The sequence below is a fragment of the Cryptomeria japonica genome, chromosome 10, assembly GCF_030272615.1.
Source record: "Cryptomeria japonica chromosome 10, Sugi_1.0, whole genome shotgun sequence".
Taxonomy (NCBI): Eukaryota; Viridiplantae; Streptophyta; class Pinopsida; order Cupressales; family Cupressaceae; genus Cryptomeria; species Cryptomeria japonica.
Genome location: NC_081414.1, coordinates 261,007,643 through 261,079,731, shown reverse-complemented (window position 1 = coordinate 261,079,731; position 72,089 = coordinate 261,007,643). Strand labels below are relative to the sequence as shown.

The following is a 72,089-nucleotide window of genomic DNA, read 5'->3' as shown; positions in this document are numbered from 1 at the left end:
CACCATACCCTTTTCAGATATAAGTGCAGGTTTCGGGATTCGGACGACATCGCAAGTTGCAGATCCGGGAAAAGCAGGCCGAGACAGCACTCCACACCAAATTTCAGAGTAAAAGACCAGGACAGGGGCGTGGGGTGTCCTGGTCCTACCAGGACAGGGGCGCTGGGCGCCCTGGTCCCTCTGTCAGATAGCAATTTTTAGCATTTTTGACAGCTTTTCAGGTTGCAAAACAACAGTTTCCGGAGCAGTTTCAGGGGCAGAATCAGGACAGTGGCGCCCGCGCCCCCATCCTGAACATTTTCACTCAGATTTTGACTCCGGGTATGCATTTGCATTCTTGCCTTGTCCTTGTGTTTACAGCTTTCCATTGTTTAAGTTCAATTCTACAATCTTGTTATTAGTTCATACTTGCACTTTGGGGTTAGGAATTGAACTTGCATCATTTCATCTTTCTATTACAACAAAGGAATAGAAATCCTAATAGGTAGCCCATGGCTCTCTCTTCCACAGAAAGAATTAGCCAATTGTGTGATGCCTCTAGGCTCTTTCGTATTCCACAAGTGTGTGGTTGAAAGTGAGATTAGGGCATGTTTGCTTAGTGTCACTTTTTCTCCTACACAGTTTGTTTGACTTGTTTTGAATTGGCGAGTCTTATCATTTATTGATTTATCTTCGATCATGTTCCTATGTTGCTCGATGATGTCACTGAGTGATTTAGAGTGACCGGGATGGTTCATGGTCCCTTTCTTTTTTGTTGTGATTGTTGTTTGTGGAATGTTTGTTACAAACTGGAGCAACTATATCATTGGGTGTCTGTGATAAGTACGTTCGCTTTGTGAACACTGCACATACCTCGACCCTTAATGTATGCACCCTAGGATGCCTCACTCATTCCTTGTGTGCAATGTGTCTATCTTTTGCAAAAAGGGTTGCATTTCAGCTCTGGCCTTCAATGCCACGATGCTACACATCCATTTTGCTACATTAAATAAAGGTTCTCACCTACAAAGTGCATTAGTGAAAGCAAGTTTTTCTTCGCCTCTAACTATCCTTTGTCTCATTTCTTCTTACTAACCTTTCTTCCATCAGTTTGGGTAGTCAGTTCAGTCTAGTCCTCCGATCTCCACACAAAAACACATATGTTGCATCCTACATCCATTTGGTTAGTACATTTGCATTACATCAAGCATCACATCAAGCATTTTATCCATTTCATATTATAAATGCATCCAAAACACATCAAAATGTATCCATACATGTTCCATAATAAATAGTGCATACGATATCCATGCATGGAAAGTAAACATATGTCATTACACATTGCATCCCATCATATCGATGCATATCATATCATATGTCAAAATAATATCGGAGTACAAAATTGGACTGTTTGTCCTAAGTATGGCCCGCAAGGTGACTATATAATATCACACTACATAATGTCCACTGTCTGTCATAAGGAGCACGTGCCTCTGTCACTGGGTGCTCCCTCTATCCTCCTCATCCCTGCCATGTCTCAAAGATGATGTACATCCTATCCCAAGTTCTGCTAATGTATCTCTGTCCGTGCTCTTGAGTCTATGTCGTAACATGAAGCAGTCAGGTCAGTTCTCCTGCATGATCAATAGATACTGTCGACTCTACATCACAATTGGGGCACATTTTGTCAGTTTTAGGGTTTCCTTCTACGGGCTGCATTTCCTTGTTTCATGTCCAAATTAGGGTGTTTCTCATCTATTTTGACCTATCCTATTCTTATCCCCCCTTTTCGAATCATTCGCATGCTGTTTTTGGCCAAATTAGGGTTCCCAATGCACAACTGCACCTGTGTAGCAACAACTTGCGCCTGTGTACCCTACACAAGTGCAGGATACCCTACACAAGCGTAGGATGCGCTCACACAAGCGCAGAAGTCAATTTCTGCATTCCCTGTGGGCCCCGCAATGTCCCGCAAGCGATCAAAATTCATAAAATTGACAATATGGGTTTTTGAGACACATACCGCTGCTCCCACATCGTCCAGTCATCTGTACATGGGTACACGTTCTCTGAGATGATCTTCCATTGGAATGTTCGCCATCTCTTTGCAAGTGTCCTTTTCCAGAGCAACAAATTCTCCTCTTTGGCTAGTGCAAATGAGTTCTTTTCACTCTCTTTGTCTCATTTATAGATCTTTGTCAGTGCATAGATGGACGTTCACTCTCTCCATCTTATGCTGGTCACGGTCTTTTGCACCTTCAATTGCTTGTCATTCATGTATCCGATCTCCGATTGTCAGTCCGTTTGCTCCTATCATTTTTTATCATTCTTATCGATCAATTGGCCTCTTTTTTGGATGTTTCCAGCCAATTCCTCGAGGGGGCATGCATATGTCATTGTTATTGTCTAGGGCATTTTCATTATTGTTCTTTGAAACAACGCTTAAACTCGCATTGTCTCAAAGAGGGGCAAAATGTAGACGTCTAAAAATGGTCAACGCTTGCGGAGTCATACTTTAACATCTGCGCATTGCCTTATTTTAGGGTTTTTGTGTCACATTAACATTTCTCCTATGTTACGCACTTGGTCTTTATCATTTGCAAGCATCGAGTCCTTCTTTTGCATTCTTCATTTGTCTCACTTTCAAATTTGGTCTTGTCGATAACAATCTTCAGTCATGATTTTGATCGATCTTATCTTGTCGCATCAATGTGCATGCTCATTTGTCATCATTTTGGACATCGTCAAATCCTAATTAGGGTTTTGTCCTCTTTTCAATCTTGTCATTTTGCGATCGATTTGTCATCGATCGTTGTCCTCTTTTCAATCTTGTCGACTTGTGATCGATTTGTCATCGATTGTTGTTATTTTCAATCTTGTCATCTTGCAATCGATTTGTCATCGATCGTGGTCATTTTCAATCTTGTCATTTTGCAATCTATTTTGTCATCGATCGTTGTCATTTTTGTCATTTTGCGATCGATTTGACATCGATCATCATTGTTCCTTGTTAATTGGTGCATTTATCAATCAAATCATTTATTAATTCAAAATCATGATCGAATCGACATCAAATCAATCTTACATCAAGACCTAATTGTCGTCCTTGCATTTCTAATTTATCTTCTAGGGTTTCATGATTTATTCATTTAACCTTGTTTGTCATTAGGATAAATGATTTATTTATTTATCCTAAGTCTTCTTGTCACAATTAAATGTTTATTTAATTGGCTAATTAATTCCTCCTATTTTGTTAAATTAATTAATGAATGAGAAATTATTAATTAATTTACCTAATTTGTATCAATTTCCTAATTTCCAAGTCATTATTTCTAACTTAATTTTCTAATTTCTCCTAAATTCCTAAATGTCTATTTCTATTTCAAATTCTTGTCATAATCCTTGCATAGCAATTTGTCATACACTTGTCATAATTTTGCTATTCCTGATTTGAATTTCCATTTGAATCATCTTCATGCTAATCTTGTCTTTTCTCCAATTTGTCTATAAATTGGATGAATTTCTTCAATCAAAGCCCTCCCTAGTTGAATCAATCACGCTTCTAGTATTCTTGCGCTACCATCTTGTCTACTTGCTTTCACATCATGCTTATGCACTAGTAGGTGAGATCCACAAACAAAGCTATTTGAAGGAGAAAGAAGGACAATGGAGCCACATGAAGGAGACATTCAAGTTTGCAATGGTTTGCATTTGAATTGATGTCTTGTTTTCATGTCTTTATTGAGTGTTTTTAGGATTGTTATCACTGCATTTTAGTTTTCATGATTGAACTAGGCTAATGTTTACATTGCTTTGATGATTTCCACATTTCCTAGCTACACACACACACACACACACACACATATATACATATACATATACATATACATATATACACACACATATACATATATACATATACATATGTGTGTGTATATATATATGTATATATCTATATATATATATATATACATATATATATGTATATATATACATATATATATGTATATATATACATATATATATGTATATATATACATACATATATATATATACATACATATATGTGTATATATATATATATATATATATATATATATATATTATTTTATGAAAATATAACAAATTAAAATCTATACAATCTAATAAATTTGAAAGTTGTAATATAAGAATATAGCATCTAAACCATTAAATTCCAAGCCACAAAACATACTTGAAATTGTGTGGTGGGAAGAATACCACCATACAATACTTTGATTACTTAGTTTTCTTTGACGTCATTATTCAGACTTGCACATTTTTTATATGACAAGGTAAGTGACTTTGTTTTGTAAAATACTTTGAAGATGAAGGTATTAGATTTTGGTTCTAACAACACTTTTACATGATCATTAATGCACTTTTATTATAAAAAATAGTTTGTTTGAGAGTTTCATAGAAATCTAGATTCGTTTAGTAACTTGTTACAAGTGTATGAGTCATATGATGAACCTCTTTTGCTAAGAGTGAAAGATTGAAAAATCATCACACATCAAAATTATCTAGAATACAATTCCAACCTCATCTCTTGAAATCTCGTCATTTCAAGTGTAAATAGCCTTGCACTAAAAAAATTTGATCCTTAATAATCTTATTAAACCATTCGACGTCCATCCCAACCATTCAACTTCCATTCCGTGAATGAATGATAGGATTGGATATCATCAGCCGACTCATATGGAAAGTGAAAATGGACGGTTTGAAAACTCGTCTTGTGTCGTTGTCGAATTGAATAATATCGTCAAGGTTTTGAATCCGCAAGCTCTCCAATTGCGACCGTGACAAAGCACGAAACATCCATGAAATTGTCTGGAGTTCTTTCAACCAGACATTACTTGGATTACTTGGTCTTCTGTTAACCTCATTATTCAGACGTCCAAAGTTTTTATATATGGCAGAGTAAGTGATTTTGTTTCGTGAAATACTTTGGTTCTAAGTACTTTAAGGAAGGAGATTGTGTTGTTGGTCCATATTCTGACTGCTTGGGGAATTTAATCCTCTATTTGACCTGTTGGGTATTGGGGTGCCTTCCGACTATAATCATCGGAGAAGATGTATGGAGTTCATTCAGGTAAAAGAAAAATTGGATTCCAGTACATCTCTGGTTATGGGTGCTCTTGCTGTTCAACTTCTCGCGCTCCTCAACAATTAATTCGACTTTTCCCGCAATGTTGACGAATATAGCGGCTGCATTGAGTGGGAAGTTTTAACATCACGGAGGATGTGTAATGATTTAAGCATTTTTTTAGATAATTGGCTCTCCGTTCTGAGTGGAAGAGTGAGCGTTTGCGTGCTGATGGGGTGTTTGTTACCAGGAGTTGCCCACCCTCTTATGTCTCTAATAACATTGGTGTAATAGAAAGCAATCCTCTTCTCTACAAACAAAAACCTAGGAGCACAAACACCAAATCCCAAGCAAAGATTCTCTGCAACAATAATATTATAACTAATCACAACGAAGGAACACAATTAATATCTCATAAGATCTACATAAACATTTTTTTCACATCATAGGCCTGTCAATGACCTCTCTTCACCGATATTATACTTCTTAACCACTTTGTAACAATAGCCTCTCACAAATTCACATTTTCTTGTCTTCATGTCTTGACATATACTCTATTCTGTTCCAAGCATTCAATCCTATTGTCTCTTTCTTTCCCTATGTACTAGAGTTTATTCCCTCTCTATAAACTCTCTATCTTGTCCTCTTCATTGATGCCACCACACTTTTTTTCCTTGGATTCTATCTATCTAATACATCCCACACACCTCTGTACTTCCCTCTTTTTATTGCAGCTTCATTTTTTTGTAATGTTGCACCGCCTCTCCCTCTATCCATCGCATCTACTATTGCCTCCTCTCTAAATGTGTGAACTTTAAAAAAAATTAATACTATGTGCCTTGTTCTTGTTGCTATGTTCCTTACACTCTCTCTTGTCTATGTCACTCTATTCCCCTCTATCAAGGTGCATCCCACACACCTCTTTTTTGGGTCAAAACCTTTGTCTTGGGTCAGTAGTTTTCCTTATATTCTACGCAGCCATCAACCCCACTCTACACGTGCATTACTCCATTATGTCTTTATTTGTTGTAATTGCCTCTCATTAATTTCACAAATGTTACTTCTTATGCATTAGTTTGTTTCTTTGACTATTAGAGAATTGCCATTTGCTAGATGTCCATACCCTGTTTTGATGCTCCCATTCTGGCATGAGCACGCAAGATGCTCCTACATCAATTCATGCCACTTTGTCAACACATTTTATGTGCTATATATTTTACTTCATTTCATCCAATTGGCTACCCCTTTGTGGTTCATGTCCCCTTTGTGGTTCATGTCCCTGTTCTTTCTAATAATTTTGATGTTATCACTAATTTTTTAATTCTCATTAATTTTGTATCATTATGCTCACTTCAACATGCTAATATCAATCAACATGAAAAAATTATATCACATTTATAACAAGTGCAAATCTAATGATACATTATTATATAACCAAATAAAATAATGATAGTTCTATTGACTAGAATTTGATCTAAGGTAAATCAAAATATATATCATCAAAATTGAAATACTAAAGAAATATAATGATGACTCCTATGGTTTTCAACTAGGGTAATCCTTAACCCAAAATAGATATCCATAAACAAGAAAATAAATAACCAAAGTCTATGCAATATAAATCCAAAGGATTATAATTCAAAATGATGCATCTATTATTAATATAAAAGTAATAGACTATTGAGCAACTCATGAAAGTGAGAAAAACTTTTAATTTTCTATATTGAATGAATTCAATCCTAGACCCCATCCTACCCCTTAAATGATTAACACACTTTTATAGCATAATAAAGTGATAGAAAATAAGAATAATTCCTACCCCTTACATGTAACCATTTAGTACAAGACTTTGATTGCTACTTGATTTCTTCATGAAGCTCGATATTTTCTAATTCATTTAAGAGTTGGAGTGCAAAGTTAAGACATTCTTAACTAAGCCATATTTGTAAATTAAAAATTATCTTTCAATTTAACAAAATATTTATTTTTCTTTATAAAAAATTCCTAGAGAAGAAATAATTCAATTATTTAAGGTTTTCCTTAAAAAAAATATAATTTAAACAATAAATTATATAGTTGTATCATTATTAGGTTTACCTTCCTCTCATTAATGTTAAATCTTTAATTTTACGGGTTAAGAGATGCTTCTCAATATAGAGCTATGGCTAATAATTTAAATTTACATTGTTAAGAGTGGAAGAACTAAGGTAAAGGCCAACAATCAATATTATAAACCTATTAAAACTCTTTGACAAAATTCATCCCCATTTCTTTGATTTTTCCATGTAAAAGAATATTGTTGAGAGGGATTTCCATCAGTTGAAGCTGATTAATATTCTAAATAATGAAAAGACTAGCTTGAGGGAGAATATGGATTCCAATGTATTTTCATTAACCTATAACATGACATTAATATCACCTTCAATAATGTACATATACTCTTAAGGCAAATCTCCTCTGCAAAATGTAAGTATCCTAGAGTTCAAACTTTACCTTGAACATCTTGAAGAGAATAACAAATATTGATCTTGATATTGATATTGCCAAAAGTGTTCATGTTAGTGCATATATATTACTAGCGCTTGCACCTGGGAAAGGTGCAATGTGTAACGCTGATAGGAATTCATATTATTTGCAGTGGAAGATTACGGTGTCTTTACGATTGTATCCTGTTCAATTTATAAAAATTGTCCATTGCAACAACATAAACTTAGATCAAACAAATTTAAAAGAAACTTCAGATCAGCCAACAGATATTCTCATTAAAGTTCTTGACCGACAAAGATTTGAGCAGTTCAACATAATACTTGGTTTCATAATAAACCCTTAAGATTAGATAATAAACACTCAAGATTAAAGAGGGGCTGTAAATCAACACATTTGTACATTAGGGATCACTGTCCTTTGGTATAGACGTCCTTCTACACACGGGTCAAGACAATTTTTACCTGATTTTTCATCGCCTACTCAGTCCCTTTGTTTTGGACTTTGATTATAAATATATATGAGTAGTGGTAACTACTAAGTAGTGTTATTTTAGTACTTGGCAAAAAAGGAAAACGACACTCTATTTTTGTCAATAGAGTTAAAAGAGTTCTCATGATCTTAAGCTCAATATAAATAGTTCATTTATGTGCAAATTTCAAAACTATAAGGAAAAAATGATTCTCAATAAATTTCAAATAAGGTATTTATGTAATGGAAACATTGAATAGAAAATTTACCAGTTTTTCTATGAAGTTTGTAAGCATAATTTTAAATAAGGAAACACACATAGTAGTGAACAAGTTTCAAATAGAGACCAATAATCTATTGCAAACAAGATTGAAGGACATAGATAGATAAACTGCATTCACAACAAAACTCAGAAACACGGATCTTGTCAATATAAAGATTCGTTCAGTAGTGTCCAAAGTTGTTATTTATAGGATACAATGAATATTATCTTGGGCATTTGTAAATAATATTTAATTTACTCATTTGACTAAACATCCGGTGGATGATCTTTGACATTTGCATCCCACTCATAAGTGATCTATGTATCCTGTGTTTACTGCATGTTGTACAATATTTTGGCACTAAGCTTCCATTGTGCCTACAAATTCCTACGTGAGGCTGATATTCAATGCCCTTTAGTTGCATCTCTTTCTGGAACATCCTATCAATTCCTCTCCACATCTTCAATATGTATTTATATCTAATAAGATCCTTTAATTCAATTCTCATTAGATCCATAATCATGAAATTACTAAAGAAAAACCAAGAAACTAAAAGTATAATACATAATTTTTGGGAAGAAGAAAACTAACTTTATCAATAGTGTCGTCGTCCAGAAGAGCATAATATGCTGCTTGAACATCTTGAACTTTTCATACTTTCCTTTTATAAGGAGAGCTACTGTAGTCGAGGTTTAATACGCTTCTTGAACATCTTGAACTTTTCATACTTTCTTTTTATAAGGAGAGCTATTATAGCATGTATGGTCATAGCCCACGTCATTCTTATTGGTAATTGCCGAAGGTTGCCTAGTGATACTGGTGTTATAGGTACTACTTTCGGGTCATTTGGGTGTCATAGACAACCACTATAGTTATCAAATCTGACCATGATATATGTTGGAACGTCAAGTGGCTTAGAGTTAGGGCCATAAATTATTTCAATTATCTCACCAAGAGCTCCATTGACAAGTCCTGTTTGTGTCCATATGTTAGTTGTGAGCATGATTCCCTGCCCCGATGATAGTAGGACTTTCTTTTCAAGTTGTTCACCATCAGCCTCAATAGTTGTTTTGCTTGTAGTTGTTGTAGCTATACTTATTGCGATTTGACAATTTAATTGTTTTAGCATTCGTTTATTGTGAAGGGTTACCATGTTGCTAGTAGAAAAGAGGTGGACTGCAGTGTCAAATTGCTCATTTTTAATTGGCGCTAATTGTTCTTTTATTCGTGTCATCAACATTTGCCAATCTTCATGCATTGGGTGTGCATTGCGTATGTTTAGTAATGTTCGACAAAATTCTAATTGCCTTAGAGATTCTCCTTGTTGGCAAAACATCATTTGTAGGGTGATAATTGTTGTAAATACTTTGGTATTTGAGTATTTGAGTGTGATGTGTATATTGGTTTATCCATTACAGGTGGCAGCTAGGCAAGGTCTCCAATTAGAATCATAGATACACCTCCAAAGTATAAATGTTTATGATGAGGGAAAGCTTCACGAATCCGTCTGTCTATTTTCAATAATAGTTTAGGGGGCCTATAAAGCTCATCTCATCAATGAGTATATATCTTAAGTCCTTTAGCTTTTCCTGGAAAATTGTTAGTGTTTGGCTATGTAGTGGTTGCATTTCTTTGATGGCGATTCCCAGTTTTGAATGAATAGTTGTTGCATGAATGTTAAATGCAACAATTCTGATAGGATCTAGTACAATTATTGTGTGACAATAACATTACTAACTACTTATATATATCTGACACCAACTCTTCTCCTTTGTGCGTTACACACAATTTTATTTATTTATTTTGATATTCAACCGATTCAAAGATTCTTTTGGTGTAATTAAGTATACAATGATTCCACATAAATATGAAATGATTTTAAGCATTAATATCTAAATGTTATTACAGATCATGGTGGAAATACCTATTGAACCTGCTTTTGGGTGGCGATCTTGCCTATGTTCTTTGTATAGCTAAGAAATGTTATATAAACGAGCATCATAAGAAACAATTGTAAGGATGGTTGTTCCTTTAAGAGACCTTCTCATACTTCTTATGAGCTTCCTGAATCCTACATTGTATGCTTGAATCAATTGGTTTGCACTATCAACACATTGCCATGCCACTGTTGGAACCCACCTAGGCTAAAGCTTGGAGTACAACCCAAAGGGGACATGTCTAACAAAAGAAAGTTTCTTGCTGCATGATAATATAAAGTCTTTACATGATATGCAAACAATCAAACATTATCATAAAATAATTGAGTCATTTGCATCAAAACAATAATTGTATATTACTCATTAGCTATATACTTTTTAAATGCAGATTCTTATATGAGTATAGTTAGAACACCTATAAATGTGTGTAAAACATGCTTTATTTTCACAAGGAGATGAACCTTTCTATCATATTGTTTATGTTTGAGGAAGGAAGGCTAAGTACTGTGGGATAGATTGAATATTTTTTGTAGCAGCAACTTTATAAAATCTTATGGAGTAGTGGTGTTTTGGAAAGTGGCATTTGCTAAATAGTTCCGGGCCAAGTCATTGGTGCCAATGCTAATCTCAAAAAGGGACCTACCTAGGAAGGATCTAGTAGCATGGGCTCCATTTTTGTCAGCTAAACGTGAAGAACTTTGGCAAATTGGCATATTTGAAGATCAAAAGATATAACATTTTGCATCCAAATCAATCGTCACTTTAGTTAGCCAGCTAACATGACAAAAAAAGCAAAATTATAGCTAATTAATGCTATCAAATTTTCATAATTTGTGCTGTTACCTTAGGTGTTTCTAGATATTATTGTATGTCACTTTTTATCATCAACGTTTTGGATCACACTGTGATCCATCATCAAGATGAAAGAGAGTTCAGGAGTTGATTCACATCTCCTTTAACTCTCTTTCATCCCAATGATGGATCAAAGAGTGTGGTCCTAAACATTGATGATAAAATAGTGACATGCAATCAAATCCAGAAATAGCTAAGATACTATGATCCATCATCAAGATGAAAGAGTTAGAGGAGTTGATTCACATCTCCTTTAACTCTATTTAACTCTCTTTCATCCTGATGATAGGTCGAAGAGTGTGGTCCTAAACATTGATGATAAAAAGGTGACATACAATCAAATCCAGAATCAGCTAAGATAATAAAATTACAGCTTTGAGTATGCCCACCACTTGTTTGGCTGTAGAGAGAAGTAATCCAGAACCTCCATATGCAAAATATATACGATGTGTAAAGTCTGGTCCTGGTTGAAGATATGGAGGTGGGAAAGACAATCCCAATAACTGGCAGTAATATATAAATTAACAATGTCAATGAACAACAAACCAGTAAATTACCAATGAATGAATGTAATTAATGATGAAATGGAAACAGATGAGATTACCTAAGAAATATTGTTTGGCCATTAGTGAATCGACCAGTGGGATGTTGAAAATATGTTTCGCCATAGGGTGGGAAGTTTGTCAAAGAAGTAGTGTTGGGGATAAAATTGTTATTCTCACTGTTTGCTACTGAATCTCCAAAAATATAAAATGCAGGAGAGATTTGGCTCCCCAGACACTCGACATTGAGTAGACAGCCACAAACTATACAGAATACTATAGAAAGTTTGAAGCGGGGCTTTCTAAACTCCATATTAATGTGTACGTCTGTTGCTTTCTTTGTTCTCCAAGCTTAATTAGTGTTGGTCTGTTATTGTGCTTTTATACACTATGATACTTAATCTGAGGATGAGGGTCAATGATTGACTTTGTCAAAACACAATCTTTTTTTAGCAGGCTCCCTAAAATGTGGTGGAAGAATTATAAGATATGTCTTAATCAAATTGGTGCGACAATCCCAGATTTTGTTAAATTTGAATCTTTTACACTGTAGTATATGAAAGGCTATCCTGAAGTATGTTGAAGACAGTGGGTTTTAATATATTCTAGTGTTCGTTGATGTGTGTATGTATATGTACATAATTTATTTGCTGATAAAAGCTGCATTACTCCAAATATTATTGTGTGCAGTACCCTAATTAATGATCTCTGGAAAGCGGGGAGGGATGATGAATGTCTCAAGTTAGGAGCTAGAAAGAGACATAGTTACTGCTCTCCAGATGTTATTACATATACCACCCTGATTGATGGTCTTTGCAAAGTAGAAAGAGTAGATGAAGCTCTAGGATTCGTAGCTAAAATGGTACAAGACAACCATTCTCATGACAACTTCACATATACCAGCCTGATAGATGGCTTTTGCAATTCTGACAAAGAAAGTCTACAATCTCTTTGTTCAAATGAAGTTTGGTCCTTTGCCCATTAAAGTGACATTAATGTAGTTATTGATGGACCGTACAAAGATGGCATGATGGGAAAAACTTTGGATTCTTTTAATAACTTGTCCAAAAAGGGTATTTAGGCGAATGCGATTACTTACAATTCTTTGATATGTAGCCTATGTGAATTGCATGAGGTGGAAAGGGCTCAAAAGTTGTTTAAAATTATGCTTAAGGAAAGGGTGCGCCACAAATATTGTTACCTACAACATTCTAATTGGTGGTTTATGTCAGATTAACAGGGAAAAGGAAGCATTTACACTTATAAGATGGAAAACAGGAGACATCTCCCCTGAGGTCATTACATATAATACTTTGGTATGTTCATCCTGTATAAACATGGTAGGCAAGATGTCAGAGGAAATGGCAACGAATTTGAAACTTGATGAAGTGGCATACACCAGAGTCATTGATGGTCTGTGTAAGACAGGAAATCTTTCTAGAGCACATTCACTCATGAATAAGATGCTAGATAAAGGCTTGACTCCTAATGCAGTCACTTATAGCTGTCTGATTGATGCCTATTCCAAATTGGCGAAATAGACAAGGTCTTGAAGTATTTTTTAAACATGGAAGTGGTTGGGATTACTCCAACATTTATAATCTATTATATTTTGATTCATTGTATCTGCAAGGAAAACAAAGTTGACATGGTTTTCTCAATGCTAAATGAGATTGGAGCAAAGGGTTTCATTTTAGACATCGTTACATATAATATATAACTTTACACCTTCCGCTAAAGGCATGACCTTGAAAAATATTTTTGGTGATATGTCAAATGACCCCAGAACAAGATATGGACATCCATAAAACACACATATTAACTTCCAAATTTAAGCGTCTGGTTTTCAATACATATTTTTTATGGGGAGACATTCAATTTCGGATATTAAATTTGCAGCAGTTTTAAAAATGAATATACGAATAGCTTTCTGAGGAAAACGAATTCAGTAATTTAGAAAAATGAATATGACTGTCCAATCAAAAATTGCATGTCTCCATCGCCGAAAGTTCACTTAGAATATTAGATGAATGGTTTAGTACCTAATTTAATGGAATAACTATAAATATTAATTGATTGAAAAAATTATATCTTCCCATGCTGTTCTATTGTTTGTTGAACATATAGTTTAGCAAGGATGGTCATATATGTTGCTGCTGTTTATCTTCCCATGCTGTTCTATTGTTTGTTGAACATATAGTTTAGCAAGGATGGTCATATATGTTGCTGCTGTTCTTCACAATATTCATTTTCTTTTCAATGGCTATTTTGAACTTTGTTGCTATATAAGATTTAATTTGATCATCTTCTTTTATATCCAGATAATTCAATCTACAAACTAATCTCTCTTTAGCCTAGAGTGACTGTTATTTGTATTTCCTTGTTCAAATCAGTGTATTCTATGCATATATTCTAAGTTCACCTAATCATATTGTTTTGAAACTATGAAATGAAGGCAATTTTCATAAATGGATAAAAGGGACCTTTGAACAAAGGTTCCTTAAGCACTTGCCAGTCCATTTGGCAAACATTCTTCTTTAAGCATAAAGATTCTGGGTGTTTAATGCTCCTAAAAGGCTTAGTGGCCAATACATGGCTTCAAAGTTAGTGTTATAGATGCTGCTTGCAGGATTTGGTAGAGTTGAAATGATAGGTCATGCTTTGGATCACCAATCTGTCAAACTCTTTGGGCATGGATTGAAGCAAAATTTGATTACTTGTTCACTATTGGAGACCTTAAACCTTAAATGAGTATGGATGGTTGCAAACTTCTCAGACATCCAATTCAGTTAGCTTCGTTAGCTGCTGTAGAAATACTGGTGTTGGATTTCTAGGAAATTCATGTTGCTCTCCATTTTAAATGAGGACCCCTCCTTTGACATTCTAAGCGAGTTGAGTACATTTTAAGCAACAATTGAATATTGTGAGTCTCTGCCGATTAAGGTACAGGGGAAAATATTAACCTAAGGTACAGGATATTGTATGATGTTGGGCATTATATTGCCTCTAATATGATTGTTGATACCATACAGATATGATTTTTGTTTCTGGAAATTTGTATAAGATTATCCCTAAAATGATCAATTACGATGCTAATTGTAATCAACTGCATCTAGGGATTTGTTCAAAAGCAAATTGATTGTGGGTTTGATAGCCCTAACTCCTCTGAGGGTTGCTGAGAAGGCACGGGACAGTCAATCGTTGAAATAATCTAAAAAAAAACAAATTAGGCAAAAAAAAAGTGTGCCAGGGCAAATATTTATGGTATACAGAATGCATAAAATCGAGCATAACCCAAACTATAGTTAAAAAAGTGGTGATTAGGTTTGATTTTTTTTCAGGACTAATCACGATTTAACTCATACGACTAAGATATAACTTGGAGTCCTCAAAATTAATACAGAAATGTGCGGTATACCTCTTTTAAGCTTACACATAGCAAAATAAACAATAAAAATCAGACCTGTGTAGAGGGATCTCGTACCTGGAATCGGTGATTTTGTTGTTTTCTTCGGTGATATGTCCCGTGATTGTGTGCTTTTGTCTATAATCAACAACGCTACATTAGGAACTTGTAAAACAGTCGCCCAATAATTACAAACACAAAAAGCAGTTGCAGAAGCATCAACAAAAATAAATTAAAGGCAAACATGGAAGAGCCTGATATCGTTTTTATTGTTTCCTTGTCTGAATTTTGTCTTGTTTTCGTCACTGTTCTACAACAATATAAAATACATTGATGGCGGTGTTAGACACATTGCAGAGCAGTGGTTGAATGGGATTTTGTCTTGTTTTCGTCACTGTTCTACGACAATATAAAATACATTGATGACGGTGTTAGACACATTGCAGACCAGTGGTTGAATGGGAGCGAACGCGTGGTATGTGGCAAGCACTTGGATGTAGTGGCTGAATTTTTAGCTGATTGACGTTTGTTCTCCCCTGACGTCGACAAAAAACAATCCGAAGCGAACAGAGACCAGAAAAATTATCGGTAACGGGAAAAACCGAACTCACGGTATGAGACAGTTTCCCGACCTGGGGTACCTCCAGAGGGAATAGCCAATCGACTAATTACACTGTTAGTATGCAGTTAGATAGCAATGGTTATTCAGTTGTCAACTGCATTATTGCTTTCAGTTATGATGAACTTGATTCTTGCTTATACTGTATAAATATTGTTGCTATTCATCAATAAGAATTATGAAGTCGAGTTTTTCTTTTTCTGCCTTTGTCTTCATTTGGCATTAGAGCAGACAACTATTCTTGTGCCTGTGCGACATGAAATTTGGAAGCGCTGCGATGAGATAGAGAATGGTCGATGGATGTACTAGTGAAGGGTAGTGTGTAAAGAGAACGCATAAAACTATTGTGTGGGTTGTGTGTATTTGATAGAAGTTATCTATGTGGGGTTTGTAGCAACAGAATTTTTCTCTTTATCACCAGTTCAAGCAAAATACCAACCTATCAAGTGCTTGCTTTCTTTTGCGTCGTAGGGATGATGTTACCTCAAAAAGTTTGTGACACGTGAATGAAGTGCGTGCGACTAAGGCATGAGAGGCCTGATGTTGTGACGTGAGAATAGATGACGTGCAAGGAAAGAATGGTGATTTAGTTTGGTGTTAGAAGAGTAGGGTGGAAATATGCATTGGAGACTACGTAGACTTTAACTATGAACCAATCATTTAATCCAACATAAAGTCCTCGAAGGGAAGAAGTAGCTTTATTCACTGTGCATAAATCTATTTGAGATTCTCGGGTTTTTATTCATTTTAAATTTTTGAACATTTAAAGGAAAGATATACATCTACGCTATGTAAGGTGAAGATCAAGCATTGATATTGTTGATTAGAAGAAAGTTGGAGGACGATATTTTTTGTTTCACATTGAAGATATTTTAATGTCAGTCTAGCATGAATGCCCATACGAATATTTAGTGGTGGCATGTTCCAAAGTCATTGAGGATGGAGTGAAGCAGAATGCGCAAGGTGCATTGGAACCATAGATGATCTCGGACTAGGTTATTGTCTTTATTTTTTAGGTGCTGCTAGTAGTTTTTCAGTTATTTAATAAGACAATGTCAAGTTTGAAAGTGGGCCTATTATGGGCCTATTATGAATAAGAAAAAGGAGAGATGCAAATGTCAAGTACTTTTTTTTTTTTGTTCTCAATGGTGTTGGAGTAGATATTATTTATTCATGTTTAAGTTCAATTTAGGCATTTATTCTTTTAGGTATGTTTATAAGTTGTAGCTGAATTGTTGAGCAACAAGTGATGTTTACATACTATCTATCGACCCTTGCATCTTATTGAGAGAGATGACCTCATTGTGTGTTCCCTCATCTCTTTCTTTTTGCTTATTCAAGTAGGCTATTATACATTTGTAAATTATCTCATCAATATATCATTTCATTTCCTAGTGAAAAATTTATCTTTCTTAGTTTTTGCTCCCGACTTGACAAGTTGCAAACTCCAACATCATATTAGGGCCTTTCAATTTGGTCTTATTTCTAGTTTGAGACATTCACCAACCCTTGTTGAGGTCTTGACCACTCTCAACTGTGTAATTGTTTCTGGAGATTCGAGGAGCATTGATTGTGAAAGGAAAGCAGAGGAGTGGAAACAACCTTTCTAATGCAAACCCCGAAGGAAAGTGAATATAAATTTCTTTGCAAACCCCTGAATAGCGTTACAAGTTAAAGAAAAAAACACTCAAATAAATTTCAGATTTTGCATAAATAAATGATACAGAAGATTTAACGTCGGAAAACCCTTTTGGGAAAAAACGCACCACACCAAAGCACAAATCAATTGTATTATAGTAAAAAAAAATTACAAACAATATGCAGAGTCTATGCTCTTGCATGTGTCTTCAACTATAATATCTAAACCCAGAATAATTCAGCAGCATAATGACATCATTCAAAAATGCTTCACTCTACTTCTCTTCTACACCACATTGTATTTATAGAGTTTACAATGCAAAAGGAAGTAGCTTCTCAAAAGCATCCACATTCAATGTATCTACAACATATTTCTAGAAACTTCTCTTGTGCACAACTCTTTCATAAATAATATTTAATACAAATATTATTTATTCCACAAATGCAAGGTATCCAAGAAAATCAAATCTTTCTGCCAAAAAACAAGAACTTTCTATTTTGCTCCAAGTCTATCCATGTGGAAGATTTTGTCCCGCTCAAAATCTTTCCAAAAACGTGCACAAGTAAAGAAAACTATGCGGCCACTTGTCGCAAAAGCAGAGGTTTGAAGAGCTCCAAAGAAAATTTCTTCTCAAAGTTCTCTCCTTGTGACAAGTGTCACAATTCCACTTCCTCCTCAATGCTTGTTGATTGCACTATGGAAAAATTTACTATAACATTAAATTAATTAAAATCAGTATATAAGTTCAATTAAATAATTAATTAAAAAACCATTTGAGACTTATAAAGTAGAGGCACCTTAATCCCAACAGATTGTTGGTATTCAAATTTTTCTTTTCTAAATTTCTATTTCACCTTATTTTATTGGTTGCATTGTTCATTTGGGAGGTACGATATGACGTATTGTTTGTATATGGCTTCATCCTCCTAATTAGAATTATACCTGTACAGTCATCAAGTTTTAGTTTGGCTCAGGATTTTATATTTTCATTGGCACTTTTTTCATACCGTTGGCATATTTTATTGTACTTGGATCGACGTCTCTAGATCGGTTCTCAGATATGCATTCTCATTGGTGTGGGTTTATCAGTTTGGAGAGGAATTGTATTTGTGATAGAAGTTTGTAGGTCTAGGGTTTCTGAAGTAGGGGCCCATTAATTTATTGACCCACGCTTGTGTATTGGCTAGCCGCTTACGATCATTCTGGTCGGTGTGTAGAATCTGAAACTACTATGTCTCCTCAGAGCCAACCGATTAATCAAATTAAATAACAAAGAACACACAATAACAACAACCCTGTTTTTTGGAATTGCACACACCAATTTCTTTTATTGAATCTTAATTAAAAAATTACATAGAGGCTGTATATATAAAGAATTTGCAGCCTAAAAGAATTAATAATATTTGCAGTTCTAAATATATTCCTAGTATTGCATGGAAAGCTACTAAGGCTCTCAAACTAAAAAAAGCAAACTACTCCCTAAATTAAGAATACAATAAGTGCATGCACAACATGCTTTATTTACTAAAAACAAAGTCATGCAAAAAGAAAAACTAAAAATAGTCTTAATGATTCATGCATGCTGGAGTACATGCTTTATTTGCATGAATAAACAAAAAAACTATTAACTAAATTAATCTAGCTGCATGCTAGAGCAGCATCAGTTATTAACATACTCCCCCTTGATGCTGAGAGGGCTGACAATCCTATCTCGTAGTGCTATAAACTAAGCTTTCGAAACCACTTTGATGAATATATCTGCTAGCTGATCTTGGGTGTTGATGTGCTTCAATTCAACATCCTTCTTTTGCACCAAATCTCGTATGAAGTGATATTTCAAATCAAAATGCTTTGTTCTACTGTGATGAACCGGATTCTTAGCTAACTTGATGGCACTCACATTGTCACAATAAACTACTGTAGGCTGAATTTGTTTTTCTCCAATTTCTTCCAAAACTTTTCTGAGCCAAAGAGCTTGTGTACCTACTGAGGTAATTGCAAAATACTCTGCTTCTGTAGATGAGAGGGCAACAATACTTTTCTTTATTGAGCTCCAGGTAATCAAACCAGAACCAAAAGAAAAATAATTTCCAGATGTAGATTACGGTCATCCATACTACCTCCCCAATCTGAATCACTAAAGCCTACTAGATTGAACTTTTCAAAAGAGTAGTAATGAATACCAAAACTTAAATTCCCTTTCACATACCTCAAAATCCTCTTGGCTACCTTCATATGTATTTCAGATGGATTTGTCATATACCTTGAAACAAGTGAAACTAAATAGGCAATATCATGCCTTGTGTGGATTAGAAACATCAAGCTCCCCACAATACTTATGTAACCTGTCTCATCAACTAAATCAGCACCATCATCTCTACATAACAAATCTCCATGAGCACTTGGAGTGGAGGCAGGGTTACAATCAGTCATATTAAATTTCTTCAGCATATCCTGTGCATACTTTGTTTGACAAATAAAAATCTCATCCTTACTTTTATAAACCTCCATTCCTAGAAAATATTTCATTAGACCAAGATCTTTCATCTCAAATTCTTTCATCATAGCAGCTTTGAATTCATCTTTCATCTTAGAACTACTACCCATATACAAAATATCATCAACATACAAACTTATGATGAGAATATCAGTACCTTCTTGTTTGTAGTAAAGGGTAGGATCACTCTTACTTCTTTGGAAGCCACTCTCCTGAAAGTATCCATCAATCCTGGCATACCATGCTCTTGGTACTTGCTTGAGGCCATTCAAAGCCTTCTTCAACTTGTAGACATAATTATCTTTTCCTTCCACTTCAAAACCTTGTGGCTACTCCACATATACTTCCTCTTCTAAGTACCCATTCAAGAAGGCACTTTTCACGTCCATATGATGTATGCTCCACTTCTTTTGAGCTGCTAATGAAATCAGCATTCTTATGGTCTCTTGTCTTGCTACTGGTACAAATGTCTCTTCATAATCAATTCCATACTTTTGTGTGAAACCTTTAGCAACTAATCTTGTCTTGTGTCTTTCAACACTCCCATCACTGTTAAACTTGGTCTTGTAGACCCATTTGGTGCCAATCCTTCTTTTGTCATGTGGAAGTTCTGTTAACTCCCAAGTGTCATTCCTGTGAATGGAATCCATCTCTTCTTCCATGGCTTTCACCCAAACCTCATTAGTACATGCATCTTCAAAACATGATGGTTCAAAATCAGCCTTGGCTAATAAAGTAAAATTCATTGTCTCACCTACTGGGTTTTCTTCATGTACTTGATTTCCACTCTCTTAGAAGATATCACTCAATCTCCTTACCTTCCTTGTAGAACTTGGAGAAGAAGCTAGACTTGAACTTGGAACTAAAGAACTCGATGAAGGATTCCTTGGTGGAGTTAAACCACTAGATACAGAAACATTAGTTGGCTGCTCATGATCAATATCAGCAATTATATCATCATTCAAAATAGATTTTGGCTTCTCAATATGGCCTTTTTTATGACCATAAACTCCCCCTTCATCAAAAATTACATCTCTTGAGACAATAAGCTTGTTAGTGAGGGGATTATAAAATCTATAAGCCTTGCTTTTCTCACTATACCCAATAAAAATACATGACTCACTCTTTGCATCTAACTTTTGTCTATTCTGATCAGGTACATGCAGATAAGCCAAACAACCAAAAACTTTAAAATGATTAACATTAGGCCTTTTACCATACCAAGCTTCATAAGGAGTCATCTTTTCTATTGCACTGGTGGGGCTATGGTTGAGGATGTATACTGCTGTAGCAATTGCATCTCCCCAATAAGAATTGCTCAATCCCTTGGTTTGTAACATGCACCTTGCCATTTCAACCACAATACGATTCTTCCTTTCAGCTACTCCATTCTGTTGAGGTGTGTATGCAGTAGTAAGTTGCCTCTTGATGCCATTAAAATCACAATAACTTTGGAAAAACTTTGAGCAAAACTCTCCTCCATGATCAGTTCTTAAACATTTGATCTTGCACCCTTTCTCATTTTCCACAAGGGCTTTAAACTTCTTGAATGTATCCAAGGCTTTATCTTTGGCCTTCAAAAAATATACCCAACAATTTCGTGAGTAATCATCAATAAAAGTGATGAAATATGATGACTTACCCAAACTCTTAGTCTGCATAGGACCACATATATCTGAATGAACAAGTTGAAGTGGGTGATGAGCCCTCCATGCATTGCCCTTTGGAAACTTTTCTCTTGCATGCTTTCGTTTAGCACAACCTTCACAAACCTCCTTGTGTTCCTCAACCTTGGGGAAACCAAAAACTAATGCATGTGAGGTTAGAAACTTCAAACTATGAAAATTTAAATGCCCATACCTGAGATGCCATAACCAACTTGAATCCTCATAAGCCATATTTGCCAAACTATTGTTATGTTCACCAAACCTCAAGGGGAACATCTTATTTCTTGTCATAGGAACAACAATGATCACCCTATTATCCTTATTCTTATCATAGATAGTACAAGTCTTATTCTCAAAGACTACTTTATAATTTTTCTCATGTAGCTACCCAACACTTAACAAATTGTGCTTCAATTGTGGAGTATAATAAATATCATGAATACTCTTTATACCTTCTTTTGTTTGGACCTCCATAGCTCCTTTGGCAGCAACCTCCAATGATTTATCATCACCAAGCTGGATCTTGGATTTGAAACTTCCATCCTTTGTTGAGAACAACTTCTCAATCCTTGTCATATGGTTAGAGCATCCAAAATCTAGGTACCAAACATCTTTACTAGTATTTTCACCCTTTGCATAAGACAAAAATAAGTGATCAGGGGGATTCTCACTACTTTCTTGAGCATAGTTAGCACTTTTACCTTCTTTCAATCTGCATTTTCTTTCAAAGTGGCCATACCTATTACAATGGTAACATTGAACATTTCTCTTATCAAATCTGCCTCCACCTCTTCCTCTGAAACCACCACTTCCTCCTAAGCCACCTCTTCCTCTACCTCTTGAAGAATTTTGGCTTTGCCCTTTACCTTGGCCTTGATTGATTTTGGCACTACTGCTGCTTGCATCTTCATTTTTTGTGATTAGCAATTTAGAGGAAAACGCTTTCTCTACACCTTCTAAAGAATCTTTCAATCTTTCTTCATGAGACATCAGGGATCCAACTAGTTGATCAAACTGTAGTTTTGTCCAATCCTTGCTTTCTTCTATAATTATTGCTACATGATTCCATCTGGGTGTCAAAGATCTTAACACCTTTTTTATTAAAACTTCATTGCTTACAATTTCCCCAAGTGTAGCCATTTTATTGACCACAGCTTTGACTCTGACACAATAATCACTTATACTTTCAGCTTCTTGCATTTTCAAATTCTTGAACTCTTGCTTCAATGTCTGAAGCTTGACCACTTTAACTTGATCACTACCCTGGTAAGCTTCTTGTAGAGTCTTCTAGGCATCTTTGGCAGTTGTTGCTCCTGATATTCTTGGAAATAAGCTCTTATCAAGAGCTATCTGAATGTGAAACAAAGCTTGAACATTCTTTTTCCTTGCTTCCTTTCTTGCTATTTTGTCATTGGCTGTAAGGGCATTCCAATCAGTTGGCTCTTCATAACTTGATTCAATAATCTCCCACAAATATTTTCCAATCAAAAAGGTCAGCATCTTAATGCACCAATAATCATAATCATTCCCATCAAATTCTGGAATGGGCATATGGTTAGAATTCGACATGATTAACTTTGGCGAAATTCCAACAATAAAACTTTAACTCAAAACAATTTTACCTACTCTGATACCACTTGTATAATCTGAAACTACTATGTCTCTTCAGAGCCAACCAATTAATCAAATTAAATAACAAATAACACACAATAACAACAACCCTGTTTTTTGGAATTGCACACACCAATTTCTTTTCTTGAAGCTTAATTAAAAAATTACATAGAGGCTGTATATATAAAGAATTTGCAGCCTAAAAGAATTAATAATATTTGTAGTTCTAAATATATTCCTAGTATTGCATGGAAAGCTATTAAGGCTCTCAAACTAAAAAAAGCAAACTACTCCCTAAATTAAGAATACAGTAAGTGCATGCACAACATGTTTTATTTACTAAAAACAAACTCATGTAAAAAGCAAAACTAAAAATAGTCCTAAGGATTCATGCATGCTGGAGTACATGCTTTATTTGCATGAATAAACAAAAAAAACTATTAACTAAATTAATCTAGCTGCATGCTGGAGCATGCATCAGTTATCAACATTTGCCTGATTCATTGCATCGAGATTTACTGTATTGCAGTCATGGTCCATCTTCCTAAATGTGTGGTTCAAAGATTTGTGTGATCCACATGAGTTGAGGTCTTCCTTTTGTTTTATTTGGTGGATATTGTGATAATTTTGCAGGCCTGATCTCATTCTGCATAGTTTTGTGTCTTATTGACTCGGCATGGGCTACGTACCATTTGCTCTATGCAGCACTTGATATCATTTCGGTCATGTTCACCAAGGTTCGCGTCTAGCTCAGATCTATTTACATCGGCCTTTTCACATCCGCGATAAGGTAATTGCTTGGTTTTGTTTTGAATCAGCTTGTTTGAGCCATGCTCACCAATTTGCTACCACTTTGTTTGATGATTTGGAGGCGGCTTTCATTATGGATCCGATCAACAGGTTAAAGGCAAGCTTTATCAATAGTGTTGGGAATGTGAAGCCCAACGGTCACAAGACGTTTCGGATTCTCCCAACTCTTTGTTTCCCAACTAAATATGATTCTATAAATGCATGTTTGCAGCCATGTATGAGGTAGTAGATTGGATATTGGTTAATAGAATTTATTCCCTGATTTCTAGTGGATGTAGCCATTAATGGTGAACCACGTAAATGACTGTGTTATGCGTTGTTGTCTTTTCGTTTATGTTATAGTTTCTTTATTTTGTTGTTAATTATAATGTCTTCTCTGCTCGTTCAAAACTAACAATTGGTATCAGAGCCATGTTGGCTTGAGCAGAGATGGAGGAAGAAGAAGAAGCTGGAATGAAACGTCATGTACATTGGTCGGATGGCTGGAAAGATGAGGAGGATTCGGCTGAAGAAGAGGATGTTGAGGCGAGTGAAGATGAACTTGAAGATGATGACACATACGATGTCAAAAAATATCAAGAAGAGAAAATTATGCGGCTAAAGGAGGAAAATTTCTTACTAACGGATCAGTTGTATTTTATAAAGGATACCTTGGCAAGAATTTTGGAGGTTGAGACTTCGAGACATTTAAGAGAAAAAGAACTAATGGAAATCTTAAATGGAGCAAAAGTAAATAAAGGCAACCATGATGATATACCGGTTGATAGGCATGTTGAGATGGAGAATCTCATAATAGCTCTAGAAGATCATCATAGCAATATGCAAGCCAAGATATTTTCTCTTCAAGAAGATTTGCAAAACGCTTCTTTGAGAGAAGCTAAGCTTCAGACCAAGTTGAAGGATGTTGAAGAAAAATTGTTGAATACCCAAGTAGAGGTTGCGGCTGAAGAGGGAGAAGACCTTTGTGCAGACAATTTCATAGAACAATATGAACCTATGGAATTGGATGACGAAGTGCAGGATGAAAGAAGTTTTGATCAAATTATGATTGATGCAGGGGGAGCTACTTCTGTAAATAGAAAGCTTCATGATCCAGACGATGATGCTGATTGCAGGCCATGGCGAAGACAACGTGTTGAGTCTCCAATCTCTGACCAGATTGAGGATAATGAGCCTCGTGATGTGGCGGGAGAATTTCCCCATACCAAGTCTGGTTTGGGCCTTGTTTTGGATTGTTCTCAGGTTGTGGCGGTGATGGAAGTTGACCTCATTGAAGAGAGATTCACTAAGGGGGCAGAGTATGAAGAAAACGGTGGCAACAGCATGGTTTCAGAGGTATTTGGGCATCCTGGGGAATTTGCTACGGAGTTTGTCTCCCAAGATGAGGAGAATATTACTCTGCAGAAAGTGCCTGTCAAAATGGGCATCGAGAAGAGGTATGATGCGGAGGAGCCCATACGAGGTTGGAGAATACGGGCTGATGAGGTTTTGGAAGCCACGAGGCCTGCTGGTAGTGTCGCTTTTGTGCAAAAAACAACGGAAGGATGTGAGGAAAGGGTCTTACATATTCTGTTCCGACAATTGGAGATCAACACTCTGGTTTTTATGGGGCCATTGAAAGGCCATCACCTGCGCAGGATGCTTCGCTCAGGGTTCATGCAAAGATTATCGAAGATATGGAAACTAGGAAGGATGCTAATGACATTATCGATACTCCATTGATTGTTCCCAATAACCAAGACTGGAGATTGGAGGCTGCAGGACAAAAAGTATCTAAGATTTCAAACCAGTGTAGATGGAATTCCACGAAATGCAAACAGTCCTGGCAAGAAGCGTTAAATGTGGCAAGTATAACACCTATGGCAGTTTCGTCCAATGAGTTTTATGTGGGGGATTTATTTTTTGTTGCCCAAGTACTTGTGACGGAGATGGAATATAAAGCGTCAGGAAGAGGATTCTGTTCAGTTTTCTTTAATTTCTTGGAAGAGTTTTTGGTTCAGTTTTCATTAAATTTTTTGGAGTCGATATCTTGCCAAATGGCTATAATGATGAGATCGCAGTTTTGGTGCCATCAGTGCAACCAAATGATTGTGCCAACTCTTGGGGATGACGTATGTTGCCCGCGATGTAATGGTGGATTTGTTGGAAACTTGGAGGCTCCAGAACAGAGGCAGGTCGAGCAGCCGCAACGACAGTCCATTCTGGCTAGAGGTCAAGGAAATGACAAGTCGAAGAAGGGCGAAAAAGACGGGAAAGAGGAGGTCAAGGTTTCCAAGCCCAGGAGAAATGAGCTTCTTGAGCTCTTTGATAAAATCCTCAATTGCTTTTTCTACATGCAGCTTCCCGAGCAACCTGTCACTACACCTTGTGCTCACAACTTCTGCTTGAAGTGTTTTCAGAAGTGGATGGCACAAGGAAAGAAAAACTGTGCAAAATTCCAATCTATTATTCCTTCCACGACGTCCTCTCAGCCTAGAATCAATTCAACTCTTGTAATGACTATTCGTATGGCAAAAACTGCTGCAGGCCGTGTTATAGTTAATGAAGACGGGTTAATTGCTAATCAAGTGGACACGCAAATGATTAGCGTGAGCTACAAGGATGAGGAAAATCCGTTTTCTGCAGAAGACGTTTCATTGTTGAAGATGAAGGAAATTGCCGCAGCTTATTTACAGTCAACAATTAAGAATGATGTCTCTGCAGTCCCTGCAATATGCAATGATATTTATCAGAAGCTGCATAGCATCCTCGATATTTCCTATAGTTTTCTACTTGGACATCTAAAGTCCAGCAGTGCTGCTTCCCCAAAGGATATAAGTGTAATAGTTGTCTATTCCAACGATATGGGTCCATCTATGAGGAGGTTGTTTGGGCAGGGCAAGGAGATCAATGGTGCAGAAATAAATTGTAGTTTTGTTGACCATCAGGATGATGATGGGAGAGAAAACGACGTTTCTTTAAATTGGTCAATTGCATTAAGTTTACCATTTTCATTTGTGGCTGGTCTGGAGGATGAGTACGAGAGTGATATTTTTGAAGAACGTATAGCTGAAGCATCGTTCAGAACATATGGCGAGGTTGCGCCTGTAAAAGTTGCAAGAGAAGATTCTCAGTGGTTAACTTTTCTTTAGTTTGACGTGCTTTGGAGAAGATTAATCCGAAGTGTATGCGAGCAGAAGATCGCGAAGCTAAAATCTAGCAGGCTGGTTGAGTTATCAATTTAGAATAGGAATGCAGGGAATGTCGTCATGCATGTCTGTGCCTTCATGGGAGAGATTGTTGGGAATGTGAAGCCCAACGGTCACAAGACGTTTCGGATTCTCCCAACTCTTTGTTTCCCAACTAAATATGATTCTATAAATGCATGTGTGCAGCCATCTATGAGGTAGTAGATTGGATATTGGTTAATAGAATTTATTCCCTGCTTTCTAATGGATATAGCCATTAATGATGAACCACATAAATGACTGTGTTATGCGTTGTTGTCTTTTCGTTTATGTTATAGTTTCTTTATTTTGTTGTTAATTATAATGTCTTCTCTGCTCGTTCAAAACTAACAAATAGTTCTATGCACCTCAAATCGACCTCTCACCATATGCATCGAACTGGCGGTAGCTCCACTCCATTCATTGAGCTATGTGAGTCTTGTGGAAATCATAATGAAGCCTTATTAGCAGCATCATTTTAGGGTTTTATTATTGTGGAGCCGTTCTGTATTAGAGGTGGCTTCACTTTGTTCTATCGAGCCGTTTTGACTACGTTGTGGCAATCCATTAATTGTTTGTGCCCAGCGAATTTGTGATTTGCTTTTTTGGAGGTTGCGCATTTATATTGTTTTGTTGGACCTCTCATATATCATTGCCTACGTATATATTCAAGGTGAGTTTTTTTCGATTGGTCCAAGTTCGAAGCTATTATTATTGATACGTGTGTGGTGGTGAGGTTTAAGTGTGAAGACCCGAGTATTTGCTTTATCAGAGGCCGACGACTTCCAACACCGGTATATCACTTACTCTTGGCACCTCCTCGATCAATCACCCCTGTCACTGCCATCATCATCGCTCAATCAGTTATTTTTATTGTTTCTTAACTTTAAAGGCTATTTTTATCATTGTTTGAGAGTTTATTATTTATGCGATGGTTTTTTTTTTTTGAGTTTTTGAAAAATCACCATAGGTTGTTATTGTTATTGTTTTTCATTTACAACCATTTTTTATTATATTGTAGGGGGGAACTACAAAAAAATGGCTAGATGGGATCATTAATCATCTTCATTGGCTTTGTTTGTTGTCATATTTGTATAATCTAGTTCCTCTCCCTAGGACACAAAGTAAAACTTTTGATTGGAATTGCAAGTGATAATTTCTTAGGAGTTATTGGTATGCATTTTGATTTTGATCTCTATTAATAATTTTGAGTGTCCTCATACTCTTTGGACTCACATTTGAGAGTTACATGACAATCATGATACTTAGCTATTCCCAAATGATTGTCTTTCAGCTTGCAATGTGCATCTTCAACCTTCATAGAACATACCCTATGATTGTGATACTATTAGAGAATTTGAGACTTTTGAGTATTTTGAGACTTTAGATGAGGTTGAACTTTCTTTAGAGGTATTTGATTCTTCTTCAAAGATATTTGGTACACCTTCACTTCCATTGACTTCTTATCTAGAGTCATTGACTGAGACTTCCATCATTCCTGATTAGCAGTATTAGCATTATCTTTCAGACTTGGCTAAAGGACACATTTTAAATATTTCAGATTTTGGTTGTGGGATAGATTCCTATCAAGTATCTCAAAATTTGGCTTATCAGTATTCTAATACAGATTTGGAGAGTACATGTGATGGGTTCTCTCTTCTCTTTGATGACAACCTTTGGATTTTTGTTGTTATAACATATTTGTCTTTGGATCTTGTTCTATATCAATATCTGCATACTTCTAGTTTGTCACATTCATATTTGATTGGGAATGTACCTGATTTGGTTGTGGCATTGACATCATCTTTCAAAAACAAGGGACACATGAGTAGTTTTTAGAGACATTTTCATATATTTAGATTCCACTTCCTATCAATTCTTATCTAGAATGGGAGCATACCTACATCTATAAATAGTTTTGTTTCTTCCTAAGGAGAGACAAGTGGTTTGTAAGAATTGGATCTTGTTTTGTTTTCAAACACTTACCATTCTTGTAGAAGATTATTCATTATTAGGGGGCTACATAGTCTCTCTCTTTCCCTCCTATGGTTTGGATTCTTGTGATGGATGTAGTTCTTGGGAGGTATTGATGTTGAGACCTCCATATATTACTTCATTCATCACTTGTACTTGATTTTTGTATCTCTCTCTTGGATAGGAATTTTGCCCATGACATTCTCTCCTTTTCTCCATTTGTAAGAGATTAGTTACATGATTAGTTGTGCATGGATACTTAACATGGTCTAGTTGTTGGGAACCATCATCATATCAAATTGTGTTTTGCATAATAATTCTTCTCCCTAATTTGCACTTAAGGGAGGTGTTGGAGTAAATATTATTTACTCACACTTAAGTCTAACTTAGGTGTTTATCATTTTAGGTGCATTTATTAGTTGTAGCTAGGTTGTTGAGAGGTAGTTAATGTTTTTCTACTCTCTACCTACCCTCGCATCTTATTAAAAAACATGGGGCATCATCTAGCATTTTGCCTATTTAATTAGTCTATTGTATATTTGTAAATTATCTCGACAATATAAATTTCCTTTCTTGGTGAAATATTTATTTTTCTCTCTTTCTATGGAAGCTATAATAGTCATGATCCTGGCTTGGGAGGTTGCAAACTCCAACAAATGATGTTAGTTTGTTTAGTTGCATTTTATCTTATTTGGATTTTTTTTCATGAAGAATCTCATGTAGATGTGACAGTAGTTGCATGTGATTGTTTGCAGTGATAAGGTTAATTTTAGTTTTTATTTTCTAAAACAAAGATTTCATTAAACAAATATTCTAGATTTAATTCTCATAATTGGAGAATGAAAATACAAATGTAACTATTGAATCAAAATTTATGGGAATATTTAGTGGAAAATAAAAAGCACTTATAGATGCAAACAAGTTATTGGAATGGATTAATAGAGATGATAAAAATAAAGCTATTATTGGTCTTTCTCCTTTTGATTATGAATTACACCATATAGATTTAGATAAATCGTCAACAAAAATCTGGGATAATCTGAATTAACTCCTTGGAGTAAAAGTAGTCTATGCAAAATGCTCTTTGAAATGTCAATTGTGTAGGCTCAAAATGGAAGACAACTTTACAATGTTCAATCATATAAGTAATTTTAGATATCTCATTAGGTAGCTAGCAAAATTTAAGGCTCTAGAAGATAATGATGATAATAAAGCTTTCTTGTTAAATATCTTGTCTTTAAAATACAATGAAGTTATTTTTACACTTGGTCAAATTATTTCACAAACATTATAGGATATGATTTCAACTCTTTTAGTTGAAGAAAAGAGGACAAAACAAGATTCAAAAGATTATTCTATGGATAAAGTAGCAGATTTGATAAAAAATTATTAAAGATTAGGGAGAATCAAATATTTTTATTGTAATAAAAAGGGTGACATGACTTAGGGTTGTAGAACTTGAGCTAGTGACTTAAAGGAAAACTCAAAGAACAATCTAATGGAGAACAATTTGCCTGCATTAAGGATGAGGATTCACCAGATAATGAATTTTTTTTATTAATGATTCTTTTAGTAATGCTAATAATGCACTAGTACTATAAGCCGTCATGTTTTGGAGGTAGGTGGCACCAAAGGATGGAGGAATTTCCATCATCTCAAGCTAGTTTCTCATTTTGAGATGATTCTTTGTGTGCGGAATATTTTTTGACATTTCTTTGTTTATGCTTTCCTTTTTTCTTTCTTATTTGATGCTGACAGATTTGAAGAATATATGTTTACATTGTGATGCTTTTGTTTGGAGACAGGTTTGGGATTTGGTGTTGAGCTCAATATGAATTATTGTCCAACAAGATTTGAAGTATATGATCAAGAATTATACCATTTTGTAGTCATCAAACATGACAAAGTTGTATCATAGCTCTTAGGGATTGTTATCGAGTAATTCAAAACTGTGTAATTTGAGAGTTCGATATTGAGAGCTTAAGAACACAACTCGAAGCTATGCCTTTACGAGGCTCAAGAGACAACTTGATAGAGCCTTTCTTGGTTTAGGATTTCCTTCTTTTGGAGAAGATCTTCTAAAAATTGTGTATTTATATTATGTAATAAGAAATTTTTATGTGTAAGGCTTAAGAGGGGTTCTTTGGCAAGGTAAATTTGATGATTTTAGGAAAAATGCATTAAGGGGGGGAATATTAGTGTAAATATATTATTGCATTATTTATGTGCAACGAGATATAAATGGTTACATACTTGTCAACTGCATTCTTGCTTTCAATTATGATGCAAGTGCTTATACTATATAAATATTGTTGCTATTCATCAATAACAATCATCAAGTTGAGTTTTTTATTTTATATATTATTCTTCAGAGAATCCCTTTCCAAGGAAAACCATTTTAACTTAAATTTTTATAAATAAAAATATATAGAATCCCAAGAACACAAAAATAACACTAAATAGACCAAGAGCACAAATTATAAAGCTTTCACAATATCTACCAAGGCTATAGCAAAAAAGAGTAATGAATTTTTTGTTAAGCTTGGTTTTCTATATTACCAACATACAAGAATCGTAGTCCTTAATTATTCCTCTAAAAATATTCTATTATGGTTTTAAAATCAATCCCACTTACATTGAAAAGTGTAATGATAATTTAAATGGGTGAGGGATGTGTGCATCAACTAGATTGAGAAGAACCAAAGCTAACAAGTGTTTTATCAAATATTTGGATTTATCATATGATTGCATATAACCTCCTTTGAGTGCCTCTCATCTCCCTTATATTTTATTTTGGTTTTTTTTGTACCCAAAGTCTAAGTTGAAGGATCTTTTTCTATCTTTTGTTGGAACACATAGATTTAAAGCTATGCTATATTATGAATGTAAGAGAAATATTTTCTTATTAATCAAAGTCCATAATATGTATTTCAGGCACATGTTCAAGATTAGTAAAGGAAATAAGAGTCCTTTGAGCATAAATAATTTGAGATTAATTAAGAATAAATAGGGTTTTAGGAAAAAACAATAGACTTACCTAAAAAGAAAAAGAGTATAATAGATATTAATAGCGAAATTAGAAAAATATATAAAATTTTGATAGAATGTGAACAACCTAGTCTTGTATGATCTCATTTTTCATTGGCTTCTTGAACTTGAGTTATTTTTATCATCTCTTGATTTACTATCACCCTTTATGAGTTTTCATCTTTATCATCTTAAAACTGGGTGGATATTTCTCATAGAATAATAAGCTTATCTTTATTTTAATTGTCCACTTTAGCTCTTCTAAGATTTGGAAGAGGTAGAGTTTTAACTTTCTTATAAGTTATGGCAAATTCATCAACATTAGAAACACTAGTAGTAGACCATTTACTATCTTAGGGAATTTGTTGTTTACTCATCTTCTCCTCTTGGGAATTTTTTACAAAGAATTATATGAATTATTTTGAAGATAGTATTGAAGTCGAAATGTTCCTAATTATGAAACCTTCTACATCTTAAAGAAATGCCTTCATAATCCAAGGGTTGATGGTTAAAAAAATATGTCATGTAAATATTAAAATCTTCTAGCATGAAATTTTTTAAATGTATTTCAACATAGATTTAGGCATATTTAGAGATTTTTTCCCTAGTAATATGGAAAGCACTTCAATAGAAACCTCATGAATTACCCAAAACTTTCAAGCATTCATCTTTCTATAGAATTAGTGTCAAAGTAAACTAATAGATCCAAACTAAAACTTTGAAGTGAGTGTAGTAGTTGGGATAAAATCTAGATGCCAATATTTCTTTAAAAGAATATCATGCTAGAAGAAATAAAGAATTCCTTCAAAAAGTTGAACATACTCAGAGACATTATTAAAGGAAGAAAATATACATAATGACATCCAAGATTATGTCTATGTTTTCTTTGATCAATTGAGCTTTGTGCATCCAATTCTCTAGCATCTTCAAATTTAATTATAACCTCATAAACATTCAAATGAAGAAATGTATCTAGAAAAAAATTAAATTTTCCACTATAAAGAGAGGATTACAAATAACTATTAGAATTTTCTTGATTCAAAGAAAACAAGGATTGACTTTAAAATCATTAACCTTTTTGTTATTGGATGAAATTGTTATCATTGAATTATATTTAGAAGAATTACATTAACATAGTACATGATTCGATCAACACAAATATCTAACACAACCAGTTTGAAAGAATGCTTGGAAGGATCCAAAGATTCATATGAATCAACTATGATTCCATATCCCAAATTTCTTTTTTTGAAAAAAATTGAAACTACAAAGTCTAAAAATGTAACATACAATACTAACAAAAAATAACATAGCAAAAAGAAAAAAAAAAACCACCACCTTCAATTTCCCCCAAAAATTCAACCTGTTACTTTTCCTAATCCCAAATACTGTGCATTTGCCATATACTAAACTTTCCAGGTTTATATTTTGCATTTGCCATATATTAAATTTACATGATTTAATGGTAAAAATAGTAAATGGTATTAATGACAATGTTCATGCTCGTTTATTCATATAATTTGTTTAAATATATTTTTTTTAAATTACCTCTCTAAACAGAAAGGATACAGCGATACAATATTCGTCGGGACAAATAAATACGAACGATCTGCCTAAAGGAAGTCAATCAATACCAACCTTCAATGACAAATTGTGTCGAAGTTATTCTGTGACAATTCATCGTTACGCAACCCATTTATAATCGCTGAATTTCAGCGGGGTCCATTGTTATGCATACTTGGTTTAGACTATTCTGCAGAAGTCAAAACATAAAATAAAATGGTAACCTTGAAAACAACGTGATGATTGTGAGAAATAAGGAGTTTTTAGTAAGGATTTGTAGTTGTGGGAATCGCAGTAAGGGGCGTGGCCATTTGAGAGGACAACTTGAGAACCTCGGTGAGATCTATCGGATGTTCAGGAGAAGGAACCCACTTGTAATGGTGAAGTAGTTTTGCCACCCAGAGATGAACAGTGGTGAGGCCCAGAGCCTTTCCCGGGCACACCCGTCGACCCGCACCGAAGGGCGCAAGCCTCAGGTCATTACCCAAAACGTTTACTTTCTGTTCAAGAAATTTCTCCGGCCGGAATTCATGAGGCGATTCCCAGATCTTCGGGTCGTGAGCGATGGACCACATGTTAACCATGGCTGTCGTCCCGGCCGGAACATTCATACCACCTGCTATATCAACGTCCTCGGTGCACAAGCGCGCCCACGACAGTAGAGGTCCCGGTGGATGCATTCTCAAACTCTCTTTTACCACCGCTTGCAGGTATGGAAGCCTTGCAATATCCTCATCACATACGCTTCTATCCCGCCCTACCACTGCCTCTATCTCTGCCTGAGCTCTGCTTTGTATTTCGTCATTCATTACCAACTCTGCCATGGTCCACTCTGTAACTAGAGCTACAGTGTCCGTGCCGCGGAATATCATCTCCTGAATGTGACAAATTTTATTATATCAGATATATATGTGTGATTTACTAATGGCTCTGATGTGTCGTAAGAAAATATATACCAGGATGGAGTATTGCTTACCCAAAGAACCGCAACCATGTCATCGTCGTTTAGCTTGTCGCACCCTTGAAGCGAAAGGAGCACATCCACGAAATCTGAATCGGCTGTGTTCCTGGGCACAGCGGACTGACGATGTTGGTCGATGATGTGCTGAACGAAAACCCTAACGCGAGGTACGAGTTGAGCGCAGCGAGAGTGGATTCGCCAAGGGTCAAGTGGTCGTAGCCAGGGAAGATGATCTGCCCAGTTGAATGCCCCTAGCAGTTCAAACCCCTCCTCCACCATTTCCCTTACTTCCCTGCCTTCTCCGTCACCATCCAACCTTAGACCAAACACGCTTCCCATGATGTTGTTGAGAGCCGCCGCCTGGAGATGTGGACGGAGGTAGACAGCACCCTTGGATACGCACTCATTGCGTATATCACATAGCATCTTCAGACATTCTGCCTGACGCCCGGCTTCGTGCACAGCAATTCTTCGTGGACTAAAGAGATGAGCAGCCGAAATCCTACGCAGCATCCTCCAGTAGTCGCCGTTGGGTGCAAAGCCTATCGCCCTCCCGAACATGAGTTGTTTGGCAGATTGTTTGAGTGGCCTGTCGGCAAAGTAAGGGGAGCTCAAGAGCTCCCTCGCCACCTCTGGATCTGACGTTATGACTGCTCGGGTTGAGCCCAAGCTGAACGCCATGAGCTTTTTCGCTTCGTGAATACTGGCCAAATGGGCAAGCTTACGGTGAGCATGGCCGCCACTCATTTCCATTAAGCTTCCGATTATGGGCCAGCCTCTAGGCCCTGGAATCTTCTTCTTGTTATTCTTTCTGCCCCACGCATATCCCCCAGGATTCCACCAGGATATGATTACTGCACAAAGCAGAGCAGCAACCAGTATGTTAACGTATTGCTTCCATGAACAAATATCCTCATTGTTGCTTTGAATGCTATCTAATAGACGTATGTTACGCCCATTGTACCTCACGGGAACTAGTAGATATACCCAATTCCCTACGGCTCCACCAGAGCTCATTGCACTGTTCTCCATTTAGGATAAACAAGGCAAAACTCAATAAAAGCAAGCAGAAATCAGTACATTGATGTTTGTATGTTAGGGTTATAAATAGAACATGAAGGGTTGAACGGTCCGCTACAAAAGTATGTGTTGGCTATGCTAGGAAGAAGGACAAAGTCAAGCGAGAGTTTGGGCCAATAGGGAAAGCAATAAGGATGTAGGGCTAAATCGCCACACTGAATCGACAAGAAAACCGAAAACACATAAAAAAGCAAAACAAAAACAAACAGCTTGTTTAATAACTAATTTTTTATTTCCCCAATATATGCACATTTTTAGAAGACTGTACAATTCTAGCTCTATAGCTATCTAGTCAATGATATTCTGTAGTTTAAATAAGGTATGCTTTAACTTTTGTAAGGCATATTTAAATGGATAGCCGTCACAAAGTCGATACAGTCTCATAAATAACAATCCTCCAACGAACAACAAAACCGAAAAAACTTATAATAAAACAAAAACAACAACTATGTTTGGGTGGACCAAAACATGCATAGTTTTTAAGGCAATAGTAAATCCTTTTTCTTTGACTTTTGGAATTGCAACTTACACGATTGCTCGACTGGCTTGGCAAATGGAATCCAAGTATAATAAATTAATTTGACTTGCACTATTACACTTTTCGGTCATTATGATGCATTGATTTGCTTGAAATTAGGCTACTCCCTTGCGCTTCTCACGGTCTCCATTGTCTTCCCTTGATCTAGTATACCGTGATAGCATTGAACTATGAACATTACCTAACAGCCGCAGCCCAATGTGCGATGGACATGCTGATAGCAATGCAAAAAGGAATATAATCTTTTATTAATGTGAAATTAGATTAAGAGGTTTTTGTGCTACTATTTTAAAATGAGTTTCCTTTTTTTAATGGGAGAGTACAATCTATTAAAGCACAAGTATTTTGATTCGAAACTTTATTTATTGGAAATCAATATTTTATATAAGTAATTATTTTATTGTTTTTGAATGTCATTTATGTACAATCATGAATGTATGTGTATCATTCATATTTCATAATTTGTGTTGTCAATGTCAATTGGTGGTTTCTATAATCAATCCTAGAAATTTATGGATTGGCGAGACCAACTATTTTAATTAGAAGTTGGCAATGACCATCTTAAGTTATTAGGATATCTAGAATGCGTTTTCATAGGATGTACTCCTAAGCTTGTCCTCTATAATATTTTAAACTAACCAAGATGAAGTGTTAAAGACATGTTGGATTGTGGTTAGTGTTGAGCATTATAGTGTGGACTTCTCCTAGCGTACTATTGTTAAGACCTACTACAACCCATACATTTTAATTGAACATGAATTTTTGGCCAAGACACAATAGAACTTGGTATTTGCTTGTTTATGCTTTAGATTTGAGCATGCCAAACACTTTAGTTAATTTCTATTCGATCATCGTTGGTAAAAAAATTTGTCACTACAAATGTTGAAGTGACTTGCCCAATGGACAATGAAAAATGTCCCACCAGTTAGAGAGATTGCTTTGAAATAGTGATCTACATCTACGTTTCAAAAGGGTAGTTGCCTTGTAAGATGAGGGGTTTTGGGGGTTTTGTGTACTTTTAACCTACAAGTGTAAAAAGGTAAAATGATAAAACAAAAGGGAAAAGAATAACAAAAACTCTATTGGCAAACATACAAATACCAAATAGGACTTCACAAGTGATAACAATTACAAGAGGGTTCCAACCTAATGTATATTTCAATATTTAGTGACTATGGAAGAAGGGAAACAAATCTCAATATATGAAGAGATTAGTGATTCAAACATATTCAAATTGAGATACCAAATCCTAGTTTTGTTCATTACAACAATTGCATAGATTAAAAATCATTTTAATGGATAGACTATGATTTACGCAATGAGGCTGAAAGATAACCAATTTAACATACAAGAAATTAGTAATGATAATATAGAACTTCAAAAACATATGATCAAATGTTTCCTATATTATCTTTGTGAAATTATGCAAGCCAATTTACCATTTTGTACAAAGTGTGAACATAAAAGTTCTCTATAAATATCTCTAAAAATTTCTCTAGAGTTTTCCTTTTATAAAAATCTGCCCCTTTAAATTACAAATAGCTTCATATTAATAGACTTTCTTTAATAATTAACTTATAACCACCTGATAACTACATTTACACTTTTTGAAAAAATAAAATAAACTTTAAAATTAGAAATCTCTGAACTTTACATCCACAAAACTTATTTTCTTAAATAAAAAGAAAAACAAAGTATATGGAAACTTGTAACTTCTGACTTATGAGTTATGCTAAGTTCCATCTCTGTCAGCTGCATTTGTATTCGCAGCTATCTCGTACTCGAAAACATAAAGTTTCTATCTTTCCTTTTAAAAAGATCATACAATTCTAAGCCTCTTCATTTTCGAATTCTACCACTGAATAGTGGAACTCGTAAGAAACTTTGCATTAGATGAACATGCAATATCTATTATTGCTGCATAATGAATCCCCGCAAAGATTGCAATTAGAGTACATTTTCTGTACAATAATGTACAGCCAGTTCCAAGAAATTCATAAATCCTTTTCACAAATCCATTCGGCGCATATCAAACGATCATGGCATTCCATGAGATCACATTCCTTTGTATCCATCTGTCAAACAATTCACATGCATTGAATATGACTGCATACGTTGTATGCATGTTTACTAGGATAATTTCAATTGTTACATCTAATAAAACCGTTTTCTTCTATGGTTTGTTGGATATCCATTTTGGGATGAACCTCACTAATGCTGAGTGGTGTTCTCTGTTGAAGTCGGGATACAAGGCAGACTTGAACTTTTTCCTCTCTCATTGTGACTTCCGTTAGCAAATTTATGCTTATGCTGTTCAATCCTAGTTTCTTCTGATTTTCAAATCATTGTAATCCATAATAATTCTTCTCGCTAGCATTTTCAAACTTGAAATATGTAAGAATGGAAAATAGAATACTAATAACAGTAATGTGCAAGCAATGATCATGACACTCATCGAGATGATTCTAGTCTCGATGGAATAGTTAGAATTCAGGAAGAACGTACGTTCTGTTTCCTTTCATCTCGCATTACCCGCCGAGTCCTATCATTCTAAAGACCATTTCCAATGACATTCTAGATACAAAGAAACGATTCTAGAGGTCAAACTGCAAGATGTTTTCATAAATACGGACAAGACCAGCATGACTGTAATAGGGAAGCTTAGTGAATTTTCCTTTCCTAACTGAACACAGAAAGGTCCACCCAAAATCTAAACAATCCAGGGAACCCATACGCGTCATCTTATGCCATACCTACATGCTATAGTGTTGGACAGTACTCCCCGAATGGACAGGTTACAATGGTAGCAAGTCCAAGTGTAGATACAATTATATTTAACGATGAGCACAATGAGTCACAAATAATGAGCATTACTCCAATTATGAGGAAGGTAAGATGCCATGCTATGAGACTTGTGAAATTTATGGATTTGTGAATCAAATCATAAACCAAAGATATCAGTAGTTATGTTTCTCCTCCTCCCATATTTCCCCATTAAGAATGTTAAAACTACGGGCCTGAATGACTCACATATCCTTCTCAATAACTGGAGTCTGTCCCCTGTAACTCCGAGTATCTTCACTTCAATGGGTATGCCAACATAGATCCCATGTCTTATTTGAATTTTCACATCTTCCTTATAAGTCTATCATCCATCAAAGCATGAATATCGATATCCATCAAAGCATGACTATCAACATCCATCAAAGCATACCACGCGACCACATTTCTTCATGAATTATCTTTCCAAACAATTCAAGTACTTTGTCCATTGTTCCACATTCTGCAACCAACCTCCATTGGCGTGTGCTTAACAGGTGAAATTTCACTCACAAATAGTTATGAGAGTTTTGCTTCTTTTATAAATGCTCATGGCTTTCGAAGTTTCGATCTTGGTAGAAGAGGTTTCGGAGTTGTGGATTTGGTAGAATGGTATTATCAAAGAAGAGTTTTGGAGTTGTGTATATGGTAGCATAGTATTATCGAAGAAGGGTTTTGGAGTAGTGGATTTGGTACCGTAGTAGCATTATGATGGTTTTGAAGTTTCGAAGGAAGTAATATAGTAGCATTAATGAAGAGTTTTGAGTTTCGAATGACATAGCATATTAGTATTCAGGAAGAAAATCCATGTATAAAACCCAATATTAGTTTGACGTAATCACTAAACCTTTTAAAAGTTTGAAAACTCATTTTACAAAAAATCAACGTCTTTAAAAAAATATTTAAATTATTTTTGCATGTTTACTAGTAAAACTCCTTGATCAAATCCTAATGTCATAAAAGAGAAAACACATAACTTTTGATTGGCAAAACAATTTGGTCACAAAATTTTACAAGGATCACAAAGATATCAAAGATGTCAGCATGACCAGACCTAACAAAATAATTGCAATCTAAGTTGGTTAAACTTTTAATTTAATATCTTTTCATGTTTTCACATTTTGAAATGAAAGCAATTAAATTAATTCTTTTAATCCCCAAATGCATATATTTCACCTTTTATTTCCAAACACATAATCAACAATACCTTTAAATCACATTTTAATTTAAATCATTCAATTACATTATAAAATCATGAACTTGTTTCATATTTACATTTTATGACAATTGTCATTTAATCATAAACACTCAGGCACTCTTTACTAGTCTTGGACATGGGGATCAGGGTTTTCGGGGTATTACCGATTATGGGGCTTGGGTTATAATGCAAAATGACTTACTAGGGGATTATACTCATGCTAAGTATGATAGGTAAGGTAATGTTGAATTCGGCCAATGCAATATCTCCTATTAACGACAATTGTAGAGGGTACACTCAGATCTGTAGAACTAGGTAGATTCAATACCCAATACATGCATCACTTAGCAAACATCAAGGATACTTGTGCATAAATAACATAGCCAAAACACATAAAAAATCTCTAGTCAGGTTCAACATCATATCATAATTAGTCACATAACCATTAATGTATAATCATTGGAATAGGAACAATATAATAAACACACCATCATAATATTAGAAATTTATCAAAGGATGCACCATGTGGATGTCAATAAAAAAGAATGGTGCTACAAACAATCTATTTTAACATATACAATATCAACAATGGAGGAAAATAATGATAACAAAATGCAAACCTGAAAGGCATTATAATAGAGCCCCTAGTGGATGCATTCACAAACATTGTTTTTTAATAGCTTGTAGGTATAGATATCTTTTTATATTCTCATTACACATGCTTCTATCGTGCCTTTCAACTACATCTAACTCTATATGAGCTCTTTGTTGTATTTCTTCATGCACAACCAACTTTGACATGGTCCACTCTTAACTAGAGCTATAGTGTCTATACCATGAAATATCATCTCATGTACATGACATATAATATATTTTATATGTATATCTACATCTATATATCAGGGTTTTATTGTGGGCTTTAATGTGTAGTTAAAAAAAAACATACTATTAAAAGATAAACTAATTATTGACCAAATCTATTGACACACACCACCACCCGACCATGCATCATTTCCTACCACTCAACGCCATCTTCATCTAGCCCACATTGATCTTCACTTATCTCATCTCCCTTGTCTATCATAAATGCTACAACTAATTGTGATCTACAATCTATATATAGTTTATGATGTATTGCCTATAAATTGAATGCATGAAAAGATAATCTTAGAGCTCATATTTGAACTTCTCTTCTAATTTCTTTCATGATGTTAGAGCCCAAGTTTAGTTCTAAGGAGACAAAGATGAGCTATAGTAGTTTCTAAGGAGAGGATGCTTCGAGTAGCAGCCTTAATCTAAGATGATCTCTCAAATCATGTGAGAAAAATCTCCCAGTCAAAGAGGAATTGATGTAGAAGAAATCATTGGTATAATTATAGCATATCATGGGATTAGTTTGTTGTTTGAAGTAGCTTCTATAAGGAATGACATCACAACACTTGAAGGGAGATAACAAAAGGAAAATAAATCATTTGTTTTGGAGGATGTAGTTGTTCCAAAGAAAAGATATGTCCGTTGTACATAAAAAGGGACAATCACTCTCATGTTAAGTAACTGCCAATAGTAAGGAAGTCATAGATCTATCATGATTGTCCAATAAAAGGATTAAGATTATTGAAGCAAAAGAGAAGTTACCTAAGGCTATAGATCATTGTAACGTCAAATATGTCTGTTGATGTACTTTGTGTTCATATGTTTTGGATGCACTTTGGTAGTCTTTCATTGTAGTGAGAAATTTTGTGCTAGGGGCTGAATACATGACAAGTATAGAGCAAGATTTCAGATGTGTTTTTTGTTTTTTTTGCTCTAATACATCAATTTGGTATTTTCAATTGAAGGATATTTTTGTAGTGTTTGGCTAAATTATTTGGGAGGGAAATTTAGAAACCTTAATTAGATCAAGTAAATGGTTAGAAAAAATTAATCTATAGTTTTGTTTGTGTTTCATGTCGAGACTATTGTGTCCAATCATTACCCATAAAAAAATGCAGCACCTAGACCTAGGTATCATAAATGTCAATGATATCATTGCTTGTTTAGAAGGATCAAAAAATTCAAGGATGAGCCACCCACGATTAAAATAATTTGTTTCTCCAACTAAGACTACTATAGAGAAGAGGAGAAGCCACAAAAGATTGCAATGAGTTGAAGATCTTGGGTGCTATGTTGGTTATTGCTAGTCATTGAAAGAGGTTTAGATTGCCACTCAGGTCAAAGAAGATGATCAAGCAACAAATAAAGTGTGTATGGAAGTTGGCCCTTTCAAGGAGTTCGTAAATTGAAATGAGTCCATAAGGAAAACACTCATATGTAGTTTCAAGGTATATAGAGCCTTGTTAGAGGAAGACAAAAAAATAGGCCAAGTAAAAGGAGATCATTATTGAAAGTATTGCTGAAATTTAAGCTAGGGAAAGATCAAGCAAAGTGAAAGTGTAAGAGCAAGGTTAAGAAGGTAGGTAAAGTATTTGAGAGTTCACAATTTGTTAATTTTTTTTAAATAAGGAGTTGTAGCCACAAGGGAAATTGTAGGTTTTTGCAAGATCACCTAGCCAATTGGCTAAATGAGAGTGCAGAGCTATAAGTTCATTATGCTTTGTTGAAGGATAATCATTGAGAGTTCACAAATAAGAACTCATTGATAATTATTGGGTGGCTATTGAAAAGAGGCCAGTCCAAAGTAATGAGTCACAAGTTATTAAGATTGTGGGAATTTTCAAAGGGTTTGATCCTATTTATGTAAAAGTCAAAGAACTTTCCACACTTTGGAGTTAGGCAAGTTTCGTATAAAGAATCTTTGAATTTGCTGATTTCAAGAAGACATTGAAGTGGCCAGTTAGGAATTGTTGAGATTGTTGCATAGAAAGAAGACTCTAGGAAAAGAGGTAAAACATGATCTCCCATAGTACTAAGATGTAAATGGGCATAGGTAATGAACTCATATTTTGAGCAAATGATTGAGTGCTACTCACCTTCGTTTAAAGGCAAAACTAAAAGTATGTTGGAATGCTTGTAAATAATTGAGTGCTAGTCCCCTTTCTAAAAAGATAAAACTAAAAAATATGTTAAAATGCTTATAAATTATTAAGTGCTAGTTACCTTTCTTAAAAGGAAAAACCAAAAGTATGTATTGTACTTGAGTTGTTGTACAGGTTGCATGATTGGTTGTACCCAACACCCCAAAGTGATTTGGTTTAACATATTAATGAAGTATGCAAGTAAAAAGGATTCCTATAGAACTAGCAAGTACAATGACTGGTTATCCATGTATCTCGTTATATGGATTGATTTTCATATAGACTCAATAATCAATTTTGATGCCTATACAGAAGGAGAAGCATAAAAACCTATGAATAAAGTCTAGAATGATGAATCGAAAAAGTGTACACTAGTTTCCCATCATGAAAGTTTGTGGTCATCCAAAACCATTTGTTATCAGGTAGGTTTGTGATTAACTGAAACCACTTATGTGTGAAGTTTGTGGTTAGCCAAAACCACTTGAGTGCAGAGTTCCATGATCAGCTATAAAACACTTCAAAATTGCATTGGTCAGGGGTAAGCCATAAAAACCCAAAGTGCTTATAATAAGGGGAAATAGTACACTAAAGCCCAGTTAACAAGGCCTTAGGCTGGGACCAGGATATTCAAATTAATTGATATATTTAATTGATGGGGGATGTTAGAGGATAAATTAATTGTTGACGAAATCTGTCAGCACAAACCACCAACCGACCATGCACTATCTCAGCACAACGCAGTCTTCAGCTGCCACACGTTGATCTTCGCTTATCTCATCTAATAAATACTGCGACTAATTGTGATCTACAGACTATATAGCATTTATGATGTATTGCCTACAAATTGAATGAATGAAAAGATAATCTTAGAGCTCATATTTGAGGTTGTCCTCTGATTTCTTTCTCATACCAGGATGGAGTATTACATCGTCATCATGTCATCGTCGTTTAGCTTGTCGTGTGCTTAAAGCGAAAGGAGCACATCCACAAAATCTGAATCGGTTGTGTGATGTGCCGTCGATGTTGGCAGAGAGGATTGTCGATGTTGGTCGATGATGTGCTGAACAAGAAAACAGAAAATACATAAGAAAAAGCAAAACAAAAACAAACAGCTCAGTTTATTAAGACTGTACACAGCTCAGTTTATTAAGACTGTACAATTCTAGCTCTATAAATATCTAGTCAATGATATTTTGTAGTTTAAATAAGGCGTGCTTTAACTTTTGGTTGGCATATTTAAATAGGTAGCCGTCACAAAAAATTTCTTGACAAGCAAAGTCTATAGAGTCTAATGAATGAAAATTCTCAAACTAACAACAAAACCGGAAAAACAAAAATAACAGCTACTTTGGGATGGACTGAAACATGCATAGTTGAAAAGGCAATATTAAATCCTTTTTCTTTGACTTTTGGGATTGCAACTTCCACGATTGGTTGACAGAATTGAGTTACGGAATCCTAATAAAATCAAACTAATTTCAATTGCACTTTTACACTTTCCAGTCATTATGATGCATTTATTTGCTTGAAATTACACTACTTCGTTGCACTTCTCACGATCACCATTGCCTTCCCTTGATCTAGTATACCGTGATAGCATTAAACTATGAACATTACCTAATAGTCGCACGCCAATGTGCAATGGACTAATTGATGGCCATCTACAAATGAATATAGTTTTTATTTAATGTGAAACTAGATTGATAGATTTTTGTGGTCGTTTTTAAGAATGAGTTTCATTGTTTAAATGGTAGTGTAGAATCTATTAAAGCATAGGAATAGTCATTTACAATGTTGAAGAGTAGAAGTATTTGGTATTATTCACAATCATGAATGCACACATCATTTATATGTGAAGACATTGACATATGAAGAGCAACAAGACAATGAATCTTTGATATTACAATAAATGTGAAGTCTTTATAATTTATGTCATCAATATCAATTGGTGCTCTCTGTTGTCAACCCTATAAATCTATGGATTATCAAGGCCAACACTATTTTAAGTGGAAGTTGGCAATGGCCACCTCAAGTAATTAGGATGACTAGAATGTCTTGTTGTTGGATGTAGTCCCTAGGTTGTCCTATATAATGTTTTAAACTAACCAAGATGAAGTGTCAAGGACATGTTAGATTCTAGTTAATTTTCTATATAATAGTGTCAACTTCTCTTACTATACTATTTAGAAGACCCATACTACCCATAAATTTTAACTAAGCATAACTTATGGTCAATACACAAGAAAACTTGGTATTTTACTTGTTTGTCCTGTATATTTGAGCATGCTCAACACCTTACTTGATTTCTATTACATCATGCAATAGGGGCTCTTAATTATTTTACAATGTGTTTATTGATAATTAAAACTGAGTCATTTTGCAAACAAATGTATGGAAATTAAAATGATGTTTTCCATCATAGTTGAGTTATGATTGGAACATGATATAAGAAACACAAAGTCTAACAATGTTGGTTCCTCATTTATAATATTTTAAAGTATGTTATGAAGTGAAGGCTATGGTTTTTCATGCTCATTCCAACAATAGGATCATGTTTAATTTAACTAAGTTGTGGAATTTGTACCAAAGCATTATCTCTTAGGACACTCAACAAACATCATAATATCTTTCATAGTTGGTAATTTGCCCCCATTACCAAAAGGATAGTAGAGACAAAATAAAAATATACGTGATTTTGATTAGTGATGGGTTCACACAAGTGACTATCAATTTTTGAGAAAAGAATCTAGGCGTAATAAAGCTCATCTCAATAGTTATCTAATGGATAAAATAAAATATAAGATCTCCTAGATTATCATTGGTGTCCACATTTCTAAAGAATTCATCTCTTTTAGTGGAGTGTGAAGGATTGCACACATATGGATGCATTTTTATTGAAAGGTGCTACATCATTTCATGTTAGCAATAACAAGGTTCCTTGTTGTTGATGAAGTTTTATAGAAAGATATTCTAATTTTGTGTATAAAGTATAGTTTTCCATTACCATTAGCACCTTGTATGATTACTCTAAGGGGTGGTTGCAATCACATGTAGGTAAAATGAGGTTCAATTATTCTGAAGGTGATGCATTGTCTACCTAGTAAATTATTTCATACAAGTTATAAAGTTATTTAAAAATCTATAGGAAAATATTAGACCTAATAAAATAAATAAGTACTTACTAAAAAATAGAGGCAATCATACAATCATGTCAATGATTAGTGTCAAATTATTTATTTTCCAACATGTTAGGTTCATTCAATTCAATAATTACAATGAGATTGTAAATGTATAGATCATGGTCTTACATGGTATCTTTTTTCATTATAAGGGAGCTTATCACTAGAACTAAATGAAGAATCTAAAGGTGTACATCCTACATGTCATGGATAATAAGTGTTACTATTCTCAACCAATCATATACAATATCTTTCCTTGATGATCCATTGTGTGGGTATGGAGTAGAAAAGATAATCTAAGAGAATTTCACTCTAGTGGAAGGAGCCAAATGTATTTGACTATTTGGTATCTATAATGAAATAGAAATACATGATATGAATAATATTTATAATTACATGCTTCTTCTATTTTTTTTAATTAGAGTAAAAAAGGTTTTATAGGGACCCAAAACCCAAACAAAAAAAATTGGTCATCAAACACAAACCATACGCCAAGCCACAATGGGCTAGTAGCAACAAAATGACAAAAAATAGTGTTAGGACACCTAGAGATTATACAATATTGTTCAGCATTTGAATAGTCTTAACACTGTTGTCACTATTATTCCTATTAATCTTAGCAAGATCCTCCATATCATTGGAATTCACCTGCTTACCTTTATCCCTGTTGCAAGTGCAAGATGAAGGTCCCTGATTGGCCTAGGTATCACCTTCTGAAATAGACACTTTCTCCTTGCCCTTGCCACAAACTGAGATGGAGGAGGAAGCATGATTAGTTGAGGGGGAGACATTGAGTGATTGATATTTTTCATTAAGTCTCTGAAGACCCTTCATGTTGTTAGTCATGGTTGTTTTTCTAACAACAATAACAATTCTTATCTTCTCATTAATCTTATCCATAGCCATCTCAAAGTTCATAATTTTTTCTTCATCGTCAATCTTCATAGCCTTACCATCAATCATGAGATTCTTGCTAAGGCCTAGTAGGTTGTTTGTATTATCTGAGGATGGTTTATATTCCAAGTTCTTTATCCACTAATAAGGACATTGATCTTGCATTTCAATCCTAAAATCTTTGCCACCACCCTTTGAAGAAACTGGTTTGTCCATTGATGGCATCCTTCACCACTTTATCCTTGACCCCTGTATCCACCATTGAGGAACCCATGTCTTTACTCATAGGGGTGCCCCTTTCCTCTTCAATTGGGATTTCTATATGGAAGTCCAAATCTTGTTGATATTCATCAAGCCCTGAAGGAATACAATTATCTACATTTTCTTTTAGTTTTTTCTTCTTGGTAGCCATGCTGCCTTGAGTGGCCTCTGGGATGGGAGAAGAATTTATTTTCACACTGGAAACAAAGCCCAACTCAAAATTTCTATTTTTACCAATAGAGAATGAGGGCACAAGATACTTTCCCTTTTTGGTAGAGCCAAGGCTTAGGGAATCTATTAAAAACTCATTGGATGGGACATAATAAAAGTCCCCCTTGTTTGAAAATTCCTTATTAGAATCATACCCCTTTCCCTTAGCAGAGGCCTTGTTAGGTTTTTTGTGAGTACCCATGTGGAAAGAATCTTCATCAAAAGATTTAAACTCCATGGATTCATTAGTGTAGTGCCAATGGATGTTCTAGGCATAGTGGATATTTCTCTTTTTAGAGGTCGATGGGTGCAGCTTAGTCTCATCAGACTTAGCATGTTCAATAATTAAAAGAGTTAACTAGTGGTGAAGATAGGAGAGATCCATTTTTTCAGGTGCACATTAACACTATTTCTCAAAGATGAAAGAAAATAAAAAGGAATAGAAATACACCTATCATACCTAAAATGGTTCAAAATGGTAAAATGATAGGTTAAAATTATTTTATAGTGACCATTAAGGGTAATTTACCTCATTATCACCGTAGAAACATCTGCCATAAATATTTGAAGTCCTCATGGTTGTATCCTCCATCTTTAGTGTGACAGAATTTAGGGGTATGTGTAGGATCATGAGGGGCCAAAAAGTGGTAATATTTTGACTAAAGTCTTGCTTGATAGGCCGATTCAAAAATATCTATAGCTTTCATACGAGCATAACATTTTTTGAATTTAAAATATGCATCAAATTATATGATTCATATAATATAGGATTAAAAAAAAATGAATTTCATAAAGTTTTGACCGAGTTATGGTGGTTAGACATACGAGTTTTTATATTTTTAAAAAGTTGTAGTAAAAAAATCATAATTAATTATTTATTTAAAAAAATATATATATGTGTGTCACATCAAGACATGAATCTTCTACTTATATCTAAAATATTATATAAAAATATTATGATTTGATTGTGGCTAGGGTGGTTAGCTAGACACCTGCTTCTTATCTTTTTACTGAAATTTTAGTACTACTGCATTGAAATTTCAAAATTTCATCAAATAGATTTATTTTTTTTAGAAAAAAAGTAGTATCTTAGAAACTAAATTCAATTTTCTATAGATTCTATTTTTTTATATATTTTTGAAATAATGTTTGTAACTTATTTAAATTTTTACCTCAAGTTGCCTAACTCTATTTTTCTGATTTTCATTGCCACTTCAGGGCCTGTTTGGCCCAACATGATCTTGCACATACCCTTAGCCCTCTCTTTCTTCTGGAAACAAATTTTATGAGCTTCCTCAACAACTTTCCTATCCCTATAAAATTTCCTCCTGTCCATGAGCATCCTCATAACCTTCCCAATGAGGGTCTCATCCTCCATGAATTCACCCCTAAATACCTATAAGGTGCCATTATTCCAGCTTTTGATGAAGTGCCAAGTAGCACTAGGGTAATGGTCGTGAATTTTTTCAATATAAGGCACAAATCCTCTAGACCCAAAAATTCATCCCAAACCTCAATATTATTTCTCCATTTCTCATATGAAGTGTGATCAAGTCTATTTCGATCAACATTCATCATGGGCCTACAATCCTGTCTATTAAAATATGGTTGAAACCCTATAGAAAGCTATTAGACCCCATAATATAACATAGAACAAAGGCCAATATTCTAGAATTGGCAAGAAAATAAACCTTGCCTTTTCTAATAATTTAGTGATATGGACATCTCAACCCATCCTTCCACTTATGTGAGATGTACATCATAATAAAGAAATGGACAACCCCCAAACCAGCACAATCTTTTATCATCATAAATGAGGTTTTTAATTTCAACAGGGATAACATCCTCTAGGGCCTCCACTACTTAATACTATTCTTCTTTACTTCAATATTGGCTAGGCCATTGGCCACTTTGTTTCCTTCCCAAAACACATGAGATATATTGAAGGATATCATAGATCTTAGCATCCCTAAAGTGCCATTGATTAATGTCTGTATAGTCCAACTAGGGATTTGTAGACCATGAAGGTAGTTAACAATATTGAGGGAGTCATTTTATAGATATATTTTCCTATAGTTCTGAGAGCAATGCTTCTTCTAATTGTTATGATTTTGGGATGCTCCAATAATCTGATTCTATATCATTTCAATATATTTTATTGAACCTAAATATAGTTTTCATCTAATGTATCATTGATGAATCATAGATGTCTAATACTTGTTGACATATAAGATAGTACACATCTTTATTTGTTTCTTCCTCTACAAAGTATTCATTATATATTATTGTAACATCATCAAATATATACCCTTTATAATTTCAAGCTATATTTAGCATCTATTTTAGAGGTATGATTCAATTTGGTGTAGACCAGACTCAAGAATAGTCTAGATTGGTAACAATGGTCCCACTTTCTATTGTCTTGACCTTTGTGCAACCTAATTGGACTAGACTAGAGCACCTAGTGCCTTTATCCTCTCAATTTGACTCCAAATTTCAATATTTGAAAATCACTATTGATCTCTTAATGGTTATATTATTATGTCAACCTCTATCTAGATAATTATTCATAAAAATATGTAAGTCACATACAATGGTGACTCCCTCTATCATTAGAAAGCCTAAAAAAATCTCCTAAGGGAATCTATCTATGAAATCAAGCACTCTAATGATGAAGAAACCAAATTATATAGAGAAAAGGAATTTAAGAAAACTATCAAGCACTATTGAAGTAATCTTATATCATATTTATTATCACATGATGTACTAAAATTTGTAGGATCTTAATCAAAGCTTTCTATGGAATCCAAGCTAGGGCTTCACATATGAGGTGATCGTTATCATAATTTATTTTCTTATACTCCCATGAGGCAAAGAAATATTTATAAATCATTATTTCTTTTGTGGATGTTAGAAGTATGTGTTGTCATTAATGTCAACCTAATGTTTGACAATATATGTTGTCCTTAATTATTGTTTTAACTGATGATATGATGATTGGTTCGATAGAGAATTGTTTCAAGTTATTGAGGAAGTGATGATGAAGTTGTATGTTCATGATTGTTAGTGTGTGAGGAGATTGTTAGTTGTTGAGAAAGTGATGATAAAGTTGTGTTCTCTTTATTTCCAGTTTGTGAGGAGACTTTTGGTTGTCAATTGTGATTTGTATGAATATTATGAAGAGAATGACGCTTTTGACACTAGTTGAAAATGGTATATGGATGTCCACCTTCTTGGTGCTTGATGTCTACACTTATTGTGATGTGCTGATATAGATGATGATGTTGATAATGTGTCTGATGGCAAAGATTACATGATGAGGATTAGATGATTTGAGATACTAAGATGATGATCTTATGAGGTTGAGTAAGAAGATGATGTTTCTAGGATATTTTGGTCTTTAGAAAGATGATGAAGCTAGTTGGTGCAGAAGTGTAAAGTAATGATTGTCTAAAAGAATACTCTACATTCCTGTGGACTTGATGATATAGTCCTATAGACTTGGAGATAATATTTATGCTTTGTGGACATTACATTCCTATCTTTCCAGGCCCTTGGTGTTGCAACTAATATAGTTGGTTTTTGTAGTTGGTTGATAGTTTGGTTGTCTATTAATGTTGGTCTAGAAAATGCTTCACAATTCTCCACGTCAATGTTTTAGGTGTTGCAACTTGGACGATATGTCTATAGCTTTTGTTGTGTCTGATTTCAATTATCATAAGTTGGTGTTGTTTGCAAGTAGTGATAATGATGTTTTGCATATGATTGGATCTATGAAGTGAAGTGTTTTATATTAGTTATGCTATGCCAGTATCATCTTGGTGTGGGAAAAAGAGAAGGATTTGAGAATGATTTTGGATGCTCAAGGAACATTTTGGTGTGCTCCACATGATGCTAGATGGTCTATTTTATGGTGCATTGTGATTAGAGTGCATGTTTTAAGGTAAATTCTCTAGTCTATTTGAGAGGAATTATTATTCAACTTGTGGTGAATCCTTGGGTGTCTCTAGCTACCTTGAAGATTGTGTTTCATTAAATTTAGGTCCTACCTTGGATTGTAAGGATCTTCACTTGTGTGGTTCATCTGAAAGATATGTTTTGGGCCAACTAGTGATGTGCTTCTCAAGGTGTATTTGCATGTTAGCTTGTTACTGACCTTGGAAGATATGTGATAGCATGTGAATTGTTCAAAATAATTAGAAATAAGTTATATGATGTTTTTTAGATTCTCTCTATCTCTTGGATTAGACCTCATTTACCACAATTATATTTTGGTGGATGACATGATAAGATCTATGTTTGTCCTCTACTCCAATTGGCCTAATTGGTGTTTGCAATGAAGATGATGGTACATATAGAAGATCAAATTGATGTTGATAGCGTGGATGAGTGTGTGGATCAACATGAGTACTGCACTTACATGATAATATCATTTTACAAAGTTTGTGATGCATAGCTATAAATGATCAAATGTGTGGTGATTGATGTAAATTTGGTTGCTTATGATAGAGATTCAAGGATAGTTGAACATACTTGGAGATTGTTAGAGGTTATGTTGCTAATGTCAGACAGTTCAAACAACCAAACTATCAACCAACTACAGATTACCAGAACCTTTACCAATTTAAACTTTAATACTGGAATACAAAATATTAATACTAGAATAGAAGATAAACCAATTAAGCATAAACAATAATTATAGAATAAATACCATCCACATGACACCAATATTTGTACATGGAAAACTTGGTAAAGGGAAAAACTATGGTGGGAAGCCTACCCACAGTCAGATAATACTTCTACAGTAAGTATGTGAATTACAATTGAGGGGCCTGCACTTGTAGGAAGGCCAACAACCTAGAGCTCACTGTTCATCACAAAAGGAGCCTCACTAAATACATAGAAATTCAGACTACAATTCAGAGAAGTGTTGAACTGCAAAAGATAGCATCTCCTATGCCCGAGTACAGTTTTGATTAAGCTCAATACTGGAGGACTAAATCCTCTTACATAAACCCAATTCAATCTCCAATGATCGACCAACTCCTCTTCCTGAATGATATTACATTATTCACACAATACACTCCTTAACGATGACTTCTAACATTAACCATGATGATCTACAATGAGATCTTACATCTATATATACAAACCCTCAACCATAAACAATTAGGTTGGCCACCAAACAATAAACCGATTACATAATTACAAACCATGTCGACCTAAGACCAAAAAAAAAATATCAACACATAAGACATCCCGAAAATACATGAATAGGTCTTATCCACATGTTACATTAAATTCAGTCCATAACCTAGATCAACCTGGACCTAGTATAGGTCCACACGTTTCAACAATGACCTCCATCCACCAAGTCTCAAACATGATCACCAAAAAAATCTAGAAACTCCACTAGAAGCTACACCAACACCACTTATACAATTCATCAAATATCTCCACAAAAAGCTTTGCCGGTGAAACCCTCGCTAGAACCAAAAACCAATCTTCTAATCAAGTAGGATAACATCTGATCACCAGACCAAATATGAGCATGAGTATCATGAACAAGTAAATTCCATCACCAGACTATACCGGAGCCTATTGGACCATGCCAAATCCAAGTTAACTAGAAACCACTCAACCTACTAGGACCATAAGGGTGTCGGTAAAGCATCCAAACAACTAGTGTTGGCATCAATGACAAAACAATAATGCAGCACATAATCAATTCCACAAAATGGCCAACAATCTCCCCCTTTGGCATTGATGGCAACACTAGATTTGAAAAACATCTAAGTACCAAGAAATGCCAAACAAGTCTCCCCCAATGGAAGACAACCAACAATCTCTTGCATACAGCTCTAAATATCAATATCTCTCCCCGTGTAAATAATATCTCTTTAAAGATCTGAATATCTTTTCCTTTTTCACAAAAATATCACTCCCCCTCTCTTTTTCTTTTTCACTTTCTTTTTTTTTCACATCAATGCTAGAAATCTGACAGTAATATTAAAGAAAAAAGAAAAACCACAAAACCTGACTACTCCCCTTGAGCAGTAGCATCCCACATCAGTGCCATAATGGATAGTATCTCTACTGATGCATGCCAGATTGATGCCAAACCACATCAATCAAGTCTCTACCAGAGGGGCAAAAACTCCCAATCTCTTGCTCAGGTACTCAAATGATTCCTTGGGCAAAGGTTTAGTGAAAATATTTGCAATCTGCTCTTTAGTGTTCACATAAACCAATCTAACTTAATTTGCTTCCACCTTTTCCTTTAAAAAGTTGTACTTGATAGATATGTGCTTTGTTTTAGAATGAAATACTGGATTCTTTGATATATCGATAGCAGTAGAGTTATCACAGTGAATAACTACTAGTGCATCACAATCCACCTTTATATCCTTCAACATTTGCCTCATCCATAAAACTTGTGTACAGTTAGTAGTAGTAGCAACATACTCAACTTCAGAAATAGATAAAGAAGTACATGGTTGTTTCTTGTTGATCCATGAAATCAAATTCTTTCCAAGAATGAAACTTTTCTGGTCATCAACATCTCCAGTCAAATCAACGTCTATATATGCACATAAAGTAAAGTTATCATCCTTAGGGTACCACAAGCCATATTTTGATGTACCTTGCAAGTATCTAAAAATCCTTTTAACCGCCATCTCATGATTTTCTCTAGGATCACTCTGAAATCTTGAAACAATACAAACAACATTCATAATTTTAGGGCTAGTCTGAGTCAAATAAAGCAGACCTCCAATCATAGATTTGTATATTGTAGGATTTATCAGTGCAGAAACATCTTTTCTTCTCAATTTCTCACTTATAACCATAGGAGTACTTACCAGTTTAGAATTTCCCATACCAAATTTCTTCAACAATTCCTTAGCATATTTAGTTTGACAGATGAAAATACCTTTGTCATTCTGAGTAATTTGCAAACCTAAGAAATTTTTTATCTCACCAATCATAGACATCTCAAATTCTTTCTCCATATTCTTAGAAAAATCTATGCATAAATTATCTTCACCTCAAAAAATAATGTCATCAACAAATACTTCAATAATCAATATATCATCATTAGTGATTTTATAATATAAATTACTGATAGCACTGCCCTTGGTAAAGCCAAGCTTCAAAAGATATTTATCCAACCTTGCATACCAAGCTCTAGGTGCTTGTTTCAATCCATATAAAGATTTCCTTAACTTGCAAACCATATCTGTATCATCTGACAGTGAAAAACCATCAGGTTGCTCAATATAAACTTCCTCATCAAGATCCCCATTCAAAAATGCACATTTAACATCCATCTGATAAACCTTGTAGTTTTTATAAGCAACATAGGCAAGAAATAATCTTACAACTTCAATCCTAGCTACAGGTGCAAAAGTCTCTCCATAATCAATTCCTTCTTTCTAAGAATATCCTTAACAAACCAATCTAGCCTTATTCCCTATAACTTGACCATCCTCATTCAATTTATTCCTAAAAATCCATTTATTTCCAATAACATTTTTATTTTTAGGCTGGGGAACCAAGATCCATGTGTTATTTTTCTCAATTTGATCTAATTCTTCTTCCATAGCTTTCAACCAATTTTCATCTTTACATGCCTCAATTATTGATACCGGTTCAACTTGTGAAATTAAACATACCTCATTAGTTGCCAATCTTCTTCTTGTCATTACTCCATTGCTCTTATCCCCAATGATCTGATCTTCTGAATGATTTAATCTCACATACCTAGGAGTCTTCTGAATTTCTGTTCCTCTTCCCTATTATTCAATTACTATAGAATTCTCTGATACTTTCGGAGTAACTGGTTCAACTATCTGTTCTAGCAAAGGTGCTACCAGTTCAGATATAATCATTTCCACTTCTGGTTCCTTCTCATAAACTCTTATTTGACTTTTGTTCATCTCATCTACTTTGACATTAGCACTTTCCACAATTCTCTATAATCTCTTGTTATAACATCTATATGATTTTCTTTCATTAGAATAAACAAGAAATATGCCTTCATCACATCTAGGATCAAATTTCCCAATAATATCATCTCTCCTGATATAACATTTACTACCAAAAATTCTGAAATACTTAACTGTAGGTGTATTTCCAAACCATAATTCATAAGGTGTCTTACCGGTTTCTCCTTGGATATGTACTTGTTGAATGTATAAACCATTGTGCTCATTGCTTCTCTCCAATAGATATGAGGTAGACTAGCTTCCATCATCATTTTTCTAGCAACATCTAAGATAGTTTTGTTCTTCCTTTCCACAACTCCATTCTGCTGAGGTGTCCGGGGAGCAGAAAATGTCTTCTTATACCATGCTTGTCACAAAAGTTGTTAAACTCACCAGATGTGAATTCTCCACCATGATCTAATTTCAAACATTTAATCTTCAATCCTGTCTCAGTTTCCACTTTAGCCTTAAAGATTTTAAACTTTTCAAATGCTTCAAATTTTTGTTTCATAAAAGTAACCCACATCATTCTAGAATAATCATCAATGATTAGCATGAAATATCTATCACCCTAAAAACTTTTTTAACTCTAGTAGGGCCACTCAAATTAGTATGAATAAGATCAAGAACATCATTTTATCTATCTTGTATACTCCTAAAAGAGGTTCTAACCTGTTTACCCATTTGACATTCTTTACATACCAGATTATAGGGCTTCATAATCTTAGGTATATCCCTAACTGCCTTAGTTGAACTGATCTTCACGATGAAATCAAAATTCACATGACACAACCTTTTATGCCATAGCCAACTCTCATCAATTTGTGTAATCAAACATGTCTTTTCACCATAGTTCAAATGAAATATATTACCTTTTGTTTGTGTATTGGTTGCTATCTCCAAGCCAGATTTGTTAATGATTTTACATTTTCCATCCTTGAAGTGAAATCCTTTATCTACCAATTATCCTACACTCAAAATATTATGCCTTAAAGCTTCAACATAATAAAAAATTTCAGTATTGTTCTTACCATCCAATGATATAGCTCCTTTTCCTTTGATCATACATGCTTTGTCATCTCCAAATCTAACTAGACCACCATCAAATTCTTGCAAAGATGAAAACTTCCCTTTGTCTCCAATCATATGATGTGAACAACCACTGTCAATTACCCATTCATCCTTGTCTTCAATTTTAGCAGCAAGTGTCTTCTCTTCAAGTACATTCTCTTCTAGTATTGGATCATCTTCCTTGATAGCTAGGAATACCCATTCCTTCCCATTGTCGGATCCACTAGTAGAATCTTCTGTTGGTTCATCATCAGGATCAGTAATGCCTTCCTCATCCTCTATGTAGCATGATTTGTCTGTGTTTTTCTTGTATTTATACTTGTTCTGATATCCAGGTTTAGGCTTAAATGATCATCTAACTCTTTCTTCAAATCTTGAATTCCTTTCAAGACATCTGGATGCAAAATGACCAATCTTATTACATGCAAAACATTTAAAAGGTGCTTTTCCCTCATACTTACTTCCTACCAGTCCTTTAGGTACTCTTCTAGCAAATAGTGCTTGAAGTTTCTAAAACTCATCATCTTCTCTTTTCATATCTTCCAATTCCTTTGCATACAAAGCTTTCCAGTCTTGCTTACTATTTGTAGATGTAGATGCATGAAAACAAGGTTCAAATTATTCAAGATCAAAAGCAGATAGTTTCCCAGCCAAAGTATCTATGTTGACAGATGTATTAGCCATTGTTCTTAACTCATTAATAACAGTAGCCTTCATTTTGTATGTTGGTGGTAGGGCTCTCAGGACTTTAGAAACAATTTCATCTTCGCTCAGAGTTCCACCACAACATTGAATTCTCATAACAATCTCATTTACTCTTTCCATGAATGCAGTAATCCTTTCATCTTCTTCCATCTTCAAGCTTTCATATCTCATCCAGTAATCATCAAGTTTAGGAATCTTCACTGTAGGGTCACCTTCATTAAGAGTCTCCAAATTATCCCATATAGACTTTCTAGATGATTTGTCAGTTAATCCCATTATTTGCTAACCAGAAAGTGCACACAAGAGGGATTCTCTTTCTCTACAATCATTCTCAAGCTCCTTGTCTAGGTTTGCCAGAGGAGGATTTCCAAATCCTGGATTATAAGATGTGAAACCATTATGTGTGATCTCCCAAATGTCCTTGCCAAGACATCTCAGATGAGTCTCCATCCAAATCTTTCATATTGTGTAATTTCTTCCATCAAGCCTCAGAATATCCCTTCAAAAGATTGCTCCAAAAGAACTGGATGAACTTGAACTGTTAATCACCATAGGATCTTCCTCAAGTAGTTAATATTTCTGTAGAGAGGACCAAAGCTCTGATACCAATTGTTAGACAGTTCAAATAACCAGAAGATAACTGAGGAGGGGGGGGGGGGGTGAATCAGTTGTCACAGATTACCAGAACCTTTAGAAATTTAAACTTTAATACCATAACCCAAAACATTAATACCAGAATAATAGATAAACCAATTAAGAATAAACAAAAATTACAAAATAAATACCATCCACATGACACCAAGATTTGTATGTGGAAAACCTGGTAAAGGGAAAAACCATAGTGGGAAGCCTACCCATAGTCAGATAATACTTCTACAGTAAGTATGTGAATTACAATTGAGGGGCGTGCACTTGTAGGAAGGCCAATAGCCTAGAGTGCACTGATCATCATAAAAGGAGCCTCACTAACTACATAGAAATCTAGACTACAATCCAGAGAAGTGTTGAACTGCAAAAGATAGCATCTCCTATGCCTGAGTATAGTTCCGGTTAAGCTCAATACCGAAGGATTAAATCCTCTTACATAAACCCAATTCGATTTCCAATGATCGACCAACTCCTTTGCCTGAATGATATTACATTATTTGCACATTATATTCCTTGACCATAACTTCTAACATTAACCATGATGATCTACAATGAGATCTTACATCTATATATACAAACCCTCGACCATTGGACAATAAACCGATTACATAATTACAAGCCATGTCGGCCTAAGACCAAACAAATAATATCAACACATAAGACATCCAGAAAATACATCAATAGGTCCTATCCACATGTTACATTAAAGTCGGTCCATAACCTAGATCAACCAGGACCCAGTATAGGTCCACACACTTCAACAATGATCTCCATCCGCCAAGTCTTGAACATGATCACCAATAGCATCCATAAACTCCACTAGAAGCTGCACCAATACCACTTATGCATTTCATCAAAGATCTCCACAAAAAGCTCTGTCAGTGAAACCCTTGCCAGAACCCAAAACAAATCTTCTAAGCAAGTAGGATAGCATCCGATCACTAGACCAAAACCAACTGGCCAAATATGAGCATGAGTATCATGAACAAGCCAATTCCATCACTAGACTATACCGGAGCATACCGGATCATGTCAGATCCAAGTTAACTAGAAACCACTCAATCTACCGGGACCAGAAGGGTGTCAGTAAAGAATCCAAACAACTAGTGTTGGCATCAATGACAAAACATCAATCCAACACATAATCAATTCCACCAAATCGCCAACAACTAAAGGTCTATTTATTTTTATTCATATGTCAATGTACCTTTCTCAGAGACAATGGCTCTTTTCAATAAGTTTTTTATCTTTCCCTAAGCCGGTAGTGCATCTCAACATGCAAGACCTTTGTATCTTATCCTAAGATAGTGCATCTCAACTTGCAAATCCTTCACAGAGTAGTGTGCTTTCTTGGTAGTGATCTTGAAACAATATTAGAATATTTTTCATATATTGTGATTTGACTCTCACCATGGTCTGGATTGATTCACCCCCCACTCTACTCAACAGTGGAGGTGGGAACACCAAAATAGGGTTTTACATAGGCAAGCACCTATATAACATAAGACTATCTGCTCTTTTCATGTGTGTAGGTTAAAATCTAAATATTGCGATGAAGACAATGATACATGTGGACATTACCAGATAGTGAGAAATAGTTTCAAGCTTCAAAAGGATTAAAACCATAAGACGTGGGCACCAATTCTCTTGTCCTTATAGTTCTAAGTCAGATTTGTATGGTGGTATCATAAAAACCTCCTAAGGTCATTCTTGTCATTATATTTTTCACATGAGCATTTAAGGACCCAAGGACCAAATGCCACTATTTGACAAAATTTGCTCCAATTTTTAGTCACTCTATTCAATATTTCATTCTCAAATATTTTATTGTGTATTTAGACTCACATTCTAGTAAACTCATTCACCTTGGACTCGTTCAACTCAATTTATTGCATACTCTCAATTGGTCACATACAAAAGTAACATAAAATAAATTAGGTGTGGATCAAGGACCATTTGGCTTTCCCTTTTAGATTGAGATTAAACTAATACACACCTATTCTAAATAATTTGTGTGCAAAAAAATATTGGTTTTAAGTTGATGCACATGTATTAGCTTAGCAACCCTTTTTCACCATTTCATTTTAGTGAATCCAACATGTCTTGTTCTTGCACATCTATGGTTTATTGATATAGATCTAATTTTAATTCATTTAATTATCTATATAGCTAGTTCCATGTTTTATTTGAAATTGTTGCTTAGCATTTACAAATCTACCGTCTTTTGTTTAAACAACACTTTAATTCAATTTATTAGCATATCTTGTTTTTATACCTTGGCATAGTTTCATATTTCATTACATATAGATGAGTTATTGATTTATTGGTTAAATACTAGTATTATCAAAGATATTCTCTTCGTGTTTTTCTTGTCTTAAGTTAGTAGATAGATCTTATTTCACTTTTGATTATTCTAAGGTAGATTATTGTTCCTCTGCCAAAAGTGGTCCTTTTCATGAGAATATTTGGGTGCAAGAGGATCATGTCATCCTTGTTCATGATATTCCATTGATTATTCTTATCAATATTCCTCATCATGGAGATGAAGCATTGATGTGCTTAAATTTGGTGTACCTCCCCAAAACTAGATCTTTTTGTGCAAGAGGATGTCATCATTTTCCTTAATGATTCTCCTTCTAGCTATTTAAATAATAGTTTGATTATGAGTGAGACTAACAAGGATTTGTATTACAATCAAAAGATTGATTCTTACTCATCCATTCATCTTTTTTGTGATTCTCAATATGATTATATAATTGACTTCAATAGAATTGGTGATGTTATTCCTTCTCCCTCATAATTAGAAACATATTACAGTGTTGAGTTTAACAGTTTTTCTAAGCGTGGATTTAATGGGAAAGTTATTGGGCACATGGAGAAATTAATTAAGGTTCCTATGGATCTCACACAATTCTATTATAGAGAAGGTGTTGTGTTCCCACCTTCCTCTCTACCTCCACCTCATTCCCCACTACCTCCTAGAAAGCCCACAAGTCTTACTTCACATTTGATATATTGTTTCCTAATCCTTATCCTCTATCCATAGAAGATAAAATCTTGTTGTGGATCATGAAATATCACTTAATTTCTTTTCCTCCTTTGGAACATCATGTAACCCAAAGATATGATCGCATAAATCTCCTTTTTTATGCCTATCATCATATGTTGAGCCATACCATTTCTAAGTATAATGGGTTTAAGAGAAAAGTTTGAAAGCTTCTTAGAGATGGTATCATTCACATGAGAAGTGAAGTTGAGTTTCTTCTTTGTCCTATCCTTGGCATAATTCATTAACTCTATTCTATTATGTTTCTCATCTTTATGTGACATTACTAGATCTTTTTTGGGGCTCATTTTCATTCATTATGGTATAATGTTACTTGAAATCATACTTTATTTTGTAGAAAGATAATAGTCTATGCTATCTTTATTCTTGATTTTACTCTAGTGGGCAAGGATAAGTTTTGTTTGAGTGGTATGTATTCTTTATTAAGGATCTCTTCTCTTTATTTAATGGGTATGCATCTAATCAAATGTATTTGAGATGTCTAAGAAAAATCAATGTAACCTAAAAATGTCAAAGTCCTTTTATAACAATGGAGCATGAATAGGCCTAACTATAATCTTGAAAGGAGAGATATACGCTTGGATTATTTTCCTTTGTTGCAAAAGAAATGACATTGTGAAGTGCATGTATGTGATCTAGGTTAACTATGAAAATATGATTGAATTTGATAGAAAAATAGTAGATTCTAATTAAACAAAGATACAAAGAGTAACTTGATCTAACATTTAGAGAGGATTGTTCTAGATTTGGGTGTTGAGTAACCTAGTTTGAATCTCTCAAAAATCGCTTTAGATAACGAGATAATAATTATGTAAAGAAATAATGAAAATTTATAGGATTATCATAGAGGGGGTATATGATTATGTTAATAGTTATTTAATAATCCCTATAATTTGTTGGGGTGGTAATATTGATAACTACTATGTGCCTTAAATATTGCATACACCTCACCAAATGGATTGTTATAAACATTCTATCATAGATTGATAATTCTGAAAATTAAAACAAGATAATCAATTATAATTATGAGTGAAGCTAAATCATTTAGGCTATTATAATTTTATTATATCTCTCTCCCAAACCTAGCTAGTTACCAAAAGATGACCTTCTTTAATAAAATATTTATATTATCCATTCAAAAGGTTTTTTTGAACACTATAAGATTGTTACTAATAGCTAGGAGACCATAATACCATAAAGCATTTATAATGTATGTATAGTCATGAGATGATAACCACATAGAAGAAAAGAGGACGCTTCTGACATGCCATTTCAACACTATCATTATAGAACCAAGTAAGTGCAAGGAAACGAGGGACAAAAGGAGGTCATAAGTGGCCATTTTTTTTTAATAAGTAGAAATTGGTCTTGGATAAGATATTGAAGATAATTATGCTGAAAATATAAAATTAGAAAGAAAAATTGATTGTGTATAAAATAGAGCGTAGTTTCAGAAAATGTAATTTGTTTCAAATTTTAGTGAATAAATTAAAAATAAATGAAAAAATAACATACGTAGGTTTTTGATAAAAAATGGAGGCACTAGAAAAATAAATTAAAGACCAAAACTTTAACATATTTGAAATGTAGAAAAAATTACATGGCTATAAAGCTAAGAGAGAGATCAATGAAACTACGGTATTTTTTGATTTGACTTTAAAAGCATGCAAACATAATGGAGATCATGCTTAAGATTTAGGTATTTTATTGTATTTTGAAGAAAACACATCTTTGGGAACTAACATCCAAGTCCAACCCTTATCATTGGATTCCCAAGGAAAATCCAACCCTAAGGTAGGTATTACCCAAAATAAATACAAATGAGAGGATATTATAAACTATTAATGTTATGAATAACTTGAACTACATGATCATATTACTCTTGGCTAGGAATAAATACTAATTTTTATATTTATATTTATTTGGCTTCTACATGATCATATTACTCTTGGCTAGGAATGATTCTTCATTTTTAAGCCCAATTCTCTTCATCTAGGTCCATGGCATACTATTTGTGGCACTTAACAAGCCCAAAAACTTAAGGAAGCTATTCCTTTTCTTGTTTGTGGGCATTTGGTGAGTTGTGACTATCTCATTTTCATCTATGCAGGCTTCCATGCATGGGCTTCTTTTATGCGATATCATCTCAGGCTTATACATTATAAAATCTACACAAAATAGTTTGATTTAGGGTTTTTCCCTTCTATGCACAATGTTAGTTGGTGGGCTAGTCTGCAACTTTTCTTAGGCGTGGTATGACTTTAGTCCCAAATTTTTTGAGTGGGAGAATTTTCTTCTATTTATATAACTTAATGTCCCCTTATTTAACTATAAGCTCTCCCAAAGGCTCATTCCTTGGTAGAAGGCCTTTCTCATGTGTGGTGGTTCATTGATTTGCGCACTCTACTTGCCTCAAGGTAGGGGAGAGGGGCTAGTAGCTATATAGGTTCCAATAGTTTTACACTCACTTGTACTTATCATATCCACAGTCTCGCCACATATTTATACATGTAAATAAAAAAATTGCCAAATCTTGGTCAAAGTGGACTAATACTTGAACACAAGACAACCTATTAATGTTATATAAAAATAACATAAATACAATCATTAACAAGTGAAATAAAAAATATGTTGTTTCAAATAAAATATCATAGCTATCCACTATAAGTGTATCATTTATAAAATGTGATGCTCATTTTATAAAAAAGATGCTCACTTAAACAAGTATTGTTATCATAGTGAAAAAATATTATTCTTATGTGCACAACTAGTGTAGTAGCAATGTATATGCATTGAAGTGTTTCATATTAATAATTTTTCTTATCACAAATATAAAAGGTTATCTAATAATACCTTATTTTTTTCCATGAAATGTGAGGGATTGTCCAAAGGTCTCAGTGCTAAACAATTGGTCCCTGTGTGTTCAATATAAGTTGTATTTTATTAAATAATATGCTTTTTTAATAATAACAAATTATTTTTTGTGTTCAACTATTGGTCTTTTGGTGTTGGGTATAAAAGCTAGAGATAACACACATTTATGATTATTAATAGGTATTTGGTCCATTTAAGTTGCATATTTAAGTTATATTTTACATAAAAATTCAATATTTTACTAATTACAAATAATGCTTTTTTATTTGACTACTAGGAATTTTTAGATTAACTTTTGATTGAATCCTTAAAAAGTCATTTTTTGGACACTTGACACTAGATGTGTTATTTTGATGAGCTGCATGATGATTCATGCCCTCAAAGCTTAATTGTAGATAGCTAAGTGTTCATTTTATATTTCTAAGAAAAAAATGAAGGTCTTATGATATTCCAAGTGACGATTACATGTTGGCGAAGTTATCCCTCTTGACTATTGGTCCCTCTCTCCTATTTGGAGCTTGTGTTGTGTGAAATTAAAGTGATTTGGAGCTTGTGCTATACAATAGACCTACCAATACTTTGCATATTTCCCCTTTCCTAAAATTAATCTCTCATATTTGTTGTTGTCATATAGTGGGACTGAGTAGTTACTTTGGCCTTCAAAAGTCCCTCTTATAGCCTTTTTCAATTTTACAAGAATTTTTCAAATAAAGGTAGTTTTTCACAAGCTAGATATTGTCAAAAAAATTCTTCGATCAACTTCACTGTGGTCAAGGTATTTTTTGCATATTTTATCATTTTTTGGTAGTTTTATAAGGGTGAATTTTCATGTTGTTCTCACTTCTTCTACTTGGTGTCACTAGGAAAAAATTATTTTGGGGATTACAAAATTGTTTTTGTTCATTTTGGTTGTGTGTTTGTTGCACTATAAGTGCCTATTTTGTTTTGTGTTCACTTCCACATCATGTCAAAACAAAAAAACATTGAGTTTCTCACTCTACACAATTATCACACATGGAAGCTCAAGATGTCACAATGTTTACAATCTTAGGCTCTTTGGAAATTTTTGGATGAAGATTGACCTATGTTTACAAAGAAATTTGAGTAGTTTGTTAATAGAAAAAAATGGATAAGGAAAAAGAACACATAGGTCTTTATGATTTTTATAATTTATTATTTCATATTGCATAGTGTAAAAATCCTAAAGTGGTGTGGGACAAACATGTTAAGTTGTATGGAATGATCAATCAGTTCAAGATCTTGTAGCTTCAATTTAATCTAACTTCTCTCTCTCTAGATACATTTCCCACTATAAATTATTACTTTGTATAGTTCAAGTTTATTTTGTTGTATTAGAAAAGACGTGGTCTTGAAAATATGATACTAATTTTGTCTTCTTGATCGTGCATATGTGGTTATGAAAAATATGATACTAAGTCTATCTTCTTGATCCTATCTAAGTTAAGAGGTGATTTTCAATAATTTTCATCTATTTTTTATTCTTTTGTGGATGCTATGGTAGAAGATCATAAGATTCCTTATTTTGAGGTGTTTTGTGATTGTATTACTAGGGAGTATGCTAAGTTGATTCAAGTGGACGCTCTTCCTAATAGTCATGCTTTGATGGCTCAATATACTAAGGGAAAGGGTAAGAATAAGAAGAGGCCCAAGATAGAATCTCCTTCATGTGGTGAGCCTTCTTCCAAGTCTAATGCCTAAAATGATCATAATTCTAGTCATCCACCTCCTCCTTCTAACATAGGGGAGTCATCCTCCAAGTCTAAGTAGAAGAAGGAGAATTTTCATTTTATGGAAAATCAAGGCATAGTGGTGCACACTATTTTGCAAGGATAGAAACATATGATGAATCTATGAAAAAGCACAAAATTTTCATGACTAAGTCCTCTTCCTTTGGAAAAGGGAAAGCTCTCACAACTCAAGTTTTTTCCTCTACTAATGATAGTTAGATTATTAAGTCAGGTGCTTCACATTACATGACTCATTTAGAGGATATTCTAGATTCTATTTCAGCTAGTAGTACTTCTCATATTATGTTGGGGAATCTTCAAAAATTATAGTTTTAGGGAGAAGCTTAGCTTAGATGTAGGGTGGTTGCATTGATGATGTTCTTATTATTCTTGCTATTTCATAGAATCTACTTTTTATTTATTAGATTTTTCATACTAGAAATGGGAGGATTGCTTACTTTTCTCTCAATGATGTGACTATTCAAGAGTTGCATGATCTTGAGAAGGTTGTTTCTATAAGAATGGCTGATCATATGGGCCACTTGTATAGGTTTTCTGGATTTGATTCTTCATTAGGATCATCCTTTATTTCAAATGCAGTTTCAATGAACAATCTTTGACACGAATGGTTTAAGTACTTGAACTACATATATTTTTAGTATATGAGCACACTAAACTTGATGATAGTTGTTCCTCACTTATCTTGTATAGATGGAATTTGTCCACATTATGTACTTCTAGAAAACATCATCTAGACGCATTTCCTAAGGGTTTGCCACATGGGATTCAACACCTTTTGAGACGATACATAGTGACCTCATGTCATTTCCAACTCTTTCCTTTTCAGGTGCCAAGTATGTGCTCACATTTAGTTATGACTTCTGACATCCCACATGGGTATAGTTTTTGATGTACAAAGATGGGGTTCTTCATTGTTTCAAGACTTTCAAAGAATTTGTACAAAAGTAGTTAGGTCTTCCTCTTTGGAATATACATAGAGATAATAGAGGGAATATATTAATCAATAGTTTGAGAATTTTTTTAGTGAACATGGTATTCTTCATCAACACATAATCCCCTACACAAATTAGTAAAATGATGCAACCAAGAGGAATAACAGTACTTTGAGGGAGATAGTCAATTGTATTCTTTAGTCAAGATCCATGTCTCCAGCATTTTGTGAAAAGGTTATCAATTATTCCAACTACATTCAAATTATATACTTCACAATGATTATGAAATATTAATCTCAACAAGGCTTGGTACCATGTCAAAACTAAGGTATCCTTCTCCAAAGTACTTGGTAGTAAGGTTTAGGAATTCATCCTTAATGGTCAACACAAAAAAATTGAGAAGTATAGTGATATATTTTTGTTGGCTATTGTGAGGATGCGAAGGGTAATTTATTGTTTGATCCTATCGCAGAAGAGGTTAAATTTTAACAAAATGTTCATTTTGATGAGTCCTTCACATAGATCTAGTCTCCACCATCTACTTCTTCATCACAACCTACTCATTCTTAAAATGATGTTATGCTTCATGAGGACAATGATGATGAAGTTTCAATTGGTGGACATGATATTGTTGATGAGGGTTCTCTCACTCCTCCACTAGTACCCACTTAGCCTCTTTGGGCTCATACACTTAGTAAGGAGGCTAGTTCTCTTGCGAATGATTCCATATCCACTTTCCACATTTGTTTCCAGAATTCTAGTATCAACATTTTTATTCATGTAGTTTCTACTGATACTCAAAATATTTTCATATGTTTCAAGTGTTCTAGAGTGGGATAGTGCTATGGTAGAGGATTATTCTTCTTTGGTGAAGAATCACACTTTGGATCTTTCTGCTCTTCTTAAAGAGAGAACTTTGTCTTGGTGCAAGTGGGTCTATCATACGAAGTTTGTAGCTGATGGTTTTATTGACATGTTTAAGGCTTGTCTTGTGGCTAAGGGGTTTACTTAGGTTGAGGGCATTGACTATTCTATGACCTTTTCTCTCATGACTAAGATGGATTCAGTTAGTATTCTACTTTCTATTGCCACATCTTAGGGTTAGTCAATGTATTAGATTGATGTGAACAAAACTTTCTTTGATGGTGATATTTAGGAGGATATTTATATGGACAAACCAACAAGTTTTTTGAGGGACCCTTCACTAGTGTTTAGGCTTTAGCATTCATTGTATGGTCTCAAATAATCTCCTAGGGCTTGGTATGAGAAGATCTATAGTTTTTTGCTTGCTTCTAGATTCACTAGATGTCACTTCAATCCTATAATTTATAACCAAAGACATGGATGACATATTGTCATTCTTGTTCTTTATGTGAATGATTCTTATAGGGAGTTGTCCTTCCATGATTGAGGATACTTAGCAAGATTTGATTGAGCATTTTGATATGACCAACCATGGTTCTTTGTATTATTTTCGTGGTCTCTAGGTTTATCAATATTTTGTAGGTATTTCTATTGCTCAACAAAAGTATGCACTTAATTTTCTTCAAATATTTGGGATGGCTGATTGTAAGCCAACCTCAACTCCTTTATATTTAGGTGTTGTGTTCTGTACTAATTGTGCCACTCCATTAGTTGATGATACTTTTTATTATAATCCATTGGTATCCTTTTGAACTCGACACATAGTCATCTTGATATTACCTCTACAGTTGGTCTTATCTTTCGTTTCTCTTGAGATCCTCATGGGAGTCATTGGAAAGAAAAAAAATGTATTTTGTAGTAAATTTAGGGTACTACATATTTTGATATTACCTACACATTAGGAGCTACTTAGATTGTGGTATTCAGTAACTCTGGTTGGGTTGGTGATGTTGATGATTAGAGGTTTACTTATGTCTTTTTATTTTATAATGTTCTAGTCCAAATGCATGGTCTTGCAAGAAGAAAAATACCTTTACGTTACCATTGATTAAGGTTTAGTAGTATTGAGAAGTCCTTACTAGTGAGGAGGTTGTTTAGCTTTGATAGTTGATGTAGGAGATCAAATTTCCTTTTAATCATCCCAGTATTCTTTGGTTTGATAATAAAAGTATCATTCATATTTCTCACAACCCAATGGGGTATGAATATACTAAGAATATTGAGATCCACATACACTTAATTTAACAACTCATTCATGTTGTTGTTCTTATTTTGAAGTATTTTTCTAAAAAGCAGTAGGTTGCAAACGTCTTCACTAAAAATTTGGCATCACCTTGATATCTTTTGTTATGATCGATGTTTGGGGTGAAGGAAGTTGAATTTAGGGATTGTTGAGTAGTCTTACTTCTTTTCACTTTTTCAATTGAGCATTTTCACCCTTTCTCTCTTTTGGACAAGAGTTTTCTCTCATAGGGGTTTTCTTCCTTTCTCTATTTGGGATAGGTTTCATTGCATTAATTGCAGTTGGGTATGGGTACATAATATGGCCTCATTTTTAGGACCCATCTTGCATCTCATATTGCATAATAATCTCCCTAAGCTGACTTAAAGGGGGTTTGTTGGTGTGAAAGAATTTTTAATCAACTCAAATTTACTTAATTTTTACTTAGGTATCCGACATTACATATTATTACATAGTAGTTAGACATTTTTTTAATAATTAAACAACAGCTAAGGGGCAACACTCAATATAGTAAAAGTGAAGTTTAAAAATAACTAAACGAAGAAACAATTATCCACACCCCAATGACTACTAACTAGCACAAAAAACCAATCCCACCAAAACCAAAGTCTTATATCCAACCAACTATTCAAGTAACCAACACAACTATGAAATTCACTAACATCAATTACAAACCTAAAAAGACCAAGCAAAATTAGACCCACTAAACCTAGAACCTTGGTTAGTCAACACCCTCCCTTTGGATTTTCTAGACAATCATATCCCTAGCTACCATCAGACAATCACACCACAAGAAGCATGAGTTGAACTATTGGCATATGGACACTCCAATAAGACATTGTATGTGATTGAAGGCTTTGTCATTGATGGCAACCTTGCAATCCTATGGCACTGGAAAGACATCATACCGGTAAAGTATAACATAGGCAAGATAGTGCACCATCATTAGAAGATCACTCAGGACACCGGTACCGGCACAAAAGAAAACATGTATACTGGCACATAGGCCAACAGGATTTTTTTGTTATGTAATATTTTGTTTATTATTGTAAGACGACTTGGAAAATTGTAAAATGACTCTTGTATATAAAGGAGATCATTGTAGACATTTGAGAAGTGATGTAGTGAGCATAAAAGAAAACTATTAGGCAGACCTAATGTGTGAATTATAGGTCATAGGGTATATGTATAGAATAGAGCAAGAACCTGTACTGAATCTGGCATTGAAGATGCTATTGTAAAGTAGTACAAGATATTGGATTTGAATAATCCTTATTGTAAGTCAGTATGACTTCCCATTGAGCAGTGAGCTCTAGGCAGTTGGCCTTCTTGCATGTACAGGCCCCTATTGTAAGTAATATTCTTTTATTGGCCAGTGAGTGAATATTGTGGGTCACAAATCCCACCGAGGTTTTTCCCACACCAGGTTTCCTCATTAAAATCCTGTGTTATGGTGTGCTTTTCATGTGGATGTTATTGATTCTGTTTATTGCATTATTTCTTGCATACTGACACACTGTTATATAATGTTCTGCATGTTTTAAGTTAATAAATTCTAACTACCAGTTAGATATTGATTCCCGCCCCCCTCTTAGTATCTGTGAGATCCCTAACAATTGGTATTAGAGATTGGTCCTCTATTTTCAAAAGCCTAACAACTTGAGGAAGATCTTAACACTGGTAAAGATGGAAAATTTGATGAAGCAACTTGAAGGAGCTCTTACAGACTATGATGCAGAGAAATTGAAAAATATCAAATTAGAAGATGATTTAAGAGCAACTCAGGATATCATTTAGGCACTTCAAGAAAATCTTACTATTGCAAGAAATAAGAGAACAAAACTTTGTGAAAAATTGCAAAATGAGAATGATGAAAAGGAATCACTTAATGATTAGATAAGCAAGCTAAAACAAGAGAACATGACAACAAAAAATGAAATGCAGGATATGACTATGAGATTTTGCAAAGAGATTGAGGATAGGAAGAAAAATGAAGAAGAATTGACCAGAAGACTACATGATGCAGCAAATGAGAACACAAGACTTAGCTATGAAAATGACATGTTGAAGACAGATCTGATGCATACTTAGAATGACTCAAATGAACTGATGAGACAAAAAGAAATCTTGGAAAGAGAACTAGAAACTACAAATCAACATAAAGAAAAATTCAAGAAAAGCTCAGAGGAACTTGGCACCTTGCTGAAGAATCAAAAACCTAAAGGTGACACTTCTGGAATTGGCTTTGAAGTTGGTGAAAACTCCGGTATTGCAAATACTCAGGATCACAACAAACCGGTAAGACAACCTAATGCTTATAAATTCAATGGAAAATGCTTTAACTGTAATAAGTATGGTGATAGAGCAAATAAATGTAGATCTAGAAATTATCAGAATATCAATACACCCATCGGTCAATGTTCAAAATGCAACAAAATTGGTCACAACTCTGAAAAACTGTAGAATGAATGTGAGATGTTATGTTTGTGGAAGATTTGGACACTTATCAAATCAATGCAGAACACAAACCGGCATAGGTTATGGGGAAGCTATTCAAAAAAATAATGTAACTTGTTATGCATGTAACAAGATTGGGCATATTGCTAAATTTTGTAGAAGTAAAGGAGCACCAATAGACAACAAAAGTTCTATCTTGAAAGATAAAGAAAAGGTTGAAGAGTTTAAGCAATAATTCTCAAAACAATGGATTAGAAAAGCTGATCTAAATATTGGGAATACTCCTCCACCGGTAGAACTAGTCAATGCTTCACCGGTAGGATAGAGTGATGCTTCACCAGCAGGACAGAGCAGTGCTCCACCGGCAGGAAGTTCTTCATCTAATTGAAGAAAATTTCCTTGAGGGTTTGGTAATCTAATGACACATGTGCTAATTATTCCCTCGGTTAGAGATAAGAAGTTGAAAATTACTTATTACCAGCAAACAATGTTAAGTGAATACTTAACTAGCATGTAATTAATGTGGTAGATGGTGAAAAGATATTATAAAAGTAAGGGTTTGGCTCCATTTCACTTCACCGAGATTTCAAATTTACAAAGAGCGCGAA

The 72,089-nt window shown here is 34.4% G+C and overlaps 1 protein-coding gene across 1 annotated transcript; it reads right to left on the bottom strand.

Annotated features, from left to right (window-relative positions):
• Positions 1-33,749: 33,749 nt before the first annotated feature.
• Positions 33,750-35,644, bottom strand: LOC131059895 (cytochrome P450 78A4-like). Its single transcript, XM_057992951.2, has 2 exons — positions 34,628-35,644; positions 33,750-34,526 (listed from the first exon to the last, which is right to left on the bottom strand). The coding sequence occupies exons 1-2, from the start codon at positions 35,642-35,644 to the stop codon at positions 33,915-33,917; spliced, it is 1,629 nt and encodes a 542-aa protein (XP_057848934.2). The 3' UTR covers positions 33,750-33,914.
• Between the last annotated feature and the right edge of the window lie 36,445 nt (positions 35,645-72,089).

What these genes read in the sequence shown, in the direction of transcription:
- LOC131059895 (XM_057992951.2), bottom strand. Translation starts at nt 35,644, where the DNA reads ATGGAGAACAGTGCAATGAGCTCTGGTGGAGCCGTAGGGAATTGGGTA. An exon ending in ACATGGTTGCGGTTCTTTGG is followed by an intron (nt 34,527 to 34,627) that starts GTAAGCAATACT and finishes TGTCACATTCAG; the next exon opens with GAGATGATATTCCGCGGCAC.